The sequence below is a fragment of the Onychomys torridus genome, chromosome 14, assembly GCF_903995425.1.
Source record: "Onychomys torridus chromosome 14, mOncTor1.1, whole genome shotgun sequence".
Lineage (NCBI taxonomy): Eukaryota > Metazoa > Chordata > Mammalia > Rodentia > Cricetidae > Onychomys > Onychomys torridus.
This window is the reverse complement of record NC_050456.1, coordinates 76,059,731-76,131,252: the sequence shown is the minus strand read 5'-3', so window position 1 is coordinate 76,131,252 and position 71,522 is coordinate 76,059,731. Positions and strand designations below refer to the sequence as shown.

General features: G+C 47.0%; 2 protein-coding genes across 2 annotated transcripts; one reads left to right on the top strand and one right to left on the bottom strand.

Moving 5' to 3' along the window:
* The first annotated feature begins 12,312 nt into the window (after nt 1-12,312).
* Slc25a29 (solute carrier family 25 member 29) lies at nt 12,313-22,981 on the top strand. The gene is made up of 4 exons (XM_036206595.1): nt 12,313-12,545; nt 17,067-17,110; nt 20,987-21,070; nt 21,353-22,981. Exons 1-4 carry the CDS (start codon nt 12,512-12,514, stop codon nt 22,109-22,111), a joined length of 921 nt encoding a protein of 306 aa, XP_036062488.1. The 5' UTR covers nt 12,313-12,511; the 3' UTR covers nt 22,112-22,981.
* Nucleotides 22,982-32,691: 9,710 nt separating this feature from the next.
* On the bottom strand, nt 32,692-61,241 carry Yy1 (YY1 transcription factor). The gene is made up of 5 exons (XM_036205602.1): nt 60,461-61,241; nt 47,056-47,218; nt 39,967-40,027; nt 38,193-38,351; nt 32,692-37,513 (listed from the first exon to the last, which is right to left on the bottom strand). The coding sequence occupies exons 1-5, from the start codon at nt 61,134-61,136 to the stop codon at nt 37,331-37,333; spliced, it is 1,242 nt and encodes a 413-aa protein (XP_036061495.1). The 5' UTR covers nt 61,137-61,241; the 3' UTR covers nt 32,692-37,330.
* Nucleotides 61,242-71,522: the final 10,281 nt, after the last annotated feature.

The following is a 71,522-nucleotide window of genomic DNA, read 5'->3' as shown; positions in this document are numbered from 1 at the left end:
CCGGTCTTGGGCATATCTTTTCAAGATCCAGGGGAGGAGCTCCATCTTATTTAATGATAAATCCATGAGTCTGGTGTTCCTGGAGTGATCTGGTATATTCACAAGCATCATTACTGAAGAGCACAAATAAATGATCTCTTTGTGCCTCCTGGTATGCCGGCAGGTGATGTTTACCTGTGTAAACATGATGTAAAAATCATTCTTTCTTGGCACCTATACTCAAAATGCAGTGTGGTGGGTAGTTTGAATGAGAATGGCCCCCATAGGCTTAATCACCAGGGAGTGGCACCATTTGAAAGGACTAAGAGGATTAGGAAGTGAAGCCTTATTGGAGGAAGTGTGTCACTGAGGGTGGGCTCTGAGGTTTCAAAAGCCTATGCCAAGCCCAGAGTCTGTCTGTCTCTCTCTCTCTCTCTCTCTCTCTCTCTCTCTCTCTCTCTCTCTCTCTTTCTTTCTCTCTCTCTGTTTCTGCCTATGGCTTATGATGTAGCTCTCAGCTACTTCTCCAGCACCAGGTCTGTTTGCTTACTGCCATGCTCCCTGCTATTGATGATAATGGACTGGACCTCTGAAACTGTAAGCCAGCCTCCAGTTAAATGCTTTCTCTTGTAAGAGTTGCCCTGGTCATGGTGTCTCTGCACAGCAATAGAACAGTGACTGAGACATGGAGTAATTTATAACAGGGCTACTTCAAGAGACAAATAGCTGGACTGATGAGATGGCTCAGTGGATACAGATGCCTGCCTGCTACCAAGCCTAACAACCTGAGTTTGATCCCAGAGCCCCACATGTTGGAGGAAGTAGAGAACTACTCCTCAAGTTGTCCTCTAACCTCCATATGTGCACTGCACAGACACACACACACACACACACACACACACACACACACACACACATACACACATACACACACACACACACACCGCTAGATAAATAAATGTGATTTAAAAAAATTATTGTGTATTTAATGTGCACTGGTGTTTTGCTTGTATATGCTCTGTATTGAGGGTATTGGATCCCCTGGAACTGGAGTTACAGACAGTTGTGAGTTGCCATGTAGGTGCTGGGAATTAAACTCAGGACCTCTGGAAGAGCAGTCAGTGCTCTTAACCGCTGAGTCATCTCTCCAGCCCCAAATGTAATTTTTCTTAAAGAGCAGATAAACAGGGTGAGTCTTCCCAGCAGCATGAATGCCTATTGAGTCTCTTATGAGTAACCCTAATGAACTCACTGGTCCCTAATCTGGATTTGGGCAGAATTCTTTCTTTGGTCTGCTGATCCTGTCTCTATCTGGAATGAAGAGGTGTTTCTTTACTTTGCCACAAGGAGAGTCACGTGACGTCCAGAGTACCAGGGAGAAAGGAGACTAGGAGGCTTAGGGAGCTGAGGTGAGGGAGGGAGTATGAACTGGGAAGGCGACACTGGGACAGTCATGTTCTCTTAGTCCCGTAGCCTAATTTTTCCTACTCTTTGTCTTCTGACCAACATGCCCAGACTCGCCAAAACTACAACTATCCCCAGAGGGTATCCTCCAGTGCCTTGCACTGGTTCCTCGTTGGCTGTGAACCTCTCACAGACACTGATGGTCTACACTGGTCTTCCTCTACACCCACAGGATACAGTTCAGGGTGGGCTGCTGTTTGGATGGTTAAGTAAAGGTAGATGAGAACTGGTCAGTCAGCAGATGGAGGGACAGATGGATGAGTTGGATGAATAATAGAGAGGCAGGGAGAAGAGGGATGGATGAGTGGGTGGTGATGGATGGAAGGAAGGAAGGGAGGAAGGAAGGGAGGAAGGAAGGAAGGGAGGGAGGGAGGGAGGGAGGGAGGAAGGAAGGAAGGAAGGAGGGAAGGAAGGATGGATGGGAGATGGACAGATGGGTGAACAGATAAGCAAAGGGAAGAAGGTTGGACAGAGACTGGGGTGGATGGGAGATGGATTAATAAATGGATGGAGACCAGGTGGACAGATGGATGGATGGATGGATGGATGGATGGATGGATGGATGGGTAGAAATAGATGAAAGATGGACAGCTATCTGAACAGATAAGCAAGGCGAAGACGGATGGATAGAAATGGATAGATGGAGCAACAAAAAGGTGGGTGGGTGGATGGGTAGTCAGTGGATGGGTGGGTGGACTCAAAGATGGAGAAATGGGTGAATAGATAAGGGAAAGATGGATTAGTAGAAATAGATAACAGATAAAGATGGATGGAGGCAAAGATGGCATGTGGACAGATGAATAGACAGATGTGGACAAGGGAAGGGATAATAGGAGGAAAGAGCAGGAGGTGAGTGGCTACAGGGTGGCTCGGGTTATGGGAGAGGAAGGTTTGTCGCAGTCCACGAGGGAGCAGCTGAAGAAGACAGAAGAATGGCACTGCCTTGCCTCCAGGAGTGACCAGGATCACGAAAGGCCTGAGCAACAGCGGGTCACCTTCCACTCTTTGCTGGAGCTGATGGAGAAGGTGTCAAGGAAGGAAGAGGCCTCTGCCAAGGTGTTCCTCTGTGCGTTGGGGAGGCATGGGGACCCTTGGCCTGAGTTTGTTGTAGAGATGCTTCACCCAGCTACGAGACTTTGGGCCAGTGACATAAACCCTCCAAGTCTCAACTTTCCTAGTAGACAGTGGGTCGCAGGTCTAGCATGGACAACAGGAAAAGCCCAAGGAGTGTCTGATGGGGCCACATCCTATCATGGGCTAGGTAGCTGTCACTGGCATCCCGGCCATCTTTAGGCCTCCTTCACCTGGATATCACAACCCACGCCTGGGACTGCCACAGAGAGATCTTGGGAGAATAAAGGCTTCTGGGACACCACAGGGGTCTAGGAATATGCTACTCATCTTCTCAAGAGTTATACCCGACCAGAGAGACAGATAGTAAGTGTGGGACATACAACCCAGGGACTTGCTGCCCAAAGGGAGCCTGTGAACTCTTTCCTGCTAGACATGGCGACATAAGCCTATAACCCCAGCATTTGGGAGCTGGAGGCAGGAGGATCAGAAACTCACTGCTACATGGCAAATTTGAGGCCAGCGTGGGCTACTTGGGACACTATCTCAGAAAGTAATTTATCCTCAGCTTCCTGAGTGAACCATCCACCCAGCATGACTGGCTTTGGACGGATGTCTCTGTCTTTTTAAAGATTTTATATTTACTTTATGTGTATGTGTATATGTGCACAAGCATGCATGTGCCTGCAGAGGCCAGAAGGTATGAGAATGGTGCCCAACGTTCGTAGTACGAATTTGCGAAAAAGCTGCCTGCCTGTGGTCTTGCTCTCCCCTGCTCAGACCCAAGCTACCCTCAGCCAGTTGTGGTGGCACACTGGTTGGATTTGCTGAAGGAGGCAGAGGCAAGAGGATCCCGAGTTGAGGCAGGCCTAGGAGGCTTCCTTGGGAGAAGCTTTGGCCTGGGCCGAACCACAAACAGTGGTGGGACCATGGAGGCAGCGGCTGCTGCTCTGAGTTGCTGGCTCCTTCTCATCGTGTTGGTGACTGCGGTGATGCTGCTACCTGGGACGGAGGGTTTACTACTGCTTGTTCAGAGAATTGCCAGGACCATCATGTTACAAGAAAACATCGGCAAAGGTCAGTTTGGAAAAATTTGGCAAGACAAATGGTGGGGAGAAATTGCTGTGAAGATTTTCTCTTCTAGGGAAGAATATTCATGGTTCCAAAAGACAAGACAGACATTTATCAGACTGTGATTGCTCCAAAAAAGGAACCATGACCACGCCTATGGTGACTTTGGAATCTTCAAAAGGATGACAGGATCCCACAACGATGATTCCACATGGACTATGATAAAGCCATTAAGCTGATTAACACCACGGAAACATTGACTTTGTACTACAAACTACTCAGAACAATTTCCAGATGGCTAGCTGAGATGATCCACCCTGACAGGCTACTCCAACAAGGACTTGTGACAAGCCCTGAACTTTCTTATTATGCAGAGACTGGACAAATGATACAGGACTTGACAATTAACTCCAAAAATTTTCTTTTTAGGATCCCCTAAAGATGGAAGTAATTTTTAAAAAACGATGCCCACATTCCCAAGAGGTGGGATGGGAGGTTTTCGGTCATTTAATGAGTTTTGGATATTGTCATTGTTTACAATGGTTGGTTACAAGTTGTTAATTTTTTGTTTGTTTGTTTTGTTTTTTTGTTTGTTTGGTTTTTGGTTTTCGAGACAGGGTTTCTCTGTGTAGCTTTGCGCCTTTTCTGGAACTTACTTGGTAGCCCAGGCTGGCCTCGAACTCACAGAGATCCAACTGCCTCTGCCTCCCGAGTGCTGGGATTAAAGGCCTGTGCCACCACTGCCCGGCTACAAGTTGTTAATTCTTAATGGTCAGGAAAAAAGCTAAACAAGGAGATTAGATTCAGAGTTTTTGTTTAAAAAAAAAAAGAAAAAAGAGAATATAGATATGAGGTAGATATGAATCTACTCTGAGAAAAAAGATAAAGAATAATAGGATAAATGGGTAGATCACTGAATCTACTGTAAAAAGAAAAAAGGGAAAGATAAAAATTACAAAAGGTAGACTACTGAATCTATTATGAAAAGGAAAAAGATAGACTATAGATATGATAAGATAAAAGGTCAATTATTGATTCTACATTTTGAAAGGAACTACTTGTTTTAAATAGGATAAGTAATGAAAAATTTTTTGTCTGAGTTTATCAAATGTTACTGGACTGGACATTGTCAAAATATATATAATGGAGTTTTTTGTCTGAATCTGTCAAATGTTAATGGGCTAGACATTGTTAATGTAATCTTAGCTATGTATATATTGTATATACTTATTAGATAGTTTTTCTTGTATTAGTTATAAGCTTTTTTTAAATTTTAGACAAAAACAGGGGAAATGTGGTGGTATTGTATTCCCCAAAATATTGTGCATGCTAATAAACTTATCTGGGGTCAGAGACAGAACAGCCACAATATTAAACATAGAGGTTAGGCAGTGATAGCACACGCCTTTAATCCCAGCACTCGGAAGGCAAAGCCAGGCGGATCTCTGTGAGTTCAAGGTCACATTGGTAATAGCCAGGCATGGTGACTCACACCTTTAATCTCAGAAAGTGAATCTTTAATCCCAGGGAGTGATGGTAGAAAACGGAAAGATATGTAAGATGTGAAGACCAGAAACTAGAAGCATTTGGCTGGTTAAGCATTCAGGCTTTGGAGCAGCACAGTTCAGCTGAGATTCATTTGGATGAGGACTCAGAAGCTTGCAGTCTGAGGAAACAAGACCAGCTGAGGAACTGTTAAGGTGAGGTAGCTGTGGTTTGTTCTGTGTCTCTGATCTTCTAGGATTCACCCCAATAACTGGCCTCAGGTTTGATTTCAGTAATAAGAACATTTTAAGATTCCTGCTACAGTCACCTGAACTGCAGTTACTGATGGTTCTGAGCCACCTAACACAGGTGCTAGGAACCAAACCTGGGTCCTGTGCAAGAGCAGAAAGTGCTCAGAAGCGCTAAGTAATCTCCCCAGCCCCAAATGTTTGTAATACTGGGTTGCATCTTATTTCCTCCCTCTTCCTGTCCATATGTCTTCACCCGAGTGCCTAGGGATCTATTTTTTGTACATGTCCATAGCACTCAGAAAAATGACACAAAGCCAGAGGTGTGAGCCAGATAGCTTGGGATAGATCAGTCCTGCTCTGCTGCATGGCCTGGACAAACCCTGTAGCCCACTTGCTGAGCAAGTGCTATACCACTGAGCAACATCTCTGCCTTTTAAGGACAGAGTGCCAAAGATTTTTGCAGACATACTTTAAAAAGGTCTGAGTATGTGCATGTACACACATACACATAGAGGTCAGAGAAGGTGTTGGATCACCTGAAACTGGAATTACAGGCAGTTGTGAACCACCCAACATGGGTGCTGGGAAACAAACTCAGGTCCTCTGGAAGAGCAGCAAGTGTCCTTAACCAGCAAATTATCTCTCTAGCTCTATAGAGGCACACTTCCAAATCATTACGAAGAGCCAAGAACCATGGCTGTGAAGTGCAACAGACTGTCCCTGGCTGGGCTACCCTGGAGGTCTAAGAGGAGCTAGCTGAACCATCTGGAAGGGGCCTTCTTCGCAGACAGCAAGCAAGAGTATGTTCCATAATGGGCTCCAAAGAGCCAATAGAGTGAGCTGAAGGGTCACTGTGGTTTGGGACACATTTTATAGGTGCAGGCATAGCCTGGCCAGGAGCAGGGGCATGGCTAGCAGGGTAGCAGCAGCTTGGGGAAGGGAAAATGAACAAAATGCCAAGAAGGAGGTAACAACCCAGGCTTACAGACTACCTGCTAGCTGCTAGACATCCTCTCTGTGGTCAGGAAGACCTTTACAGGGGTCATACCTCAGAGGTGAACCACACCCTTCATGCTCTCTATCCTCCCTGGCACAAAAGCCTGGTGGAGCAGACACAGGGCTCCACACCAAAGGGCTGGTGCAGAGGGTAGGTAGAAGCTGACCTCCCTGTCCAGAGCTGCCCCTAAGGCTGGGCAGGAAAGCTGGAGAAGATGTGGACACTGCCTAAAACCCTGTGGACACTCTCGGAACTCCTGGTTCCAAGACACTGAACATTGTTCTCCAGCCTTCTCCCTCAGACTCAGGAGCTGCCCAGGTCTCCCACATCTGATATTCATTGAATGACATGCCTGCTATGACAATGACCAGCCTGGGCTCAGGACACAGGACCCCCTCACTGCCCCTCCCCCAGCTGCTTCTCCCTCTCCTGCCTCCTATGGTACCAAATCAAGGCTGTGCAGGGCACCCTGCCCTCCAGGGCCTGGTGATGCTGACTGTGGACTGGGGAATGGTCTGCTCCTGGCATCATCAGGCTGCCAGTGTGCCAGTGGGAGTCCAGAGGGCATGCAGACTAGGCTACATGTGGTCAGACACTCATGAGAAACCCCCTTGACCTTCCAGGTCTGGAGCACCCTCAACACCTGGCCCCTGCAGCCTATGTGTATTTATCAAGTCATGACCATGCAGCTATTTATACCAAGTCCCATCTTGAGTTTCTGGTGTCTGCTGACTCCTGAAAGCCAAGTTGGGTTCTGAAGTAGGCCAAGACAGCCAGCCTCTGGTCAACCAAGAGCTAACCCCAAGGGAACCATTGGAAAATGTGGGACTCCTGCACACATACACCCAGGGCTGGAAAGCACAATTATTAAATTAATCCTCATCCTCTACTTCTTGGAACTAGAGGATCATGGGTAGCAGGACAACAGCAGAGTTGGGTATTGTCTTCTCCTTGGTTCCTTCCCCAACCCTGAAACAAACATGACCTGAAACAAAGACTCATATGGTGTCAAGCAAAACCAACCAAAGCATGCTAGAACCCTGAGACATTGTTCCCCAAAGCCCTTAAGGTGTGCCGAGGAGGCTGGCTTCAGTGCACGCTGTCTGTCCTGCTCAGGGACTAGGAATCTGATTTAGCTCTACAGGAACTTGATGCTCAACTTTTCTCTTGGAAACCTGAAGGGGGTACTCACATCAAGTACACCAGCCAGCCAAACCAGTTCCAGCCTCCTCTGTGGCTGCCTGCCAGGCTGAGAGAGCCACTCTTGGTTCCGGGTTGTTTCCTACCCCTGCAAAGCTGGCCCCTTCCAGCACTTCCCCGGCTCCTCAGGGTGGCCTACTGAGTAATTGAGAAATGATCTTACAATGTAGCAGACAGCACAGCCTGTAGCACAGGCTGACCTTGAACTCACGCATGATGCTCCTGCTTCAGTCTTCTGAGTGGAAGGCCCTGCCGGAGACCCAAACTCAGGTCCCCTTGTGTCTGTACTTTACCAACTAAGCCATCTCATCAACCTCTTATTAGATTTTTATTTTATAGACATTTATTTTGTGGGGTTTTGTTTAGGGGGTGGGGCATGCAGGCCATAGAGCAAACATAAAGGTCGGGACAGGTAGTACTAACTGATTCTCTCTCTCTTTTTAAAAGATTTATTTATTTATTATGTATACAGCATATATGACTGCAGGCCAGAAGAGGGCATCAGATCCCATTACAGATGGTTGTGAGCCACCATGTGGGTGCTGGGAATTGAACTCAGGACCTCTGGAGGAGCAGTCAGTGCTCTTAACCTCTGAGCCATCTCTCCAGCCCTGATTCTCTCTTTTTACCATGTGTATCACCAGACTTGGGTGTCAGACACCTTTATCCACTACTCCATCTAGCTGACCCCTCCTTACAGGATTTTGTTGTTGTAGAGTGTTGTTCTCACTAAGTAGCTGGAAAGGCTGTTCTTGGTTATCAGCATGACTACATATGGAATTAACTAAAACCCAAAGGTGGAGGGGTAAATCTCTGAGAGCTTTTTGCTTATTTTGACAAGGGAAGATCTACTTTCAATCAAGATCTTTTGAGGTGGGAAAACCTACCTCTAATCTGGACCACACCTTCTGCTGGAATCCTATATAAGGACATGGAAGAAGGAAACTTTTGCTCTTTGCTAGCTTGCTCTCAACCTTGCTAGCAAGTCCATTCTTTCACTGGCATTATAGCCTACTATTTCAGGATTCTAGCATATACTGATGACCACCAGAGACATCCAGCCTCGAAGACTGAGTAACTACTGGATTCTTGGATTTTCCTTCATAAGCAGCCATTGTTGGATTAGCTGGACCACAGCCTGTAAATCATTCTAATAAATCCCCTTTCTATATAGAGAAGTTCTATAATTTCTATAAGTTCTATTCATCCAGAGAACCCTGATACAGTAGTCTTGGCTAGCTTAGAACTCACTATGTAGACCAAGTTGGACTTGACTTTGTAAGAGATTGGCCTGCCTCTGCCTCCTGAGTGCTGGGTCTAAAGATATAAGCTATCACATCCAGCCTTAAAGGATTAAAAAAATTATTATAGACGTGTGTGTGTGTGTGTGTGTGTGTGTGTGTGTGTGTGTGTGTGTGTCTGTCTGTCTGTGGAAGATAGAAGCATTGGATCCACTGGAGCTGGAGTTACAGGGGTCATGAGTTTGGGGTCCAAACTCAAGTCCTCTGAAAGAGCAGGAAGTGCTCTTAACTGCTGAACCATTTCTCTACCCCTAGGATTTTTTTTTTTTTTTTTTTTTTAACTAGAGAAGGGAGACACTGTTAGCCAGTAAGGCCCTACTTCCAAATGCCATCACCTCAGGGCTAGGATTTCTACATATGAACTACAGAGAGAGGACATTCTGATGTGCCAGTCAGGCTCCTTAAGTGAGAACTGGGTAGAGTCCAGTTCTAGAGCTACGAAAGGTTAGGGGAAGGGCTTCCCAGAAAGAGGCAGCCTTCACAAAGGCCCTGAGGCAGGAGCGAGCTTGGCATGTGAACCAGAGCTGAGCAGGAGAAGGCTGGAAGATGAGTGGATGCAGCCATGTTGTTATGGCCCTCCTGTGTCCTTGGCATTGAGCATAGATTTTTATATCAAGCAAGGTAGGGGCTGACTGACAGCCCCATTTGTCGATCAGTATACAGGTTCTAGGGTAAGGAGATCAAAGGACATGACGCTTCTTTTTGCCTACTATTGATTCTGTTTCTCCACTAAACCTGTCCTATGTAAGAACTCAGGAAAGACATTTCCAAATAAAACATGTCATTGTGAGCAGTGACAGTTCCTTCCCCACACTGCTTCTCTCCTACTGTTTGCCCTTTGGCTGGGATCCTCAGAGCTAAACAGCCCCCAGTACCTGTGGGGCAGACTTTGAAGAAATAGTACATTCCTGATGTAATTTTTACCCTTGTAAAATGCAAGAAAACTATAAAACAATACAGCCCCAAGACATGGGCACCCCGTACTCCTTCTGTTCTCTTCCCAGGTAACTACTAAGGTCAAGTATTTGGACCCATCTTGTCTTCTGACCCAGATCACCAAAAGCCTCTCAGGTAGCAAGACTGCTGTCTCAAGTGATTCCCTCCCATATTGGTGCCTGCTCCCCAAGGTGCAAATCAGTGGGCCCTGAGGCATACCCAGCCCCACAGGATAGAGCCTGATCCACTTAGGGCAGCATGCAACCTCAGCTTAGCCTTCCATTCCCTCATACATTTTTGTGCTCAAACTCAATCAGTCCAGAAGTAATACCAGCCCCCCACCACTGGCCCATCCATGCTCTCTGCCTACAAGATACCTAGAGGACAGTGCATAGAGTTCCACTGGATTCCTACAGGGGCTGTCCCTGGGCCCTCCCTCCGGAATGGTTCTGAAGCTCAACTATGGAGTGCCTGGTGTGTGCCAGGCTTCTGGGCCCTTCCCCAGCACTCCTAGAGGGTCAGAGCTCCACACAACCAAGGCCAGGATAGACATCAATGTAAAGGCAGGCTCTTCCATGTTCCTTCCTGACCTCTGTCTGGCTTTTTGATGCTTGTTCTCTTGGAAACAAAACAACAGAGGCTAGAGAAATGAGGCTCAGCAAGTAATACACCTGCCTGCCCAGCATCCACAGGCTCCGAGTTCTACCTCCAGAGGAAGAAAAAGAAACCAGATGTATGGTGCACACCTGTAGCCTCAGCGCTCAGGAGGCTGAGCCAGGAAGAGGGTAAGTTCTAGACCAACCAGGGTTACCTATCAAGATCTTGTCTCAAAAAGAAAAAAAGCCACAAGCAGAATGGACTATCCTTGTCTCATTTCTTAGAACCCAAAGCTAGGTAGAGAAATGAGCTTTACCCACCTGGGTCCCCAGGGCATTCTTATGACTATGTCCTTGTATGAAGACTGTTGTGTTTAATGGCCCGGGCCTTGGGGCATGCCCTACATTCACCCCAGTTCTGATGTGTACCTTTTCCCTCTTACCACCTGCCTCCAGAAGGCACCCAGATGACTTAGAGGCTGTGGAGATCAAACCCAGGCCTCCAGACCCCTAGTTCAGGGCCCAGCAGCCACCACGAGCACTGGACTAGGAGTCAGCAGGCCTGGACTTGGATGTCGGCTTCACGAATGGGTCCATTCAATTCTAAGAATAAACATTACCTCCCAAGGTCCCTGCCTTCAGCTCCGGGCTTCACTGGAACTTTTAAAGACCTTTTCCTCCATGAGATCTGCCACCAGGCAACTCGGTACCCAGTTCAGAGAGGGTAGAGGTGAAGTCAGGATGCAGGTGACCAGAGGAGGCTTTTTATACGAATCTCAGTTCAGGAGAAAGTCAAGACTAACAAGAAACCCTGGGAGATGGTGGTTGTGTCCATCACCGGGACCTGCTTCAAGACTCCTTGCCGTTGTAAATATTAGGAGCAACTGGGTGGGTGAGCACGTCGGGTTCTCACCCTACCTAACCCTTAGTGCTCTCCAAGCCAGGAGAACCTGCACGCTCCTTGCCCTCTATCAAGCTCACCCTGTCCCAAGGCCCAGGGTTGCATGGTGTTTGCGCCCCCCCCCCCCCCATTTAGTCTGCTGGCAGCTCCCAGCCCTGTCTTGAAACCTCTCTCTACAATCTTCAGTAGCTCCCAGGAACACCTCGGGGCTTGGTGGCACCCTTCCATCCATGCGTTCCATTGTGTTTGAAAAGTTTGTCTCAGCCGGGCGGTGGTGGTGCACGCCTTTAATCCCAGCACTCGGGAGGCAGAGGCAGGCGGATCTCTGTTAATTCAAGGACAGCCAGAGCTGTAACACAGAAAACCCTGTTTTGAAAAACCAAGAAATAAAAAAAAAGTTCAAGGGTTGGGGATTTAATTTAGCTCAGTGGTAGAGCGCTCGCCTAGCAAGCGCAAGGCCCTGGGTTCGATCCTCAAAAAAGAAAAAAAAAAAAAAGTTCGTCTCAGCGTAATCCAAGTCCAAGTCCAAGTCTCTGGTCCTGCCTGGGCGCACTCGAATCTCAGACGACCCCCCTCCCCCCCTCCCCCCCCCCCCCAGCGTCTTTGCCGGGAGAGGCCCGGGGCTAGGAGGTCCCTCCAGTGTGGAGTAATGCTGGAACTTTCACAACCAACACCGCAGGCCTTGGAGAGTCGCGGCGTTCCACGTGTGTTCGCCACAGTGTCCCCAGGACACTGGCAAGGACGATGAGGTTGAGCAGCTGAGTCGCATCCAAACACCGAGAGGGGGCCCAGGGTCAAAGCAGAGCGTGCGCCGCCCCTTGCACAGCGAGCGCAGTTGGGAGGTTCCCGGCTCCAGGGCGCAGTGTACCCACTGCACTGCCCCTTTCCTGCACCGCGCGGGCGGGCCCGAGAAGCACAGTCTTTGTCTGCTGCCCCCGTGGTGCCCCCGCCCGCCGTGTCCGAGGCCACACCCTCCCAACCAATGAGCTTTGGCGGCAGCGCCCAGAGCGCGGGGTGTTGTCCGCTCCTCCTGTACCCATTGGTTGCGTTCTGCACCCGCGGGGGCTGCGGCCGGCAGGGCGGGGCGCGCGGCGCGAGGTGAGGCCCCGCGTGCTGGACGCCGGGGGGAGCGCTTTCCTAGGAGTCATCACCCAGCCGTCACCCGGACTAGCTTTGCGCGGGGAGGCCAGACAGCCAGAGCCCCGACGGCCCGGGGGCCCGAAGAGTAGTAGGACTCAGGCGGCTCGCGGGGCCGGGCCATGGCGCTCGACTTCCTGGCTGGATGCGCTGGAGGTAAGGAGACTCCAGGCGTGCCAGGCACGCAGCCTGTGGGGTGCGCGGGGACAGGTGTCTTCTCCATCCTTTCATGTGCACTGGGTGCGAGGTCTGGGGATCCCGGCGGCACCGCGGCTTGGTCAAGAGACAGGGACTGACAGGAGGATGCGCCCGCGGATTCTTCCCTCGAGGCAGCTGTTCCCAGCGAGGCTGGTGACACCGCGCGCGACCTCCTAGAGGGCTGGTCTGACCCCAGGCGCCCAGTTCTTCTCATGTGGTGCTTTGAGCTGCTGAAGGGCGCCGAAGACGAGGAGGTGGTCCACCGGGTGGTCAAGTCAACCTAACTCGGGAAAGCTTGGGGTGGAGAGCAGATCAGGTTTGCCCATGACCCGAGGTGCGGACCTGTTGAACCTTTAGTCCTTTCTTGTTGCCTAGAGACGTGATTTATTTAGTACGTATTAAATACACTGGTTTAGCCATTGGGATTTCAGGTAAATTGGCGGAGATGGCAGTGGTCTGGCTGGTAATGTCAAGGCTGAGTTCAGCTCTGAGGCCCAGGCCTGGCTGGCTCCTCACCCACCTGTCTACTGTCTTCATTGGCTTACCGTCATAGCCCTACCCGGAAAGGTCTCACCTGGAACAGTGATCGGTTGGCCTTGGCCTTAGGTATTTAATCTGTGCTTGCTTCTTCCTGGGTGGAGAAGGCTGGTCTAGCAGGATGCTTTCCCAGGGCAATGATGTGCGTACAATGTGCTTGAGAGCCTCCAGGCTGTTACTATGTCTTCCCTCTGTAAGCCCAGGGAGGGGACAAAGTCCAGGGATTTCTGCAAGTTGTTGAGGAATTAGAAACACAGAAGGGGTCCCATCTTATCCTCCACGTATAGCAGGAAGGATGAAGGCCCCTTCTATGGCCAAAGTCCCCTTGTGTTGTTAAAGTCTCCCTAGGGCCAGGGTTCCATTTGTGGTTGCAACCTGGTCAGCACACTTGTCCTGGGAAGCATTTATTCACCCCCTTGGCCAGACCTGCTTAGAGACCCAGACCACCCCCATGTCAGCCACTCCTTGGACTCTTGCTCAAGTAGGCCTTTCCTGCTTGGGATGTCCATCCATCTTCACCCTTTGAGAGCCAGAGTGAGGGGATCATGTGCCCTACCTCCAGCCCGGGTCTGCATTCTCACCCAGGGGGCATAGAGAGTGCCCAACTACATGGAAGTGATGTAGGATGGGTCTGAGATGGAAGTCACCTGCAGAGCTTTTTTCTGGGTTCATCCAGTAAAGAAGAAAAGGGTTATAACCTCACACTCAGCCTCTCTGCAGGGACAGGGCTGCTGGGGGACAGACAATGATCTGATTGTGCCCTAGGTATGCCTTCCGGGTTCCCATCACTGCATGTTGTCAGACTTGCTCTGAATGTGGGGATCTGGACTTCTAAAGCGCCTGCCTGGATGGGATGATAGTGGGCCCTCTTTTCCAGAGGAAGAATGCACTGTGGGTGTGCCTGAGTGGCCCAGCACACATCCTATCCTGCCTTTAGCCTCTGTGGGAGGCAGGGCAAATATTTTGACTGATGGTTGGTTTCTGGTAGGAACCTTTCTAGTAGAAGGGTGGGATTGCTTCTACCCACCCCCTACTGTGTAATGATGGGTCTCAAATCTTTGGGTTCAGGTTAGGGCATGAGTCAGTGTGACAGAGAAATGCCAGATTACCTGGTATCTGTGTGGAGGGAACAGACCTGTCATCTCTCCCAGAAATGTGCTGCCAGGCGTCTCTAGAACAGTGAGTGGTCCCTTCCTGTCCTTGGATACTCATGGTGTCAGAGTTACCCTGGCTGTGGTTAGTGGCTTTGGATTTAGGAGATGGGTCTCTTTCTGCCAGTGTGACTAGACTAGGGGGATCCTCTTGGAGGTGGTGAAGCAGGGCTCCCTGGCTCTCAATGGGACTGTGAGGTCAAAAAGACATGGGTAGGGACTGGGGATGCCAAGACCGCCTGCTTGGAACCCTCCTGGGGCTTCCTAGCAGAAAGGGTGGGTAAGAGGCTTCATAGTCTCTGCAATGTCTTGTAAGTGGCAAAGACTGTTGTTGCTGGTACCTGTGAGCAGCTGCCCACAGCTGGGCTCTCAGCTGGCACCCAGGAGCCCATGGAAGGAGAGGGAAGAAAGCTAACAGGGTATAACAGATGCCCAGCATACCAGCCACAGGTACTAGGCTTTCCAAAGCCCTAAGAGATTCAGATAAGCCTAAGAAAAGAAGTTCCGGAAGTCAGATTTGTAAATACAAAAAGTGGTAAGCAGGGGTTGGGCCACTGGGCTCTGTGAGGTCTGGTTCTGCCCCCGTAACCACCAACCAGGAAGTTAGAAGCAGGTGAAAATCGGTGGCTCTCCAAAGGGAGGAAACAAGATCCGACCACTAGAAATAGGTGATGTTGTGAGGACATGTGGGGCTCTAGGAGAAAAGGAGCCTGCCTGGAAATGGTGACTAGGGGGACTAGATTATAGTGGAAATTTCCCCGGCTTGGAACAGGGAATGAATCTGCAACTCGAGGGCTGGTGGAGTGCCAAGCAGGGTTGCTTTAAAGACGCAGGCACACCCTTGGCATCCCCGGTGGCATTCCTAAAATCCACACGCAAATCTCTCACGTGTCCTGATAGAACCATGAGGAGGGTTAGCAGCAGGTCTCTCACCTGCAGCACTGGACGTACTTGGAGCCCAGCAGACTTCAAGAGGAGAGGAGCCGTGTGGGGAAGGGGCAGTGATGGGGACCTGGATGGGCGAGAGGCGGCTCACTTGTTTTCCTGGGTGAAGACTGGAGTGTTACTAGAAAGTGTTTTACTGAACTCCAAGTGCTGAACACTACAAGAGCAGATCAAAAGAAATCCAGGGGTGGTAGGTAGCACACTTGCAGAGGCAGGTTGGTTGGTCTCTGAGAGTTTGAAGCCGGCCTGGTCTATATATATAGGGAGATCCAGGCCAGCCAGAGTCACATAGTGAGACCCTGTCTAAAAGAGAGGGGCAAAAAAATGTTACATTACAGAAGGATGCAAGGCACCGTTTGGGAGCAGATGCCACTCACCTTTAGTGTCTCCTGGCAGGATCTGTGGCCAGCCCTGACAGGACCAGCAGAGATGAGTGGTTAGGAGGCAGCCCTGGAGCTGGGCTCCAGTTCCATCACTCACTGGCCATGCACCATAGATATACTGCTGTGGGCTTCTCGGTTCTGGTTTCCTCATTTGTAGAATGAGTTAACCGGCCTCTGGAGTGGGAGGGTTAGGATCAGTATGAACCCAGGATGATGACTAGCAGTTTGTAATGTTCTTGTTCTTTGCCCAACATTAACCACTGCAGTTAGACATAAAATAAGCAACCAAAGGGAACTTCTTTCTTTCTGCATTGCTAAGGGAGGAGCCTAGGACCTCAAGCACTGTGAGCAAGCGCTCCACCACTGGCTGTAGGCCAGCCTCAAAGAGGCTCTCTAGCAGATGTTTCCTAGAGAAGGAAACCTCGATGACTTCTGTTTCTACTGAGAAACCGGGTCATTGGGCTGCAAGGGTGTGGGGATGCAGAGGAGTCCTACTCGCAGGCCACTCTGAGGAATGTGCTTAAGCCTTCGAAGAGAGGTGAACCTTGGTCTTGAGGGTGGGGTCTCGGACAGGCCCTTAAGTGATAAATGTACTGACACTCGGGAGGTGTCAGCCAGCAGGCAGCAGGTCCTCAGGTAGTATTTCCTGGGGGTTCCTAATCTCCAGGCCATCCTGGAGTGTGTGTGTGGTGGGAGAGTAGGGGAAGAACAATGCTAAGTGCCTTTCAGGTGAGAGGAGTAAGGCCAAGACAATGAGTCCTTTGTGAGCATGCCTGGAGCTAAGTAACAGAAGGAAAAATTCAAGTCCTGGTGGCAGGTTTACCTTCAACTCCAACATCTCGGGTTCAAATCCCAGTACAGGCTAACCTCTGACTCCAACATCTTGGGTTCAAATCCCAGTACAGGCTAACCTCTGACTCCAACATCTCGGGTTCAAATCCCAGTACAGGCTAACCTCTGACTCCAACATCTTGGGTTCAAATCCCAGTACAGGCTAACCTCTGACTCCAACATCTCGGGTTCAAATCCCAGTGCAGGCGTTAACCTCTGACTCCAACATCTCGGGTTCAAATCCCAGTGCAGGCGTTAACCTCTGACTCCAACATCTCCGGTTCAAATCCCAGTACAGGCTAACCTCTGACTCCAACATCCCCTGAGCCTCCCGTGGTGTCAGGCTTTGGGACGGTGATGTACAGTTCCCAGGGGACATAACACCTCAGGGAGCTGCAGGGGAAGGCAGAGGACACAGCTTTGAATCAAGCGGATGCTGGCTGCCCCTTGTTACCAGAGGTGAGGTTACAGGAATTCCTGGGATGGGCCCAGGGTCCCATAGGGACCTGGTCAATGTGTCCTTCCCATGTGTCATGCTTGTCCATCCTTCCTTGCCAGAACCTCTCCCCTCTATCCCCCCAAGATTCTGCAAAGTTCAGAGGCACTTGGTCACGGGTACCTTTTTCTTCTAGGTGTGGCAGGTGTGCTTGTGGGACACCCTTTTGACACAGTCAAGGTGAGTTTCTTGTGGAGGTACAGACAGGTTGGGACAGACCTGCAAGGCTTCTGCCCCAGGAACATAGTAAAGGTCATCCCTCGGTTTTGAATGAAGGCAGGGCAGCTGTCTCTCACTGAACACACTGACAGACTCTTCCTCCTAGGCATTGCATTTCCCACAGAGGCTGAATTGCATCTCAAGCTCACAAGTTCTGCTTTACTTGGCAGGCAGAGATTGAGGTGTTGATGGACGAGTTTCTTCTCAACATCTGGAGAAAGAAAGCTCATCTGGTTGTGATGTATAGTTCCCCTAGCATCTTCTTTGAATTATTATTACTTTACGTGTTTTGTCTGCACGTATGTCTCTGCGTCTTGTGTGTGCCTGGTGGAACTGGAGTTTCAGGTGGTTGTGAGCAGCTGTGCGGGTGCTGGGAATTGAACCCAGATCTTCTGGGAGATCAGCCAGTGCTATTAACTGCTGTTAACTCCATCTCTTTAGCCCCACCCCCAACATCTTCCTGAAAGAAAAGGCAGAACTATGAGGAATCAAACCCTCCTGGGCCAGGTGTGGTAGGTAGAACACACCTGGAATTCCAGCCCTGGGGAGAATTGAGAATTTGAGGCCAGCTTGTGTTAGAAAAGCCTGCCTTTAATCCCAGCACTCAGGAGGCAGAGGCAGGCGGATCTCTGTGAGTTGGAGGCCAGCCTGGATTACAGAGGGAGTTCCAGGACAGCCAGTTCTGTTACACAGAGAAACCCTGTCTTGAAAAACCAAAAAGAAAAAGAAAAAGAAAAGAAAAGAAAAGCTCGCCTCAACAGCTGGGTGTGGTAGCAGACCCTAAGGTGGCGGCATTGGGGGGGGCTAAGGATTACAAGTTTGAGGCCAGCCTGAGCTGCATAGCAAGTCCACACCTGAAATATACTCAAGGGCATTTCTCTCCCTGTCTTTATGGATCGGTGCTTGTCATGACTTTTGAGTGCTGGCATGGACCTACCTGCAAGGCAGTGTCACCCAGCAAGGTCCTAAGGAACACCACTTTCAAATGGCCACAGCTCTGAACACGAAAGCCCTGGGGCAGGTACCTCTTGAATCACGCCTAGATTAACTGGAGCTCCTGGTTCTTAGGGTCCCAGAACAGAGGTCAAGGAGACAGACCCACATCCCCTGTGGAAGTTTCCCCTGTGGCTGGAATTGTAGGTGCTCAAGAAGGTCCCATCAGGACCCTGCCTCGGCCATTTTCCAGGCACCCATTGGCCCTGTGAGCGGCAGGCAGGGCCCTAGACCAAATCTGTACTTGGTTCAGGCTCTAAGCCAGGCTCCTTTCCCACTCATGTAAGGGAAAAGCTGGAGGCTGGACACATCAACCTGAGCTGGGTTGAGTTTCACTTCCTGGTTCTTCCTTTTTTTTTTTTTTTGTCTTCAGTGAACCAGGTGTTTGTTGGCAAGGGAAGGAGCTCATTAATTCAAAGGTGGGATTTCTTCCTGTGTGGGTGTGAGGGCTTGGCCTTGTGCACTGTCTTCGACCTTACAAAGCTCAGTTCTTGGTCTGGGCATCTGTGAGGTGAGGGGTGGATGAGGTCACTAAAGCCGGTTGTTCATTGAACACCAGGATAACTTGAGTCACGTTAATAGGTTAATGCGGGCTCTAGACAGCAGAGACCTGTCACCTGGTATCCCTGGGGAGAAGGCTGGAAAGCAGACTCTTGGCAAGCAGTGGCCCCTGAATTCCAGTCATAGGTTTGCAAGAACGAGGCCCTGATACACCCTGTCCACCAGGCAACCCACCATGCCCACATCCTGCCTGGATATCTTCTCCCACAACGAGCCTGGCCATATTCACATATCATTGTGTTTATTATAACTTGTGGTCACATGTCTCAAACACCTCCCACAGCTGTGTCCAGCCAATAAGAGCCATGGATTCACTCCCTTAACGTGGCATTGCGGAGGCTGCGGACTTGACAGGTACTAGATTCTGACGCAGGCCCCTCAGGCAAGAAAGCACTTTTGTCTTGGTAGCCCCAACACCTCTGAGCTGCTGAGCCCATGACCACCCTTCTGTAGTTATCCAGCCATAGGAGTCACTCCCTTGCCCATGAGTACCTGGAAAGTGATCTTTCAGAAAATTAACTTGTATACACCCCGATCCCTAACTATGGTTGGGCCATTGGCATTCAAGCAAACTGGCCATTAAAAAAAGCTGTTTGGGTTGGGGATTTAGCTCAGTGGTAGAGCGCTTGCCAAGCAAGCGCAAGGCCCTGGGTTCAATCCTCAGCTCCAAAAAAAAAAAAAAAAAAAAAAAAAAAGCTGTTTGGCCGGGCGTTGGTGGCACACGCCTTTAATCCAAGCACTCAGGAGGCAGAGCCAGGAAGATCTCTGTGAGTTCGAGGTCAGCCTGGGCTACCAAGTGAGTTCCAGGAAAGGCACAAAGCTACAAAGAGAAACCCTGTCTTGAAAAACAAAACAAAAAAGCTGTTTGTTTTTAATGTGCATGGGTGTTTTGTCTGTATGTGTGTATGTGTACCATGTGTGTGCCTGATGCCCACAGAGTCCACAAGAGGGCATTGGATCCCCTGGAACTGGAGTCACAGGAGATTTGAGCCACAGAGTGGACGCCTAGAATTGATCCTGGATCCTCTCATAGAGCAACCAGTGCTTTTAATCACTGAGCCACCTCCCCAGCCCCTGGCACGTCTAGGTAAACCAGTGTAGCTCTATCACTGAGCTACAACCCTAGCCCATGACTGACCTTTCTGAATCAGGTCAAGGGAGCTCCCTAGCTCGGGAGACCGTGATGTAACCTAGTTTCCCCCACAGCAATAACATGGATTCCAAGTTCAGGATATGCCCTCTCCTCATGCCACCATGAAGCCAGCGTATCAGGAGCAGATAAGCTCTCAGGCAACCAAGAGTACTCTGACATGGAAGAGGTTCTGGGCCACTGGGCCTGGCAGTGGCCCTAGCTCCTGGAGTTATTGCCATGGGTACCTAGGGAGGCTGTCCACTGGCTGTACCGCTCATGACTCATGGTCATGGTTGTCAAAGGGCTACTAGCAGAAACCAAGCAGGAGCAGAACGGAGGCCCAGTACCCCACCCTGGTGGAGGTTAGTGGTGGGACACCAAGCTGGGGTTCCCCTTTGACCTCAGCCTCATATGGAAGGACAAGTGTCACCTGAACAAGGGTTGACCCACGAGCTGGTCTGGTGGTAATGCACACGAGAGACTTCTCCACTCGTCTAGGGGACTCCCAGCCTGTGGTGGTATTGTGTTCCCCCAAAATATTGTACACCCTAATAAACTGGGGTCAGAGAACAGAACAGCCACTAGATAATAGAGGCCAGAAAATGGTGGCACACATGCCTTTAATCCTATCACATGGGAGGCAGAGATCCATCCAGATCTCTGTGAGTTCAAAGCCACACTGGAAACAGCCAGGAATAGCAACTCACGCCTTTAATCCCAGGAAGTGATGGCAGGAAGCAGAAAGGTATTTAAGGTGTGAGGACAAGGAACTAGAGCTGGTTAAGCTTTTAGGCTTTGAGCAGCCGTTCAGCTGAGATCCATTTGGATGAGAACTCCGAGGCTTCCAGTCTGAGGAAACAGGATCAGCTGAGGAATTGGCAAGGTGAGGTGGCTGTGGCTTGCTCTGCTTCTCTGATCTCCCAGCATTCATCCCAATAACTGGTCCAGGTTTGATCTTATCAATAAGACTACACCAGCCCATCTGCAGCTGACTGTCCTTGTAGCTGTTAGCTCTCAAACACCCAACCTGGCCGCACCCTGGAACCCCAGTTTCACAGAAAGTTACTTGGCTGCCAGCCTTGTGCACTGCAGGCCAGGGGAATTGCCTCAGTAGCTCCATCCATCCCCGCTCACTGGCTCTGCCCCTGCAGGTGCGGCTGCAGGTACAGAACATGGAGAAGCCCCAGTACCGAGGGACTCTGCACTGCTTCCAGGCCATCATCAAGCAGGAGAGTGTAAGTGCCTGGGCGGGGCAGTTGTAGGGCTGGGAAGCAAGCCTGAAGGTGCTACTGTCCCAGGCCAGAGGCCCAGGAAAGGTCATCGGGGTACTCATGAGGGACCATGGCTATGTGAGTTGATTGATTGAGGACTGCATCTAACAGAATTCTGCATGCTGCCTATGAGCAGCCAGGTGGTTAGGGCTGCCACTTGGGTATGGAGGGCCCACTTGAGGAGAGTGGCTGGGCAACACAAGCAGGGTGGCACCCCTCATCCTGATGGTGTTTCTGTTTCTGCAGGTGCTGGGCCTGTATAAAGGCCTGGGCTCACCACTAATGGGGCTCACCTTTATCAATGCCCTGGTGTTCGGGGTGCAAGGCAACACCCTTAGGGCCCTGGGTCAAGACTCCCCACTCAATCAGTTCCTGGCTGGTGCAGCAGCAGGTGCCATTCAGTGTGTCATCTGCTGCCCCATGGAACTGGCCAAGACAAGGCTGCAGCTGCAGGATGTGGGCCCTGCTCGAACCTACAAGGGCTCCCTGGACTGCCTGGTACAGATTTACCGGCACGAGGGCCTGCGTGGCATCAACCGAGGCATGGTGTCCACACTTCTGCGCGAAACGCCTAGCTTTGGTGTCTACTTCCTCACCTACGACGTACTGACACGCGCCATGGGCTGTGAGCCAGATGACCGCCTGCTGGTGCCCAAGCTGCTGCTGGCAGGGGGCACGTCAGGTATCACATCCTGGCTCTCCACCTATCCTATGGACGTGGTTAAGTCACGACTGCAAGCCGATGGGCTGCGAGGAGCCCCTCGCTACCATGGCATTGTCGACTGCATGCGGCAAAGCTACCAGGCTGAGGGCTGGCGGGTCTTCACACGAGGGCTGGCCTCCACGCTGTTGCGTGCTTTCCCGGTCAATGCTGCCACCTTTGCCACAGTCACTGTGGTGCTTACATATACCCGGGGTGAGGAGGCCCAGCGAGACAGTGAGGCAGTTCCAGGCACCCCTGCAACCCCTGCTGGACCTGCTCTGGCCCAGCCTTCCAGTCTGTGATGCTGGCCATCTCACCAACATCTCCAGGGCCACATTGCTGAAACATGACACAGATAATGTGGCTCCTCGACCAGTCTCCTTGCTCCTTGGCTAGTGATACCAGCTAGGCTATACCCCACTGACCTCCTTTTTCTTAGCTGTAAACTGGGGACTCTTCCTCATACATGGTACATTTGGGAAGGTCAAGCCTGGCTAAGTCTACACTCTGCAGACAGCACTACCAAGAAGAATCTCCCAAGTCCTACACTCCAGGCTCTCTCCTGAGCCAACTGTAACAAGTTGGCCAAGGACCTACCCATTCCCCAAATCCTCCAGCCATGGAGTCCCAGGAAGATACTTGGCCACCTCTTCACATTAAGGGGGCAGAGGATAGTGTAGAGTGCCCCTGGTGATTCTCAGCTGCTGCCCTTCCACTGCAGATGGGGGCTGGGGACCTGGCACCAAACCTGTTGAGGATCCTGCCCATGCGGGTCCTGCATGGGTAGCAGCAGATAGGCTGCTGGCCTCAGTGTCTTCACAGTGAAGTTGTGTGACAGCTATGGCAAGAGGAAGTCTTCTCATCCCTGGGCCTCTCGCTACTTGTCTGTAAAATGGGGAGCGGGGTCAGCCCATGTCTAGCTCACTACTGCCAGCCAGGATTCCCAACAGTGGGTAGGCAGGGTGGGCAGAGGAGCCCAAAAGAGCACAGTGTGAGATTGCTCCACTTCCCAGTACGTCTTTTCTGGGCGTTCTCAGTGCCTGTGCCCCTGGTCTTGACACCAGGTAGAGTGTAACCAGTTTGGGTCCACCCAAGCAGGTGACTGTGCTCTCCAGCTGGATGTCACTGTTGTACAGGACCCTCTAAAGGAATAAACTCTTGTTTCCTAAGTGTGCAAGGCTCCTCTCTGCATGGTGCAAAGGATTTAATTTCCTTCCGTACCCTGGATTCAATGGCTATGGTCTGTGTTCTTGGACCTGGTCATATAACTTGAGCAGATCAAGGGTACATTGAAGCCTTCCTGGTTCCACATGGTGGTAAATGGAGGCATGGGCATTACTTAAAATCACAAACATGCCCTTTAGCAAGTACTGGCTGTCATTCTAGGAATCAGAGGCCTGTGGCAGGGACATGGATCCCCTGGTAGAGGAAAGGTAGGAGTGGAGATATCCAATGACTTTGGCAGCTAGTGTGTGCCCTGTGACGAGTCTCTCTATCCTGCCAGCTCCCAGATCAGGACATGGAGACTTACTATTAACATGAAAGCATAGCCTTAGCTTAGCTTTGTTTCTAACTAGCTCTTGTAACTTAAATTAGCCCATTTCTATTAATGTTGCCACATGGCTCAAGACTTTTACCTTTCTTCCTGCATGTCCTGCTTCCTTTGCATCTGGCCGCTAACTCCCCCTTTCTTCTTCCCAGAACTGTCCAGAAGCCCTGCCTATACCTCCTATTGGCCCTTTAGATTTTTTTTTTTCCCGAGACAGGGTTTCTCTGTGTAGCTTTGCATCTTTCCTAGAACTCACTTGGTAGCCCAGGCTGGCCTCGAACTCACAGAGATCCAACTGCCTCTGCCTCCTGAGTGCTGGGATTACAGGCGTGCGCCACCACCACCTGGCGGTCATTTAGCTTTTTATTAAACCAATCACAGTGACATATATCTAGCAATATTTCCCCCTTTTTTATGTATATAAAAAGGAAAAGGTTTTAAGTGTAACATAGTAAAACTATATACAATAAGAACAATTATAAGGTAAGAATTAACATTTACCATATCCAGTCCATTTGTATTTGGCAAATTTTGAGAAATTATTCTATTATCTATCTTACCTTGATGAGTTCAGAGTTTTTTACCTAAACTATTTTTTATCATAACTTGTATTACCAACCCAAAACTATCTATCTAGACTTCAAAACATTTTCTTAGACAATATAAGCTTTTATGTCTCTCAACTATATATTCTTTATACCTCTTTTGTGAGTTTCTTTTCTGAATTTGGTAACAAGGAAAACTGTAACTGTATCATCTTCAACTCCATCAGAGACCTGAGAAGGATATAATGTTACCTGAGTAAACACAAGGAAAACTATAACTGTATCATCTTCACTCCATCAGAGACCTGAAAGATATAATGTTACCTAAGTAAACAAGAAGTGTCAAGGAAACAACTTCCAAAACTATAGAAATGACAGAAACATCTGGCTGCCTGGCCAGTCACCCCAGGTTCCTCTGCAATGCTGGGGCATCCATCTTTGGCCTCCAGGTCTAGAATATCTGACAGGCTTTTCTGTAAGCGGGAATTTTGAAGGACTGCCCTACTTTGTCTTGTCAAAGTTAGGCAGTTGCTTTCTTTTGTGTCCTGCTTGTCCAGTTTGGATAGCATACTGTCAGCAGTCGAGGCAAGGGAAGTTTCTTTGCCCAGTGGCTAACTTTGCTACAATAAAAGCAAACTCCATATTGAGGTTCTTTGATTCCCACCATCTTTTGAAGTGAATTGATGCTGCCAGGAGCAGATGTATCTCACTGTCATGAAAAGCCTTATTAAAACATTTTAAATGCCATATTCTGTAGTCTTGGAAATATTTCAAGATCACCTATCTCCCTAAAATATATCTGTTTAACCTTGAAAACATACCTAATATGACTACAAGTTTGCTTAATATAGATGACTTCTACTCTGCATTTCTTAATTATACATTACATTTTAAAATAAGCTGCATAAGCACAATACCCCAAACAGTAGTAGAAACATACATAGATTATAACAAAAATAACTTTAAATTTGTATCAATATACTAAAATCCATACCAAGGTAAAATATTTGAGGTTTACAGTGTCTTTTTAATCCTATATGCCTATATCCCTCCCTACCCCATGTGCCCCTCCCCCCCCCCCCCTGTAAATGATGACAAACATAACCCACCAAATTACCAAAACCCACCCACCCCACCTCTTGGGAATGTGGGCATTGTGTTTGTTCTCTAGACTGCTTCCTGTTGTCTGTGAGTGACGGCATCTTTAGAGGACCTGAGAAAATTGAGGTAACAGTCAAGTCCTGGGAAAACTAGTCCTAACATATACTGTCCAGTCTGTGGAATGGGAAAGCACAAGGCTTATCTGCAGTCCTGGTTAGAATGGTCTGTGAGGCTCGACCATCTCAGTCAACAGCCTTGAAGTTGTTCTGGATGCAGAACTCTGAGGAAACTGCAACAGAGGCACTCTGAGAGGCTGGATCACCTGGTCTATTTGTCTTCATTGGTATCCGGTCCCCCCCCCCCCATCTGAAAATACACAGACTTTTAAAGGTAACTTGTATGTCTGCATCAACACAGTATGGAATGTGCAGTGTGCTCAAGTCAGTTAAAGATCATACCTTTTGTTCTATGTTTGAGAAGGTAAAAGGCATTTGTTAACTTTATGTTTGTTTGGACTATATAACCAAACTGTAATATATATCTCTATCCATGCCTTATGAAAGGATGCATGTAACAAGTCATGAGGACTCTGTAGCCAACAAGATGTATCATGTCTCATCTAGTCTCAGAGCTGTGCCCAGGTCAAAGGATCAGCTTGTATATCACCTGTCTTGTAGTTTTTCTTTTGTTCCTTTCCTTGCGTTTGTAGCCAAGATTTTCAGGAGGTCTTTCCCAGTCAAATCTAATCTTGATTAACTCTGAAGGGATCCATAGCCTTTCATTTGCAGTGGAAACAAAAGCACAATCTCTCCCCCAACACAACACATTTTTCAACTTCCATTCTGAAGCCGCAGCATCTCAAAAGTATCTAGGCTGGTTTAATCCAGCAGTCCCTTGCATCTCAGCATTTGCTCATCAGCATTCAAAAAATTCAAAGTCAACAAAGCACCACACAGGATCCCGACATCCTGTGTGTTTCCCATCCTTAACATGGCTTATTTATTTATTTTTAATTATTTTCCTCTTTCTTTAAAGACTTCACTTTATTATCTTTAAACTTTTATTTTTCTATGACTGTCTATACCCATTTTTGTTTTTTCTTTAGCATCAGGCACATTTTTAAACATTCTGTATCTATTTAGTGATTTTTTTTTTTTTTCCAGGCTTGGACACCCCCACCCTGGCTTTTCTCCTCTCTTTACTGTAAAAGAAAACAAGTGATACCCCTGGGCAGGATAGACAGGAGTCTATCCCTGGCTCCTCTCTCAGCCTAGTGGCTGTATTTCCCAGGGGCAACCTGGATAGGGCCTGGGCCACAGGGCACTCAAGGTCCCCATCACCCTCAACTCTACACACCTGCCTTTTCCAGAAAGGTCCTAACATGACCAAGCAAGGTTGCTACAGTGCTAGGTAGGGCTACAAGACACAGACAAGCCCTTTGCTTGAATGACGGACAGGAGCCACTTGAGGCTGCCCTGTGGCTTACCCTAAACTGATACCCTTAATAGTAGCTCGAAACAGTAGAAACGGGTAGCACCACATGGAGCATGGTCGCCACTACTACCATGAGAGCTGACTGACGGGCTCAACGATGAATCTGGGTTAGAAGGACTGGTGATGGTTAGTGAGTCTATCTTAATGTTTACTGTGTGTTGGGGCACACGGGTGTGAGTTAGACAACTTGTGGGCATTCTCTCCTTCCACCATTGTATGAGTTCCAGGGACTGAACTCAGGTCCCCACGCTTGGAGAAAGGCGTCCTCATCTGCTGATCCATCTTGCAAGCTCAAACTTGTTTTACATTTTATATTTCTCCTTGATTTGCTCTTAATCTAGTAAGTACTATATGAGTTATTTGTTAGGTTTGAGACAGGGTCTTGCTCTGTTGCCCAGGATGGCCTCAAATGGGTCAGACTCCTGTGTCACCATACCCAGCTTTTATGAGGGGTGGGAGGTGGTGTACAAAGAACCCAGGCTGAGGGCATGAAGGGAATTTACCTAAACTGAGCCTCTGACTGAGATCATCCTCTAGTTCCTGGGCCATCTGCAATCTCAGGGCATGCCCTGTCCCTGCACATAGAACAGCTGCACCCCATCAAGTATGGCAGAAGTAGTTACTGTCTTGTCCTATGTTTAGTACTAAGGGTTCAACCTGGGGTCTTATGCTTGCAAGTGCACACCTGCTGAGCTACACCTTCAGCCCTCTTAGATTTTTATTTTGAACTCAGTCTGTGTCCCAGGCAGGCTGTGAACTTGTGGTTCTCCTGCCTCAGCCTCCAGACTCTGGGGTGACAGGCTGGTGCCACCAAGCCCCATACACATTCTGTTCTTTGTTTCTGTCACACCTCAGGCTGTGGCTAAGGCTCTTCCCTCAATTCCCAGATTCCCCTTGGAGGCTTCCAGCCCACAGCTCTGAAAGACAGTTCCTTGACTTCCTACTGAAGGTAATGACTGATATCCACTGATGTTCCTTGGCGCTTCGAAAGCATGCACCACTGTGTTTGGAATGTTCCTAGACTACGTATACCTGGGTCTCAGAGTCATTAGGAGCTGTCTGTTATGGAGGAAGAGCCGCAGCTGGGGGGACCTAAAGTATGAGTGAGCCAACAACTAAGTGAGAAGATGCAGTCCACACCGTGAGGTGGAAAGGGTGGGAGGAGGGTAGTGTGTCCTAGAGACCAGCCTGGGTCATGAGAGGGCTGGAGTCACACAGATGGAGGGAGTGACAATTTGCAGGCCAGGCTTGGCCTTCAGTTACTTCATCTCATAAACACCACAGCCTTGACCTAAGTTACTCAGTTTTGAGTGTAAATGTCAAGGAAGAATGACATGTCTACACAAGTGAACACCATCGGCCACCATACTGGGAGGCACAAATATACTTGTGCCAAGAAATAGTGATTTCTGTGACCATATCAAGTCACATCAGAAACACCAGACACGTGAATTTACCAATTGCACTGGATGGGACCACCTCACCTGGGGCTATAAAATGAGCATTGGGCTAGGGAGAAGCGTGGAAAGGAGCTAGCCGCCAAACCTATCGACCTGAGTTCAATCCTTGAAACCCACCCAGTGGAAGAAGAGAATCAATTCCTCCAACTTTTCCTCTCACCTCCACTTGAACACACCCACCTCAAAGAGCCCACCTAACAGACCCACACCATGGTTCCGCAGACTCACCTGGTCCCTAGCAGCCTGCCTCTTCCTGTGTCAGCTCTCTGCCCTCTGTACAGCCTTGCTTAAACGAGAAACCTTTTTAACCCTCTCTTGGCCGTTCTGCCAGTATGTATAATTGTGTGATGTGTAACTAGAGTTAATATTCATAATGAAGACAGAAATAAGGGGCTGGAGAGATGGGCTGGGTTAAGTAAGTACACTTGCTCTTGCAGAGGACCTGGGTCCGATTCCCACCATCTATAATTCCAGGTGCAGATCTGACACCCTCTTCTGACTTCCAAGGGCATCTGGCACATAAATGCAGGCAAAACACTCATATACCTAAAATAACAAATAAACCTTAAAAAAGAACAAGACTGAAACAAAAGATTGGTTGGCATTGTTTGGCTATCAATCACAGCTGAGATTTACTTGACAAATACTTGTGAATTTCTTTTCTATTTCAAACATGGTCTCGTGTAGCTTAGGCTAGCTTCAAACTCACTATATAGCCAAAGGTTGCCTTTGAACTCCTTGCTGATGTCTTGCTGGGATTAGAGATGTGAGCCACCACACCCAACTAGTAATTTATTGCTATTTAATAAATTCTGACATGGGGATACTCAAACGTGTCCCCTTATGTTTCTGGCTGGGCTATTCCTGGCTGTTGGGTTTTTCTGCTGCCCTGTGAAGGATGGTGGGGTGCAGTAAGGTCTGTGGTATCAGACAGACCCCTTACCACAGATGACCTTCCTGCAAAACCAGACTATGGTATCAACCTTGTAAGGTTGAGCGAATGTCACATGCCAAGCTGCTGTCCCTACAGTCCAGAACTCACTAGTGCAGAGACCTATGAAATGTTTGCTCACATAGCACAAGGGGGTCATAATTGCTTTTCTTTTCAACTTTTTTGGGTTGTTTTGTTTTTCAAGACAGGTTTTCATATATATATAATTTTATTTTATGTGCTTTGGTGTTTTGTCTGCGCATGTCTGTCTGTGCGAGGATGTCAGATCTTGGGAATTACAGTTGCGAGCTGCCATGTGGGTGCTGGGAGCTGAACCCAGGTCCTCGAGAAGAGCAGTGAGTGCTCTTAACAGCTGAGCTACCTCTCCAGCCCCATGACTTCTTTCCTTTCATGAGAAACTACTTACACAGCACAGGGCAGGAAGCTCCAGTCCTTCCTGGGCCTCGCCCTGCTGCTCTCTGCTCTCCAGACGTGTGTCTCCCAAATCATTCCTCCAAGAGCTCTGGGCTGTTGCCTGACCCTTCACGGCCCTTTGACTGACAGGGTCAAGGAAGGAGTGACACGTAAGTTTCCAGATCCTGTCAGTTTTGCTTCCTTTCTTTGACTGCACCAAACACTGCAGAGCTTGTTTTTTTTTGGTTTTTGTTTTTTTTTTAAACATTTGAAGCATTTTCCTGGCCTGGAGCATTTCATTCCTGGATGCTGGGAATACTTCCTGTCTGCCCTGAAGCAGTCTAGGTCTGTGTACACCTGCTCAGATGCCCCAAGCCTCAGCCCCCACACCCTGATCTGCTCCTTTGTTCACTGGGCCCACCAGTCTGGTTTTCAAAGCATGGACTGGTTCCCACCGGTGGCTGCCAGATGTGACAAGACAAACCATTAGCTCTGCCTTGAAGCTTGTGGTGGATGCACCTGGTAGCATACAATAGAGAAATCAAGGGGCAGTGCACTAGAGATGACTGACAGCCCTCTCACAGGCCCACCAGGGCCAGTCTCTGCTTCTCTGGGCTGTCAAACAAAGAGCAAGGATGGAGGTCAGAAATGAGAAGCAGGGTGCACATCTGGCTGGCAAAGCTTCCTCAGAAGTCCCAGATGTCAACTTTAGTCCACCACTTGGAGACTACCTTGGCCTACAGGGCTACAGGAAATTTGGCAGCCTTTTTTGGGGTTTTGTTGTTTATTTTTGTGCACGGGCATTTGGCCTGCAAGTATTTCTGTGCGCCATGTGCAATGTCTGGTGCCTGAAGGGACTGGAAGAGGGAATGAGGTTGGTTACAAATCCTTAGCCACCATGCGGTTACTGAGAATCAAACCTGGGTCCTCTGTAAGAACAAAGTGTCTCTAACCACTGAGCCATCTCTCTAGTTCTCCCCACTCCTTTCTTTGTTGTTTTGTTTGAGACAGGGTCTCCGTAGCCTTGGCCGGTCTGGAACTCACTATGTACACTGGTTTCAAATTTGTAGAAATTCTGTGGTGGTGGTTGTTTCGAGACCTTGCCATGTAGCGTGCACTGCCCAGAACTCGGGTCTTTCTGCCATGCCTGTGTTTCAAGTTCTGGACTTACACACATGCCTGGCTTCAGATTGCAAGTCTACGGCAAAAGGAAGGCAGGGCAGATGTGAAGCTGACAGAAGACCCTGCCACCTCCCCCAATACCTGGCCAGAGCTAACAGATAACGTGGAGTGGTAGATGGTTCAAGCACCAGAGGACTTTGGAAGAAGCCACGACCTACTCATGCTGTTTCCTACTGCTTACTGACCTCAGACCTCACAGCACCCACCTGGGCTTCCTGATACGGCAGAGGGAAATGGATCCACCTACGACAGACACAACTGTGGACCCATGAGAATGACATCAGTCCCTTCTTCCTAGGGCAGTATCCCCACGACCTAAGGGAGTCCATTTCTTAAAGAGACCCATCAGTGAGGCAGAAAAGCCACCTCCAGTTCAGGGGGCCTCAGGACCCAGACCCCTTCCTCTCAAGTCCCTTCCCACTCAGGCCTCATCCCTTAGACCCTTCCTCACCCTCACCGCCAGTTCTTAATCCATCTCTAGATCAGGCTATCAGGGACAGCACTCCACTGTGCTCTAGGGGTATACATGGTACCTACCCCAGGCCTTCCTCTGGACTTCAGACTGGCTGCCCTCTTCTCCTCGGCAGATGTCTCTCCTACCTGGACTCCTGTGTGCTGACCCCAGGCCATCTGGGTACTGCTTCTCATATGAGGTTGGCCCACTTAGGGGTGAAGAGGGACAAGCTCCACACTTGCCCTGTCACCTACCGCTCCCACCCAGCCTCCCTGGACCACACATACTCAAGCCTTGCGCTGGCAAGCCTGCACCTTGCTCATTTGCAGGTTCATGACCCAGACAGCTCTTCCATTGCTGAATGCAGGAGGGCCCGCTGCATCTTCCTGCAGCTGAAGATGGAAGGGCAATTGCACGGCATGGAGCGGTGGCCTCTACCTGGTTAGTATAACCTGTGGTAGGAACTGGAGATTCCCCTAAGTCTGTATGTCCTGACTCATTGTCCCCAAGCCTGCACTTCTTTCTTCCTTGTCTTTGTTCTGTGTAGCCCTGGCTATCCTGAGAATCAGAGATCCCAGAGATCCACCTGCCTCTGCCTTCCCAAGTGCTGGGATTAGAGGTATGCACTTGCAGTTAACCCCCACATGTTTCCGTAGCACATTTAATGTTTATGTCACCTTCTACTAAGTAAGGGTAAGTACCATTGAGGTAGGGCCACGGTTTCCTTCAACAGGCTCTGTCCGACACGTAAAACACTAGACCTAGGCGGCACGAACGTGGCAATCCCCGCAAAGCAAGCCAGGGAACACTCTGGAGGTTGGGCTGAACTGAGTGTTAGCTGGGAGTAGGCCATTTTCCATTAGGAAATGGGGAGCTGCTGCAAGTCTGGTGCTGAGCTCCAGGCTGCTGACAGTGCAGCAGTCCAGCAAGGCCAGCAAGGCTCGGGTGGGGGCAGCTGGCACAGTTTTCTCTGTGTCCACAGCAGCTTACTGTTCTAGCTCAGAAAGGTCCAGCTGGGGCAGAAAGCCCCATTGCACTGTTTGTAAAGGGCAGCCAGCGCCTCTCTGAATGGAGGTTGGAAGAGATAGTCAGGCCCAGGGAGCAGAGAATGAAAACGAAGAGGCTTGTATTTTAATGTTTCTAGTGTTTCCTTCACTTAGTGCCAATATGAAATGTCCCCCAATTCCTCTAATGGTTTAGAGATGAAAAGATATATTCATGTCAGTCACTCAGAAGCAGGCTGGAAGGTCTTCGGGAATACCTCCAGAGAACAGCCTAGCCTACCAGCCAAAGATGCAGGAATGGATGTTCATCCCAGCTGCACTGTCCTTTATGGCCTCAGCAGTTTTGGGCTCATAGGGACTGGGGCTTTGCTACCTCAACATTTTAGTATGGGGGGGGGGGGTGGGGGTGGCAGAGAACCTTGCTTGCAAGTACCCAGACAGGCAGAAAAGCACATTCCCAGCCAAGTCCTGGACAGTTGGTTTATGAATCCATCTTTTGGTCTCCCGAGTTTCCCGGGGCCAACACTGGGGTTCACAAGCCCAAGGGGTTGATAAGCACTTGTCTGTGCTTTCTGGCGATAGGTAGAGCTCTTAACTACAACTCCTGGCGCGGGAGTGGGACATTTCTTGCACTTGTGTCACTGTTTCTGGGTGAGAAGGATGCCACTGCATCTTCCCTGGGAACTCACCCCCAGGCTTAAGGCATAATGACACTCAGCAAATTGAGAACAAACAAGAAGCACAGGCATTAAAAAGCTTAACATTAGCGTTTATTGTATTGTATAGAGCCATGTTATACATGCTTGGTGCTTCAAACTGAGTTATGTTTTCCTGGATGCGAAGCCATCTGATGCTTGATGCGGATGCTTTAAATACTATAATATTTTTGTGTCTATGATCTATGAGCTAAGGAAAAACCAAGGACAATTCCAGAACAGCAAAGAACACTTAAAAAGATGTACATGACACACAATGCAAAATCCTTGAGCCAAGGCCTATAGGAGTTCCCAGAAAATGAAAACACAACTTTTCTTGTCATTTGTAGACATCAGAGTCTAACAGCTGCTGGCATTATGAAAGAGGTGACTCCGGTACTGACACATTCTCCCCTCCGTTACGCTATGTATGTATGTAGACACCATGTGGCCCCAGGCAGGAGATAACAACCCAGCACAGCTGCCCATCCCCAATGTCATTTCTTGGGGTGTCTGAGTGGCCTTAAGTAGTATCATCAAACCTGCCACTCCGTGGAATGCCAGACAATGTGCTGCCAATTAATACATCCCCTTCCTCAACGGGTTCCAGAATGCTGGCTGGGCACACCTTGTACCAGTCTGTGGAAGGTGCATCCTGCCCGATGACCTGCTGCCAACATCCAGCCCCAATGCTCCCTTACTGGTTTTATAAGGGACAGAGTGACATTTGTTCACAACTGCCACCCAACCTTCCTCTAAAGTCTAAATAATGTCCCAGCTGGAGGATGATCTTCCTGGCACCATACGGACCAATTAGGCCCAAAGATGCCAGGAAGCCTCTTAGCCACACATCTATCCTCTCCCGCCTGGTGCCACTCATCTGAAGGGCCTGTACTTAAGCCATCTGAGGCAAGCAAGGCACCTGAGCACACCCTGAGAACAGTGACAAGCGGTGGGAAAAAAAGGTCAGTACTTTGGAGACCTAATCAGTCTGGTCAATGCTGCTGGGAGGTGAGTGATTTGAAGCATGAAGTACCCTTTGTTCTAACCAGCCAAAGAGCAGATGAGGTGTTCACCCAGAGTTGCAAGCAAGCACATATGCCTCGGGAGTTCTGACTTCCTAAACTCAGCTGAAATCTTAGGTGGAGTGCATCTGCCAGGCCCTGTTAGGCCTGGGCTCTGGAAGGTGCTAAAGTCACACTAACACCAAGGAGCCGCAAAGTCAGATAGGGGCCTCTTATGGCTGGAGCCGAACAATCTGGGCTAGCAAAGGGCTGCTAGGACGAAGCCTTTAGTAGTAATGGCATCTACTGGCAACTCTGTGCTCACCCCTTGTTCTGACCCTCGAAGACCCTGCTCTTGCTGTAGGCTAGATGTTGAGAGAAAACATGAACATTGTAGACTGACAAAATTAAGCCAATTCTGGAGCACAGAGGAAAGGTAGAAGCAGTCAGGTCTCTGCCTGTGTGGGGAGTAGGTAAAATTAGGGGGCAAGACTTCCTGGGTCATAGACATACACTCTAGTGTGAGTGATCTGAGGTTATACCACAGGTGAGTCCTGCAGAGTGGGAAGGTGGGTGGGTGCTAAGCCAGGCCAGCACCGTATCACCCTTGGAGCACCACACACCTCACTGACAATAGGTTCTCATCGCTATGGAGACACCAGCTACAACTCTGCCTAGAAACATGGGCAAGCATTGCACATACCAATCCCTCAAAAGGTCTTCTATCCCCAAACTTAGCAAAACAAGTGGCATTCAGAAGAACCTGTGCATGGAAACCAAATAGGGGGGAAAAGTCTTGGGTTTTCCTCAGCTCCTCCGGCCTGGAGTCTGGACAAAGCACACACATCGCATGGGACCAGCACGGCGTGAGCTCAGCATCTCTGTTGGAAATCAATGTCACTCTGGAGTGACAGCTCTGTATACAGATAATATGCCCCCAACCCCACTACCAAAGAGGGGCAAATAACAAATTCAAAAATAGAAAACAACATCTTATTAGGTGTAAACTTATCCTCTGGAGTTTTTACATTACATTTGCTAAAAACATGCATTTATTTCTGCTCAGATGTAAGAAAATATGTCTATCGGTATTACTTACAAATCAGATTAATTCTCTAGACAATGGACTCACTGTTAGAACACCATTTCAAATTTTAGTAAATTACATGTATAACAAAATAATAAATTCTAACAAGCAAAATGGGTTTAAGCCAAAGCCAATGAGAAGCAGCTTTCCTCTGGCCACTGCCACTCATGTTAGTTCCCTATGCTGCTGTCCTAAGCCCAAACTGCAGTCAGCAAGGACCTTCATACCAAGCTGTCTTTGAACCCCCAAATGAACTCCTAACAGAAGTTAACTGCACACTGAGAAGACAATGCTAACACAGAAAGGGCAAAGACGATGACTGTTCCACTCAGACAGAAAGGGACAGAAGAGATGGCTGAGAGCATCTCCCAAGGAATCAAGGCACAGAGGATGAGGCCTCACTCCATACATAGGCCTGACTCTCAGGGTGGCTGGCAGGCCCACTGCACAGGTCTGCTCTGCTGTGGAGCCTTGGGCAAGGGTCTTGAGGAAGTGCCAGGGCCAGGCTCAAAGGTGGCACAACACTGGGTTAGGGTGGGCAACGTGGCTCTGGACTCCTACTGCAGGGCATTTGGGAAAGCTCTACCTGATGGTAGGGAGCGAAGGCCTGGGTGCTCACAAAAGCACGGATGAAGCTCTGCCCAGGCCTGGCAGAGAATCACATGGGGCACTTGGCTCGGAAGGGGCCCCCTCCTCAGGCTTACCTCTCTCCTGACTGCCAGGCACAGCAAAGCCTGTCATCCAAGCACAGCTCGGTCTGCTGATGAACTCAGTCCCGTCAACTACTCATTGGATAACAGATTCTGGACGAATAAAAACAAGTGTCCCAAGTTACGATTTTCATTTATGGTTCAGAAGGCACTTCAAAATTCCACAGAGCCACGGGGTCACTGTTTCTAGGTCACCAATCCTCCTGGTGAGGCCATAAGAAATCAGGCTAAGTGTTCGACCGGTTGGTCTCCCAGCCTCTTTGTGACTAAATCTGGTATTGGTTTGTCATTTACTTTGTAGTTAAGCATTCAGCACAGAAAGACAGACAGTTAGGTTTGCATTTTGAATAAATGAAAATTTGATGTATCACGGCAGTTTATAAAATATTTAACAAGTCTGGTATTTGACTTTAAATTCAAAAATTATACTCATACATTGAAGAGGTCACAACATGACAAGTCAAGTACTCACTGAGTACAACTTTCTAATAATCTAATCGCCTTGCCGCTCTGCACTTAGTGTGTTTACAAGCATCAGCTACTGGCACTCAATTGCTACAGCTGCTAGCATCTAATAAGGACTGCACTGGATTTCCTATTGGACAAGCCAAGGAGCCACTGCCCTTGAAGGCAGCCTGAGTGATGAGAAGAAAGGCCCGTCCTCCCTTGGTACACCCACTGCCAGTTGGTGCCTTCCATTCAGAAAGCATCAGGCTCCACGCAAATGCATCACTCCCACACGCACCAAGATATCAAGGGCAATCCTGTTGGCCATGGGCCATCTGGTGTACTCTGAGGTAGTTCCTTAGCTCAGGGTGCCTACTGCCTACTCCTTCGGAATTCAGGGCGTGTAGGAAATATTAAGTGTCCATGCATGGATCTCATCACAGTCACTGTCACTGAGTGCAAAATAAAGGAAACTCGAGTTGCTTTATTTAGCTTCCAATTTCTGGGAGGCTCAAGAATTCTAAGTATTCTGGACAACAGAAGGAAATAAGGCTGTGCTTACAGATCTCTTTCTGCCATTATCTTTCTTTAGGATTGCTATTTTATTGTTGCCCTTTCTGTTACACGGGATGTACACATCAGGTGTTAAAAGGTACAATACATTCTACAACTGAGCACCACTTTCTGTAACTGAACAGGCAAAGAAATTACACTGAACATCAGCATCTGGCAGTATTTTTGGGAAAAAAAAAGTGACTAAAATGGGTTTAAATTGATTAACACTATTAAATCACATCTAATATTTGATACTACATGATTCAATACAGCTATACGATACAATTATACAAAATGTGTTAACATCAAAGAATACAACCAAAATTAAGATAGCAAACAAAACCTATATAACTTTTTTTTTGTACAGGAAAATACTTTTGAAGTATGCATGTAACTGCCCATTCTTTTAAAGAAAATCTACCGCAAGCAAAGTTATCAACCTCCAGAAAAAAATCACACAGCATTACTAAGCATATCCCCAAAAAGTGTACAATATGCACACTTGGAAAATACAAAATTAAAAAAATTGTAAGCAACAGGTGAGCTTCATATTTATAAGAATGTGAAAAGAAGTCCCATTTTTAGCACTGTTGTATAAAGAATTGTCTTTTGATGCGAAGTTCATGAACTGTCCTCCTGTTGGGACCACACTTTACAAAAACACCTTGTTTTTGAAACGAGATTACAGAGCAAGATAGAGCATCTTAGCAATGTCATCTTATTAAAGTATTTTTTAAATTTTACTACTTTATCAAAACATGTCCCTTAGGTGTGTAGGATTCATTTTTAAAATTCTTCCTAGAAATAATATACAAAGGAGAGGCATATTTATTCCCAATCACACTCCTGAAGATGCTTCCCGTGGTCGAGAAGGTCTTCTCTCTTCTTTTCACTGGTTGTTTTTGGCTTTAGCGTGTGTTAAGATGTGAGATTTCAGGTTAGTTGACTGAGCAAACTTCTTATTACAACCGTCGAAGGGGCACACATAGGGCCTGTCTCCGGTATGGATTCGCACATGCGTGCGCAAATTGAAGTCCAGTGAAAAGCGCTTCCCGCAGCCTTCGAATGTGCACTGTCAAGGAAAAACCAGACATCAACCCACTTGGCAACTAGGACCAGACACTAGGGGTCGATGACATGTTGCTTGGATGAAAAACCACCTATTATTTTACTGAGCCTGTCTCCTTCCTGTCCTGGAGAACTTTCTGGGCATATTCTAGAACTGACAGACAGAGATCTCAACACTACAAGCCCATGGTGAGCTCTTGAAAAACAAATGTGTTGTGCTAAGTGCCAGTTTAAGGCTCTAGTACTTCTGTAGACACCCCAGACAGTAGAGTATAGATGATTAAGACATTTTGTGATGCCAAATGTCACACAGAATTGTGTTACAGACTCATTTGCTTCTATAAGCAGCACCGAGTGTCACCTGGAGCCACACATAGTAGCCACAGCCTTTCATAAGCATTCTATCGGTAATTCAACACATTACTCACTTCCAAAACATGGGACCTTTGAGTCTCTGTGAACACACTACAAATTTAGTGTGGGCTTACTCTCTCATAATCCTGTTTCTCTCAACAGACATCACTCACCCAGGATCTAACACCTGCAGTCACACACAATCACCAGGAACCCAGTCAGACCTTCAGGGAGCCATATCAGGGGTGGGAATAAGAGACCACCAACCCCCAACCATGCTTGATATCACCACCCTAACTTTCAGTTTGGGGAACAGGAACTGGCTCTACCTGAAAGGGCTTCTCTCCAGTATGAACCAGCTGGTGTCGTTTTAGCTTTGAGCTCTCAACGAACGCTTTGCCACATTCTGCACAGACGTGGACTCTGGGACCGTGGGTGTGCAGATGCTTTCTCATAGCAGAGTTATCCCTGAACATCTTTGTGCAGCCCTTAAAACAGAGAAAGAAGCTTAGTGGTTCACACTGCAAACTGTGAGAAAGGACTCAACCACTCAACAACCTTCACTGATTTTTTTTTACAGCAAACAACCTCCCCAACCCTCCTTTAAATTTACTTAGCATTACAGAACATTAAGGCTATTTAAGAAAAAAAAAAAAAAAAAGCAAACAAATCAGACAGCTGAGAAAAAGGCCTTATTATTTACAGCAAACCCGTGCTTTACAGGTGAGGAAACTGAGGCTTAGAGATGGATTGAGGTAGACTTGCCCAAGGTCACACTACGAGCAGTAGCCTGCCAAGCTGGGAGTAGAACCCAGCACCCTGGCTTCCAGCTACACCACAGCCGCCTCACCCAGCTAGAGCCCCCAGATGAAGTAACAGAAGCACCGAGAAATAAAGGGAGTTAAATGACGGTAGTCCACCACTACCTTTGGTGGGCCCCGTATTCTGTGCTGCAACAATGGGCTGTCATTCTCCATCGCCTACTGTCCCCTCTTCTCTCTTTGCCTCTTTCCCCTTCTTGACAGAGAAAGAAGCAAGAGGGTCTCCAAGGAATGGCAACTACAGAAGAAATTTATTTGGTGAGACACTGGGAAAAGGAAGAGGCAGGCAAAGCGATACCAGTGCAGGGGAGGCAGATGGATGTGTGGTGCCCGAGAGCAGCATGTCCTCAACAATTTCTTCTGCAGTTGTTGCCCATGATGGAGTGAGTGGGGAAATGGTGAGACAGCATGACAGAAGGACAGCACAGGTCACCACTAGACAGCTTCACAGGCAAAAGGGAGGGGAAAGCCAGTTTTCCACCTTGACCTCTAGCTTCAGCTCCCATTTAACAGAGAAGCAAAGAGATCCCGGCACTTATGGCATAACGGTTTTCAAATGCATCTTCATTGTGGCTCTGATAGAAGCCACCATGCACCCCATACCTCCACACCACTAGCATTTACGAGTACAGAGATGTAGGTGCATGGTCTTCAGTAGCAATCTACCAGAGCACACTTATTCTTCTCCAACTGCTGTTTTGGGAAATTCTTTATTCATGGTTTCGTTCCCCTTTGTTTCTCAACATTTACATCTTTCCCTGTTTAAGTCCAATCAAATTTGACCCCCACCCCCACACACTTCAAACTACTTTTCAGCAACCCGCTTTTACTTTAAAGACCAGAGCTGCGTTTGAAAACGGTTATGCACCCTTCTAGTAGCACAATTAACAGAGTAAAAAGAAAACTGAAGAAAATCACCAAGTCTTTATTTGGTCTATTCTAGCAACATCCAAAATAATTTCCAAGTTTCAATCATGAGCTTAGGAGAGTCTTTCATAAAGACTTGTGGGTGAGAACAACCCAGTGTCTTAAGACAGACTTGTTTATGATTCAAAGAATATAGTCCTAACACAGTACAGTCAATATACAGAATAAGAACACTGGCCCCTATAGCAGCCCCACTTAACTAAACAAAACAAAATTAACTCCCTCGTGTTTAGAAACCAGAAATCCTAATTCCTCACTCTGTTTAGTTACCAATATGGAAATCAAAGTACACGTTCCTTACAAGCTGTCTGAAGCCTAATCGGCAGCTGACCAACACTCCCCTCGCATTACTTACTTTATGAGGGCAAGCTATTGTTCTTGGAGCATCATCTTCTTTAATTTTCCTTGGCTTCATTCTTATTGAAAAAACAAAAAAAGAGAAAGAGAGAGAGAGAGAAAGACAGATTTGTAGGAGTGGGTCACACTCTGACAAGCATAAATCAAATAGTCCCGAGATTTCTCCTTGTAGCACCAACACTAAGCTGATGGTGCCTTCCTTCCACAAAGGAGAAAGGACCAAACTGGCCAGACTGCTAGCCGGAAAAGCAAGTGGTGCTCTTCCGACTTCCTAGGTAAGTGCTAGCTAGTGCTTCAAAAGGCTGCATTGCTGCCTCTTGAGAACGCTGTGTGGCTTAGAATGGCACCATCAGCACCATTATCATGTGACTCCAACATCTGCTCTTCCCACCTAACCCCGTTAAACAAAATAAAAAGCCCCACAAAGATCAACAGCCCTGACAACTTCAGACTAATCACTTAGTCAGGGTGGGGCCATGGCAAGTTACCCAAATCAGCTGCTTTGATGACAAGGGTGTCTTATAAAAAAGAGAACAATGGGCATCGGAAGTTTCAAAAATATACAACATCTTTAAAAAACAGTAACACACACACACACACACACACACACACACACACAAAATGGGCCCATGCCATACAGACACAAATCATTCAGGAATATAATTGTGCAATTGACTAGTACTTTTAAGCAGAATTAGTTACACCCTATACCCATGTAATAAAAACTAACACTCAAAGGAAACCACCAGTGTGCACTGGCTACTTCCAAGAGACTGGTGGACCGGTGGCATCGCCACTTTTTGGGGGTGGGGATAAGACAGGTTTGTCTGTGTAGTCCTGGCTGAGCTTGAACTTACAGAGATCCATGCACCTGCTTCTGCCTCTCGAGTGCTGGGATTAAAGACATGTGCCTACCATTGCCCAATGAGCAATGTCTCTTACACTGTTTGTAAAGTATTTATTTTGGTGGTAGAAAGAGATGACAGTTCTTATAGGACTTTTAATTTTACTTTGTTTTTGAGACAGGGTTTTGGTAATATGGCAGCTGGGAGAACCCCAGGTGAGGCTACTATCCACACAGCTTGTCAACAAAGAACCTGTCCATATGCTACATACTCAAGCAACCTTGGTTTTTATGAAAACTTTCTTTCCAAACATTCCTTACAGACCTGTGTATGATCAAGGGTCAAAAAATCTTGAGTTCATAGAAAATTAAAAATTTAAATTGTGAAAACTTTTTTCTCTCCCAAGTTCTGCCACATCATACTTTCCTATGAAGGTTGATACATAAACAATAATAACTAAGCCAATGGTCTCTTAACAAAGGTGACTTGTAATAGTAACAGAGGCCCAGGTTACTCTTTCCACTCAAACCGGGGAGAGTAACTGGTCCTCCCTACACTGCCAAACCCTGTGACCTGGCAAACCGTCCATACCTAGAGACGGAGCAGAAGCTACTACAGTGCCTGATGATTAATCTCAAAACAGTCTTCCCAACTCCAACCCTGCAGACACACTTCCTAAGTAGATTACCAGTATGCCAGTTAACAAGCATTACTTAGGTGCCTGCTCTTAACTAGGCTCTGTTGGTCTCAAATGCCTGTCTCTACTTAAGTACTAGGATTACATGTGTCAATCTGTACCAGTCTCTGTTGTCTTAAATGCCAGTAAATCCTCAAGTTTGGGGTTCAGTTCAGAGTAGGATAGGAGGCCAGTGCTCCTGCACCACCTAGAGGTTAGATCGGCATGAAACAGCAGCAATTCATGAACACCTCTACTTCTTTCAAGTCTCTAGTTATTTATTTATGTTGTTTGTGACAGGGTTTCTTTGTGTAGCCCTGGCCATCCTGAATTTCACTTTGCAGTCCAAGCTGGCCTTGTACTCAGAAATTCACCTGCCGCTGCCTCCTGAGTGCTGGGATTAAAGGCAGCTAACGGGTGTGCGCCACCATCACTGGCTTTCTCTTAAGTGTTAATGAGGTGTTTTGAAACAAGCTCTTTATATATATCCCAGACAGGTCTTGAATTTGTGACTTTCCTATTTCCACATGCTAAGTGCACCACTCTTGGCTGGTGGTATTACTTTTTCCCCCTTAAAATGTCATTGTCAAAAGTGTGTGCTAACATTCAGTATGAATTTTAGAATGAGAATTTACAATGCATTTGGACAAACCTAAGACTCAGAATCAATGGAGGACTTAACTATTTGTAGCAAAGGCCACTCTCCCCCCCAACCCCAGCCCCCACTCACCCAACCCCCCAGCACCTGGATGCCTTTTCTTTCATTGACTGGGATACTTCACAGACCCAGACACGATGAAGACAAAACAGCATGGATATGTGACTTGGAGTTGGCTTCTACTAGCTTCATGACCTTGAGCAAATCACTCAACTTCTCAGCCTCAATTTCTTACTCTGTAAGCAGGCACAATGCTCCCTATATCAGAGCTGCAAGGAGTCAAAGACAACACACACTGGACACCTGGGCAGTGACAGTTACTACTATCACTGGTCACGTGGTTAGAAATGAGTTCATCCTTTTGTTCCTTTGGTTTCTGAGACAGGGTCCCAGCCATGTAGCCCAGATTGGCCTTGAGCCTGCCAATCTTTCGCCTCAGGCTCCTGCATGGCAAATCTACAAACACCCGCTACTGCACCCAGCAAAATTATCGTGTCATTTATGCTAAACAATCCACATGATTCTGATAGTCTGAACTATCTTTCAACCAAAGGACCAAGAGACTGAAACAAAACAGCACAAGCAGAAAGGGGCCCTAAACAGTTAGTTTTCTACTCTAATAAAACTAGAGGGCCTGTTGTGCATCACGGCTGCTAGACTTGACAGAACATCAATCACCCTGTCACACATGGAAGGAGCACTAACATCAAGACTGGACTCCATAGCTCACCCCTGCAGCACAATTTAACAGAGCACTGTTTAACCAAAGTCCCAACTAATTGATGCACAACAAACTCAGAGCAGAGCCAACAGGCAGAACTTGAGCTGCTAGGACAGTCTCTGCTGTCACATAGCTATCCTCTGCAAGCGCCAGGGTCTCACCAGAAAACCCAGCGTGGTCTTGAACTTGAAATCCTCTTGCCTTAGCCTTTCAAGTACTGGAATTATATATAGGTTGTGTATTCACCACACCCAGCTCAGACTACAAGATTTTACAGTGCTAGCAGCTCTAAGTAAATAAACAAAAAGAACTGCCTACTTAAATAGGAGACCAAACTCACTTCACCAGGCCCCAGCCTGAACAGGCAACTCAGGAAAGTATAAAGAACACCCCCCCCCCACCCCAAGTGGCACCACCTCAAAACCAAGACCTTTTTTTTGGGGTGTGGTGGGGGGAAGAGACCCAGACAGGGTTTCACTGTGTAGTCCTAAACTGTCCTTGAACTTACAGAGATCAGCCTGCCTCTGTCCTTGAGTGCTGGGATTAAAGGTGTGTGCCCCCCGCCCAGCTTTCATTCTTTTAATTTTTATCTTGCTGAGGATGACTTCTCCTTAGCACTAGAGAACAGACACAGCACTTGGCTTAGACTCTCACGGTAAACCTAGGGTTTCTGTCAGGCAAGGCAAGCACTTTTAAAAAGGAGCAATTCTTACCCCCAGCTTTAAAGACAGGACTTGCAAATAAAATTCACTATTTTTTAGCTTCCATCTTTCACTTAAATATGTAACTATATATGCTAAGCAGCCTAGGTGGTGTGTGGCAGGTCTGAGACATTCTTTGGTCAGCTTCATGTCCAGGACAGTATAACCACTGCCACAGGATGAAAAAGAGAGAAACATAGGAACTTCCAGCCATAAGCTCAGAGCTCAAGGGTCTTCAATCACAGCACAGAGGGCAGGAGGAAGGCCAGAAGAACAAGTTTCGTCATAACTGGCGGAGATCATGTGGTGTGACCCCCAACAGTGAAACTTGGCATTCTATTGTCAGAGTTCCAGTCAAAGGCCTCCAGAAGACCCTATTCCATGATGACACAAGAGTCTCACAATGTGAAGACTTGAAAGTAACAGGGCATGGAGGCTTAGATATTCCTCTCGACCATCATTGTCCTATAAGTCCACGTAGGTTAACATGATCTTTAAGGGATGTAATCCAAGATGGGGCTAAATCCAATCCTCAGTCCCCCTTGGTGCCAAACTTTCATTTTTTTCTTTTACATACTAGCAAAGTAAGCACGGCAACACCCGATTGATTCTAATACAGAATGGAAGTCCTAAGAGCTGACTGTAAAAGACTGCTGAGAGCTGGGCCGTGGCATGCATGCACAAGGTCCTGGGCCACATAAAGACTTTGAATGCTCCTTCCTTTTAAAATACCCTCCATGGCCATGGCATTCACGACATCGTTCTCTGTAAGCGGCCTTCTCCCTGCACCTTAGTTCTTTATCTCTGGTGCTTTGAGCTACTGGGGGAGAGGGTCAAAACAATGCCAAGAGTCCCCTGTGCCTAAGTTCTACTGCTCACAACCTATAGCTTCCCTCTCTCTTTCAAGTCTTTCCTCTTCAGTCCTCTCCACCCTGCCGCGGAAGAAGTGCTGCGATGTGTCACAATGGAGACTGCACTCCTCCCTCTCCCGTCTTTTTTTTTTTAAGATTTATTTATTTACTTTGTATACAGCATGTCTGACTACAGGTCAGAAGAGGGCACCAGATCTCACTACAGATGGTTGTGAGCCACCATGTGGTTGCTGGGATTTGAACTCAGGACCTCTGGAGGAGCAGTCAGTGCTCTTAACCTCTGAGCCATCTCTCCAGCCCATCTCCTGGTCTTTTAGAAGGTTCTTCATTGGCAGTCACTCTGCTGCACGTCTCTATTTCAAATGATTCTCTTCTACTCTCAATACTTTCTCTTACTCTCCAAACACAAGGATTTCCCTAAACTTCCCTTTTTAGAACTTCCATAATATCATGATTCTAGCATGACTTTATTCTAACTTCCTTCCTAAAACCACCAAGTCCACATGAATGTTTAACCCCTAAATCCACACACTGCCTACCTTGAACACTGATGGAAGGGTGATAATTTAAGGTAGATGTTGGTGGCCTTTTTTCTCCCCAACTAGACACACACACAGCAAATGTTCCTCACCTCCTGTCATTACTCTGTCTACCCTACTATTCTATTTGAAGCCTTCTCCCAAATCCAGGGGGAACCTGCATCAACCCATCTTAGACTTGGCTATAAGGCAATCTTCCCCCAAAGCTCTTCCTCCCTGTCCAAGTCTTTAGCAACTGCCTCTGCAAAAAGCCCACACAGCTCTGGCCAGCATTTATGGACCTAAATAATCTGATTCTAATTTACCTAGACTCCATTCATTTTCTTTAAGCATCCCAATTCCCAGGCATGACTGTACTTCATTTGTATTTTCTACTGTGCCATTCTTTTCTGGTATGCATGCCCTAACATGAACACTCTAGGTTCAAGCTGGGTATGGAGATAAAACACACTTATAATCCCAGCATTTAGGAGGCTGAAACAGGATTTGAGATCAAGGCCAGTTTGGGGTGAATAGCAAGTTCTAGGTCAGCCGGGGCTACAGTGATACTATCTTAAAACTCTAGGCTCCTCAGGGTCCACATCAACTGCTAACCTGTCTACTACATACTATTGTTTCTACTCCTCTTTGTGTCCTCACTTAATTCTAAGCACCAAGGAAAAGCTGGTTAATTTCAGGAGCATAGTATTAAACTCAGGCACAGTATTTGGTTCAGTATGCCCCTAAACTATACTCCACTGCCAACTCTGTACATTATAATTTCAATCTTTATTTGTAGCTTTTGAGGGGAAAGTTGCTTAATATGATTCTAGTAACTGTACCAGAAAACACAAATGGTAGCAAAATCTGAAAAGCAGTGTTGTTAACAATGCACAGAGCCTTAATTTTGCTAAGCTATAACAAACAATTTTAAGTAAAATAGAATTGCTAATTCCCTAGGTAAGGGAAGATGCTGGACTAATGGCAATTCTATTTTACTTAAAATGTTACATATTCGTGCTCCCCTACCCTACCATGTCCTCATGAAAACTGCCTACAATCATCCCTCATTCTTTTTTTTTTCCCTCCCCCTCCCCCAGATCTGAGGACCGAACCCCGGGCCTTGTGCTTGCTAGGCAAGCGCTCTACCACTGAGCTAAATCCCCAATCCGTCATCCCTCATTCTTTACCCTCCACTCCCAGTTTGCTCATGTAGATTTCATCTATTTCTCCTTTGCTGGGCTATCTGTATGTCTCTCTTAGGGTCCCTCCTTGTTAGCTAGCTTCTCTGGAGCTGTGGGTTGTAGTCTGGTTATCCAACTAGTGTCCACTTATGAGTGAGTACATACTATGTTTGTCCTTCTGAGTCTGGGTTACCTCACTCATCTAATTCTAATTCCATCCATTTGCCTGCAAATTTCATGATATTATTGCCCTTTTTTTTTTTTTTTTTTTACTGCTGAGTAGTACTCCATTGTGTATATGTGCCATATTTTCTTTATCTGACTGAAGAATAGATAATTCTTCAGTTGAGGGGCATCTAGGTTGAGTAATATAAACAGCAGAGACTTCTGCAGAAACCCATCCTATCTCAGGCAAAACAAACAAGCAAATATCAGTGAGTACAGATCTTGACTGATCAGCTTGGGCAGCCACACAAGTCCCAACTTTAAGAAAACACCAGGAGTTATACTCATCACACACTATGAACTGGTGAAATTCCTGCTGTGGTCAAAGCATCCAGGATAAACCTGGACACACTGCAACATGCTTGGACCAACAAAGGGGCACAGAGGCGATGTGCACACCCACCTCAAAACAAATCACGTGCAACTTCCTTAACGCCACAGCAACACCAGTTGTGGACCCAAAGAGTATGTGCCTCATCTCACAGTCTGCAAAGATCTAGAATGCTGCCCTTCACACATTAACAGCATTAGCTATTACCAAAACCAAGAGTTGTTGCTTTTGTTCTCAGAAGTGTCCCTATAGAAAGAATACAAACCATCACTGTCACTTGGGAACAAAAGAATACAGCTGGCAAGATTCAAGCACTTCCTATATAATAGAAAAGAAGTAACATTCTTGTAACTTACCTAGCAAATTCTGCCAGTTGCTTAGGGTCTGAGAGGTCAATGCCAGGTATCCCTCCAGGAGGGAGTTTCTTGCCTGTCATATATTCAGAATAATCAGGAGGTGAGTTCTCTCCAATGATCTGCTCTTCAACCACTGTTTCATGGTCAATATCTTTTTTTTCATCTGAAACACAGATTGATCATCTTAACTAGACAAATACATTGAATATAAAAATAGCTTTCAGTGGAATCTTAAGTAACTATTTATAGCTACCGCCTCAATTTCTCAACCACCCATTCTGTGTCCTCCATCTTTTGAATTCCTAATTCTTCTCCTGGGTCATCCAAACCTTCAGACCCCACAGACCTTTACATTAGAGCTCTGAGTTAGCCTACCAGAAATAGCTGGTTCTCCACAAGTGTACTGTCACACACTCTCCAAGTTTAATCTTCCTGTCTAACTGGATGTCTCAGTTTTGCCTTTTTACTCATTTCACAAACTAGTACACGGAAGATAAAGAACGCTCTTAGAGTCGAGCAATCATATTACACGTTCTCTCTCTCCTAGCAAGGAAAAGTAAAGGAGACAATACCAAACACCTCTCTAACCTTCCACAATTCTTTTTATAATAACAAGTTTTATTTTGTTTTAAGAACATTTTATTTACCGGGTGGGGGTGATGCATGCCTTTAATCCCAGGGCTGGAGGGGCAGAGGCAGGCGGATCTCTCATTTCAAGGTCTACAAAGTGAGTTCTAGGGCAGGAACTCTGTCTTGAAACATCAAAACAGACAACTTTCAGGGGTAGGTTCTTTCCTTTCAGACTTAGTAGGGATCAAATTTAGGTCATCATTCCAGCTTTCTCAGCAAGCACTGCTGAGCCTCATCTCCACCCTCTTATTTAAGTTAGCCTGAACCTCCTGCTTCCACTTCACAAGTACTGGAATTACAGGTGTAATGCACAACCTCACATAGCTTACTCCACCATTCAGTCTAGAAAACACTGTATGTAAATCAACACTAGAAATCTTTACATAACAGTAGTGACATTTTACTCAATGTTTGTGTATAGCACTACCTTTATCACTATATACATTCCCTATGAAGTGGGCAAACCAAAGAAACTGAGGCAGAGGAAAATTAAGCAACTCACCCGGGGGCTAGTGGTTAAAAAAAAAAAAGTTCTGTTTGTATAAAACACAGACATACATGGGGGAGATGTGTATGAAGGTCAGAGGACAACTCAGTCTGTTCTCTTCCTTCCTCCATATACGACCTGGGGACTGAACTCAGTTCATTGGGCTTTACAGCTTACGCAATGGATCAAAGGGTCTCACTGAGCCCCCCCTTTTAAAAAAATAAATAAAAATGAAACTTTTATTTATTGGATATAAACTCTCAAGCCTAACCCAGAGACCTGTGTGCTGAACCATTAAGCCCAAGTGTCTCCTTAGGAAATAGAAAGAACACACTAGTACATCCATATATTGATAAAAGCCTACCGATGGATGTGTGAAGGGATCAATTAAAACAGACTATGTGACTAATAATCAGCAGTTAGAGGTGGGTCTCCACACTGTCAGATCATTTCCCTTCATTTCTAGTTTTCAGTCTGCTCTGCCGTTAGCAAGGTCGGTCTCTCACCAAGATACACTACCACACCAAACCTAACTGTACAGAAACATGATGGTAGATAGGAAAGCTAGCGTTGTTCTTTCTACTTTCCCAGCCCCCACCAAGTTGGCCTTGAACTTGTAGTGACCATCTTCCTGCTGGTGTCAGTTATACACATTTGTGATACAAAAATAAAAGCAAAGGGCTCTATGCATGTAGTTCGGTTGATAAAGGTTTGCCTCTCATGAAGCCCTGAGTTCAGTCAATCTCCAGTACTATATAACCTGTGCCTGATGGCACAAGCCTATAAACCAGAATTGGGTGGTTCAAGGTCATCCTCTAATTTCAAAGAAAGTTTGAGGCCAGCCTAGGAAAATTTGTTGAGTGTCAAATCTGCAGCACAGAGAATTCCCAAGCTAGACTAACCCTTGTATTAGTTCCACATATATTAGCTAGGGCCTTGAAGATGCCTGTCACTGGCAAAGTGGCCAGAGACAATATAGTCTCTACCCTCAGGGAGCACGTTTTTAGAGAAGGAAGTTAAAAGATGAAATACTCTTATGAAGCCACACCTCCAGCCCTTTTTTGAGGCCCAGTTCTTACTATATTCAAAAGCGTAAGAACCTGGAGAGAGGGGCTGGGGAGACAGCCACTAATAAAATGCTTGTTCCACAAGCCTGATGAGTTCATTCTCTAGTACTCACGTAAAAATACAGGCATAGCATGTAGAACCCCAGCTCTGGGAAGGCAGAAAACATGCATGGGGATCTGCTGGACACCAGTCTAGCCTACTACTCTTTGAGACCCAAGTCCCAGTTCCAGGCTGTCAAAATCAAGGTGGGGCCAGATGGGATGATACATGCCTTTAATCCCAGCAGACAAGAGGCAGATGAAGAGGCAAACTGAATTTGAGGCCAGCCTTGTCTACATAGTGAGGTCCTGTCTCAAAATCAAAACGTGAAAAACAAAACAAAACAAATGAGGTCACTTTCAAGGGAAAAAAAAAGGATCAAAACATGTTTAGGGGGCTGGAGAGATGACTCAGGGGGTTAAGAAAGTGTACTGCTCTTTGCAGAGGACCTGGAGTTGAGTTCCCATTCCCAATGGCTCACAACTCCAGCTCCTAGAGACCAGATGCCCTATTCTGGACTCAGCTGACACATGTGTACGCATATGCACACACCTATATATAAATAAAAAAAGTACTCCTACTTTTAAAAACAAAGTTGTTTGTTTATACAATCCTTTCTACTTGTTTACAGATCATCTAAGGCTGCTTTCCTGATGCAAAGACATGGGGATTTGATTGGCTTTAACAGAGAACACAAACCCACAAAACCCAGTGTTACTACCTGGCCCTTCCTTCATACACTTGACCTACAGATGAAATTTTATTTAGAGAAAGGGGGATTAAGGTAGTAATTTTTCTACTCAGAAAGGGAATAATTTCTGAGAAACATGATTTGGTGCCAAATAAATACAATAAAGATTTCTTTTGGAAGACTAAACCATAGCTTAGTAACAAACCACCTAACTGCTGAAGTAGCCAAGTGTGGAAGAGATAATCACCACCACCACCACCACCACCACCACCACCACCACCACCACCACCACCACCACCACCACCACACCACGCTTCTCTTTGCTTTGACATGTCCATGCAGGCTGTCATGAAGTTAAGTACAGGGAATAAAAAGGAATCTAGGTTGGAGAATGGTGCCATTCATTGGCATACAGACTTCATTTATAGCCACAGAAACATTGAACACACCCACTGAAAATGGAGAAGGGTCCCGGAGATATCCCTAATTCCAACAATGGAAAAACCAAGACCTTGCAAAGGAGATCAAACAGTTTAAGAAGGTGGAAGCGTATGTACACAGGGCTGCATCATCCATTTTGTCATCACTATATACCCACATTTCTACAGTGTCAGCAAAGGAGCATTCTTACCTTCCACTATTTTATGCTGAGAATCCAATTTGGGTCCTCTGCAAGAGCAGTAAGTGCTCTCAACCACTGAGGTGCCATCTCTCCATCCCTGTTTTGTTTTTTGTGTTAGCATCTTACTTTGTGATGCAGGCTGGCCTGTTCTCATGTTCCTCCAGCCCCATTTCCTTACAGTGCTAGTGTTGGTTACAGGTATGCACACACCACATACAACTTTCTGCACTGGCTATCATTACTTTCTTTTAAATCTAATACTGAAAAATTTTCTGTACACAAGAATGCGAGCTGATCCACTTTAAATGTTAAAGACACTATTGACTTCTGCGAACCAGAACAGGTGATACTGTACATAAGTCAAGGCAAACCATGCTCAGGAAGAAAATGATCTAATACTGGTCTAAAATTATTAATGCACCAGACCCAGGGGATATGTCCCATCTTTGGCCACTGGTCTACCAATGTGTTAGGCCATGTTTATAAATATACTAAGTTGCATATGGCCCATGGACTGCAGGTTGGACACATCTGTTAAGAGGTTCATTGCTAGTTTCCTTTGAAGGCAAAGTTAGCATGGAACCGGATCTGACAAGGTAAACCAAGGCCTATGTGAAAAGGCTGAGAACATAAGACCCTGACTGAAAAGAAGCGCAGTGGCAAGAGTGCCCCGTTGAAATGCCAAGCTACAACTGTCCTTTATTTCCACCAAAACATTATGGCCAAATGCAGATGATCCAGAACTACCAGAGCATAGCTAAGCAGACCAAGATGCAGTTTGGAAGAAAGTAAATCTAGCCAACACTGTCAGTGAGCAGGCTGAGCTACTCATCTGCATTCGGCATTCTTTCTGCACATGGTACGACCTGCAGTCAGAAAGGTACAGACTAGTCAGTCCCTCCTGGTCCATCTCCTGGTAGTTCAGTTCCCTTAGCAATGATCACCTCCAGTATGATAAGTAAAGCAAGGGACTGAAAACAACCTAAGTCACTAAGACCTAACCAAGGAAGTTACCAGAAAGGCAGGGAACACTCCAGGTCTAGCAGTCCAAAGAGGAGTCTCTATGTACCAACCGAACAGGTTTTCTCAGCTTTCTTTTGGTGCCTGATAAAAGGTATTTAATAAACACATCTTTCTTTGTCTGCCTCTTCTCATGGTTGTTCTCCTTCAATACCTAGAACAAAGCCTCTTTCCTCCAAGGCCTTTGGTTCTTTTTTTTTTTGTTTTCTCACCCATTAAATAACAAGAATTCAAACCACTTTACAAGATTGGTAGCATGTTAAAATGCCAACTTTCTATCTGGAATGTAATGGAGCTGACTATACAAACAATTTTTTGTTTTCTTTTTAGACAGGATCTGTCCTTGAACAAACAGTTAGCATGGAACCAGATCTGACAAGGTAAACCAAGGCCTATGTGAAAAGGCTGAGAACATAAGACCCTGACTGAAAAGAAGCGCAGTGGTGGCAAGAGTGCCCCGTTGAAATGCCAGGCTCACAGTTCAAGGATGACCTTGAACTCACTAGGATCAACCTGCCTCTGCCTCCCAAGCACTGGGACCAAAGGCATGTGCTACTATGCCCAGCACAAATTCTTCTCTTCTCCTCCCTCCTCTCAGGCCATTAGGGATGACCACATTTTGCACTATAGAACAGATTTCCTAGCTACCTGCAGACAATGTGCGTACACAGCAGTCGCCTCTGATAGTGGCTTATAGTTTGAGATCAGGAGTCAGAACCAGTATGAGCTATGGTCACTATGAGGATTGTATCTCTTGAGTTTGGGAATAGGGATGGGGGTTGGTGGTTGCCACAGTCCTTGACTCATGACCCCTGCACAAATCACAATTTATAACACTTCTTGCTTCCTAATCATCCCTTCTTTGTCTGATATCCCTCTCCCTCTGACTCCTTCAGGTGATTATAAGGACATTGGTGTGATTATATTTAGGGCCCGCCTAGATAATCCAAGATCCTCTCTCCTTGCCTCAAGAACCTTAGTTTAATCAGAGGCATAAAAAAAGTAACACTCAAATTCCAGGAGTTAGTTAAAAGACCTGAGTATATTTGGCAATATTTTTCAGCACTGCACAACATATTCACATAAGGACTTTAAGCTGAAGATGTAAAGTATGGAATCCTTAGTTCAAAGGTAAACACACTCATGCAATCTCACACTTCAAATTACTGTATTTCAACAAATCTAAATCTTTCCTTCATTTCATACTTCTGAAGCCAGAACTCAAACAACCTGATGAGATGAGGTATTCTCCACCAGGCTTAATGGTTCTAAAGAACAATAAGCTCAACAACCACAGCAAGTATATCCATAAGATGGAAGAGCAGCTGGGCGGTGGTGGCACACACCTTTAACTCCAGCACTTGGGAGGCAGAGGTAGGCTGATCTCAGTTGAGTTCAAGGCCAGCCTGGTTTACATAAGTGAGGCAGGAGGATCTCTGTGTTTGAGGCTACCCTGGTCTGCAGAGTGAGTTCAGGGATAGTCAGTGCCACATGAAGAAACCCTATCTTGAAAAACTGAAACAGAAGACAGGAAATTCCAACTAGGTAATATTTCAAGTTTTACACCTTTCAGACATTTCTGGCAGAATCACTGTGAAACATGACACCAGGCTGATGGAAAAAAAAAATTTTTTTTTTTTTATCATTTTGTATACCATCTTCTCTAGCCATTTGTATACCATTTTTCTTTTTCTTTTTTTTTTTTTTGAAACAAAACTGAGGTTTGCTAAAAGTTTACCATAGATTTAAATGAGATTTATGGGAGAAAGCAAAAGAGGTACTTAGAAAAAAGGGTAATTGGTAATTTACAAGCAAGACATGAGTGTGGGTTTCTCAAAAGAACTGATTTTCTTCCTTTCTAAAATGACAGGTTTCTTGGGGGCCAGGAAGATGGCTCAGTATTAAAAGCATTTGTTTCCAAGACCAATGACCTGAGTTGTGTCCTTGGAACCCACACAATATAGAGAAAAAATCAACTTCTGAAAGCTGTCCTCTGAACTCCACATGCACACTGTGGTATGTATACATACATGCAATATTCCTGCCTTAAGCCTATAGTTGCTCTAGTTACACCCAAAGCCCCGCCTTTTAGTCTTTTCACCTTGTTACCAAGGAAGGAGAGTGTACTCCTTCTTCACGTGACTGCCATGAAAGAAGCTCGTTAGAGTTGACCTCAATGATTCTGCTTCGATTTTCCCAATGTCCAACCAAATTTACCTACTCATGCACTTGCTGGCTGGATTGAGCCCCCATGTGTTCCATCTCTGGCCATTCTGGTTTCACTTTCTCTCTCTGTCTCTCTCTCTCTGATTTTTTTGAGACAGAGTTTCTCTGTGTAGCTTTGCCCCTTTCCTGGATCTCTGTAGCCCAGGCTGGCCTCGAACTCACAAAGATCCACCAGGCTCTGCCTCCCCAGTGCTGGGATTAAAGACGTGTGACACCACCATCCGGCTTGGTTTCACTTCCAAAGTGACATCTACTCAGCACGGACACCATCTAAGTCCACACTGAAATGGCACTGCTCACTATTCAGAAACAAGAGCACAAGAATTACCTTTAAAAATTTTACAAACTATGTATATGGCTTCTTATTAAACACTTGGTCATTTGTAAAGAAGTACAATTTCTTTGCTTTAAAGACTGAAAATGGAGACTGGGATCTGACTAAGTGATAAGGGTGCACATTTAACACACATGAAGCCCGGCATTTAATCCTTGGCAAAGGAAGAAAAAAAAAAAAAAAGATGGGTGTGGTAGTGCACATCTATAATTCCAGGACTCAGGAGACTGAATCAGGAAGATTGCCATGAACTTTAAGGCAGGTTGGGCTACAATGCAGGATTCTGTTTCAAAAAAAAGATGATGATGATAAAGAAAAGACTAGGGAATCCCTACTTCATCCTACAAAATAAATAAATAAATAAATAATACCAAGGCCAAGTTCAGAAGCCTTGGCCAGTGCTCCCTAGAGAGCAAGTACGATGTGGTTACTAGTACAATTCCCTGAAACCACTGGGCTGTTACTGAAAATTAATCATAGGGTTGAGATACAGCTCAGTGGGAGAGTGCTTGCCTAGTATGTGCAAGACTCTAGCTAGATCTCCTACCACAAAAAGCCACTAAGGACCTTACTAATAAGTTACTGTGAATGAGGAAATGGCCCAACCTCATGTTGAGACCACGTATGTTCAAATACACACCAGTATACCAGCCAACTAGCACCTAGGATCTCTGTACCATTTCCTAGAAGTCTAATAAAATTAATGTTTTCAACATCCAAATCGTGTTTCAGGTATCTAATCAGCAAATCCATGGTTCTGAATACACTCGTATAGAGAGCACAAGCAAGCACAGCACCTGAAGAGTTGAGAGGAAGAAGACTGCCTTGAGTATAAGTCCAGCCTGAGCTACTTCACAAGTACTACTCACAAAAAGATGGTTCAGTAAGTAAAACTGATGGACCCAAGTTCAGAGATCAGAACTCACGTTAAACTCAAAGCTGTGGGAGGGTGAGAGGTGGGGGTGGGGGAAATGGAGGAGTGGAAACGAGGCATGCTGACCCAGCCTAGTTGCAGGCTTAGTGAGAGACCCATCTCAAAGAAATGAGGTGGACTGCATTGAGCAGGGCACCTAACATCTTACTCTAGTTTCTGGAAGTCCTCATACATAGCACAACACACACATACACAGAAAAAAATTGTATGGTATGAGTACTTTCCTGATTAAAACTATGTAACAAAATTCAAAGTAAATAGCCTGAGTTTTGAAACTATAAAGTTTTCACTTTTATTCTTCATATTTTGATTAGTCTTACTCTTATTCAAAGTAGGAGCAAGAACACAGAGACAGTCAGTCACCTGAGCCAGAGGAGGAGTTAAAAGAATGCAGATCTTAGGAAATCCTTTCTATAATATAATATAATATAATATCTGCTGATAACCCACTACAAGAGTCCCGAGTTTCTGTTTTCAGAGACTGGACTGCCTAGGCAAACTTCAAAACAAGCAGAAAAACACCCACCTACAAGTCCAGTGTAGGTCTCTGTCCTCTTTTTAAAATGTGTGTGGATGTGCCTGAATGTATGTCATGTGCACCACATGCATGCTTGGTGCCCAAGGAGGCCAGAAGATGGAACTAGAGTTATAGACAGTTGTAAGTCACCGTGTGGTGCTGGGAATCAAACCTGGTCCTTCTGAAAAGCAAGCTCTTAACTGCTGACCATCTACGCCCTCAGCCTCTGTTTTTATGTCTTTTCTTTCAAAAGCTTAAAATGCTAGTGGCAGTAGATAGGACAGGAGTCCCGACCTTTCCTGAAAGGGACTTTTTTGCTCCTGTTGGCAGAGGAGAGAGCAGTTGTCAGGGGCAGCTAAAGGAAAGGTTAATAATAACCTGCAGGGGAGAGTCAAAGGTCACACAGGCTTTTTAGTAGGCTGGGACCCCAAGTCACCAATTCAGAACTGGGGTCTTAGACTGAGGTTGCCTTATGTAGGACATGTAGTTAACATGATTGCTTTGGAGAGTTTTGGGGACTTGGTTCTGTGGAAATTCAAGACTATGGTCTCTTTACTCCATGATAACAACATGCTAAATGAGATTACCATAGAGGAATGGCAAATGGCCAATACTGACAAGCCTTGAGTTTCTGAATGTATAGAACAAGAAAAAAATGTAACACATTTAGTTCTTCTATTTCAGGTTAGGATTGGTTGTTTTCTAGAGTCCCATGTTTTCACTCAATTAAGCACAAAGCTCTTCCATAGTAGGTCTAACAGAAGATAGATAGAGCCACCTAGGTTTCTCTCAAGCCTGGATGCTTTTGCTAAGTGATTTCCTTTGCTGCTAGTTGTATAAAAATAAAGCACTCCTGTATGAACCTGATGACTATTTTTAAAAAAAAAAAAAAAATACAGCTGTCAATAATGAAGGAAAAACTAAACACCAATCTGAAAACTACAAATATTTCAAAACATAGCCAAACTGTAAGTATCAAAAATAAGTTTTAATTTTATCCACATAATCATCTATATTACGGAATCATCCTGCCACTAAAAATGGACGAGCACATGCTAAACCAGACACAAAAGGCAAATATTATCTGATCCTATCAATATAAAGTATCTGGTATAGGCAAACTCAAGAGACAGAAAGATAGTGAAAAGAGAGGGCTGGGGCGTGACTATTCATAGGTCTGTGATGAAGTCCCTATGGCGATTTATGATTATCACTCCAATTTTGGCCACAATGTTAGATCCTTGCCTCAAAACAAGTAGAAGATGGAGGTGGCACACACCTTTAATCCCAGCACTGGGGAGGCAGGGGCTGGTAGATCTCTGCGTGTTTGAGTCCAGCCTGGTGAGTTCCAGGACAGCCAGGACTGTATCAGATCTCAAAAAATTATAAAAAGCAGCAAGAAGTGATAATCATTTGTTGTGTAACAATTTCTTAGAGAGATTAAAACATTCCATTCTTCAAGAAGCTCCTTAAAGCAAGAAAGGCAAACTCAAAAAAAGATTCAGGAAGTCCCTGAAACTGGGAGATTCTCTAGGCCCCTCCCTGCCAGAGTAAACAATAAAAGCTGAGGCTTCCCTCAGAGAATGAAACTGAGCTGCAAAAAAGGATTCTCACAGCAGACCATCTGCATGGAAGGGTTTTAGATCAACCAAGGCACCTGGAAAGGACACTCTCCAACCTGTTAAGCTACCTGGAGGCTGTGCAGTGTGCTCCAGGTTCCCAGCCTGTGAGCTGTCACCCATGCTGGGGTGGGCTTTAGTGATACAGCTGTCTTTGAGTCATTTCTGCTCCTGTACATAACTCCCATAAAACTCATTGGCTCACCAAAGTGGACTTCCGGTGGTATGCATACTTTGGTCTGTGTGGATTCCCTATCTAGGGTGAGTAGACCTGTGTGTTGCATCTCCCCAGGAAAAGTTTTGTCACACAACAACACTGCACTATGAAAACCAAGAGAGTAGGTGAAGGAAAGGGGCAGGCCTCTATGCATTCTAAAGTAATGGTTACAGTGCTCTGCTACTGTTTCAATCAAAACATGACTCCCACAAACAATGCTGTTACTGAAGTTCAAGGAGGTAACAACCACACAAAAACAAGACAAAACCCAAGTATCTGGTTTTCACAAATTCCTACTAAAATGTGTTTAAAACCAAAACTCCAAGAGGTAAAAACAAATTACTAGTGTCTTAAGACTACCCCTACTGTTGCTGGGCAGTTGTAGCTCCTGCCTTTAATCCCAGCACTTGAGAGGCAGACTCATCTCTGAGTTCAGTCCAGCTTGGTCTACAGAGTGAGTTCTAAGACAGCCAGGGAAACACAAAAAACCCTGTCTCAAAAAATAACAAGACTAACCACATGTACAACTTTTGTTTGTTTGTTTTGTTTTTGGAGACAGGGTTTCTCTGTGCAGCTTTGCACCTCGCTCTGGAGAGACCAGGCTGGCCTCAAATTCACAGAGATCTGCCTGCCTCTGCCTCCCTAGTGCTGGGATTAAAGGCTTGGGCCACCACCACCTGGCATATTATTATTATTATTTTTTTTTTACAAGGGCTACTAAGTTTGGTGCTTACGTAAATCTGTAGCTTCCTAGTTTAGCCAGTCTAATGCATTAATTAATTCAATAAACTATACAGTGTGGAGTTGCAACTCATGCCTAGGATCAAATGAGATCCATTTCTACCACAACAATACATGTGACACATTTAACTAATCTGCTTCCATTTCTTCTCTTGTACAGTCTTAATTCAGTTCTGAAGATTAAATTATTTTCAGAATCTGAACTTGGGACATGCATAGTTGACCACACACCACTTAGCTCCTTTTTGGTTGTAACTGCAAGCCACAAAGGCAAGGAAGAAGGATCATTTACCACCAAGACATTTCTGAGGAAATAGGCCATCCCTTGCTATTGCCATCAAATATTTATAACTACTGTTTTTTGCAGACGACTCAGTAACACACTAGACAATTAAGGTTTTAAAGAAACAGACATTAAAATGCTCCCAAGCTGCTCTATGTGCCCTTGCAAGCAGCCAGTCACACAAGGGAAGTAATGACTAAATGCTGACTTAATTGTAAATCAACCCACATTAACCAAGCCCCTCACTTTCTCCCCTCAACTGGCTGCCTCAATACACAGTACTTCATCAATCTATAATACCACACACTACCAAGTTTTTTTCTTGTCTGGAAAAGCTAGTTAACAATTTGGTAAGATCAAATGCCAAACAGGTAAATCAAACTGTTTTATATGGTTAATGTACTTAGTACTCAAATTTGATAAATTCACCTAAAGCCCTAAACCTACTTTCATTATTCCATTTCTACTAAAGGGAAAAAAGGGTTTTTGTTTAAATATATCAGTATACAAACTATTTGTTGCCACCAAAATGTGTGGCAGGCAGAGTTTGATTAATCACTAGGTACTGGCTAATTCAGTTTTATGTCAACATAAAGCTCCTGATAAAATGCTGAGCAGATTCTAACCAGAGATTCATTCCGTGCAGAACAGCGCCCTGAGCACTTCCTACTGGATTTCCGCAGGGCACTCTCCCTCCTCTCTGAACCGCAGACCCATCAAGCTTTCTGTCATCTTGATACTACTAGACCAGCTTTTCCGTTCAGGATCTTCATCAATTTCACTCATTCCCCTGAATTTTAACAAATAAATCACATCACATTGAGGCTGTACCCAAATATGAGAATTTAGTAAAGCGTTAAGGGTCTCTCAAACTCAAATTTTATCATCACAAGGGCTACATGAACTAGCTACGGTGGGATTATTCTGTCTAGGTAGTAGTACCCCAACAACGAAGCTAGCTAGCATGTCAATAACCCAGTACTGGATAAAAGGAACGAACAGTCGACAGCCTTTCCGTACCTCTAAATTGAAAGGAATTTACTCTTTCAGCTTAGGCTACTTTGGGCCCTACACGGACTTTCGGTAAAAACCGTTTAAAATAGTAAGGCAAATTAATTCTTTTCGTGGGGGAAACTAGTAGGACTACTGTTTGTAAAGAGGCCACAGACACAGGAAACTTGCCATTTTTATTAATATGGTGACAAATGTCCACAGCTGTGCAAGCCAGCCCAGCCTATCTGCATAGAGCCCAACACTTTAAAAAAAAAAAAAAACAAAAAAACAAAAACACAAATCCCACAACGCGTTAAGACTCAAAGGCCAGAGAAATGCTCGGCCCTTCCCTTCCCAACTCCCGTTTCGGGTCGAGCAGGCGAGGAGCACGCTGGCGGCGTGGGTGACAGGCTCCAACCGCCGCCGAACCCGCACACGCGAGCCCTACGTGCCACACAAGTCCCGCCCCGCAGCGGCGACGGCCCGGGCCAGCGTGACCGCGGGGCAGCGGCGGAGGGCTCCGCGCCGCCCGCTCCGGGAAGACTTCGGGGAGACGCGACGCGTCCAGAGGCAGCGGGGCGGGGCCGCAGCCCCCCGGGGGGGGGGGACACGGGACGGCGGAGGAACGGCGCGCGTCCGCCCCGCGCCGCAGCCCTGTCAACGCCCGGCGGGTGGCCCCGCGCGGGGCGGCGCCCTCAACCGGCCCGCCGTGCGTCCGTTGACACGGGCGTGGAGGAGCGCCGGCCCCTCCCTCTCCGCCCGCCGCCCCAGCCCGCTTCCGCTCGCTCCAACTACGCCATTGCGGCCTAGCCGGGCGCCGCCCCTCCCCCGCGCCGCCATCTTCGCGGCCCGCCGCCCCCGCCATCTTTTGGGGCCGCCATACTTGCCCGGGCGGAGAAGATGGCGGCGCCCATCACACACATAAAACATGGCTTCCCTTCAAAACAAAAACATCCCGAGCCGCGGCGCGCCGCTGGCACTCACCTGAGGACCACATGGTGACGGAAAACTCGCCCTCCAGAGTTTTGATCTGCACCTGCTTCTGCTCCCACTTCTTATTGCCCGGGTCGGCGCCGCCGCCGCCGCCCGCCGCGCCGGCCCCGCTGCCCAGGTAACTCTTCTTGCCGCTCTTCTTGCCGCCGCCCTTCTTAACGCGGCCGCCGCCCGACGAAGACCCGCCGCCGCTCTTGCCGGCCGCCGCCACGGTGACCAGCGTCTGCTCGATGTAATCGTCGTCTCCGCCGGCCGGCGCCGGCACCGGGATGAGGATCTGGTCCTCGAACCCGTCCTCGGCGCGCAGCCCGTCCGAGTCGTCGCCACCCACCACCTCCTCGCGCGTCTGCACCAGAATCACCTCCTGGTGGTGGTGCACCTGGGTCGGGTCGTCGGTGACCAGCGGCTGCAGCGCGATCATGGGCGGGTGGTGGTGGTGGTGGTGGTGGTGGTGGTGGTGGCCGGCGTGCCCGTGGCCGCCCCCGCCGCCGTGGTCGCCCCCGCCGCCGTCCTCGTCGTCCTCGTCGTCTTCCTCCTCCTCGCCCACCACCGTGGTCTCGATGGTCTCCACCGGGATGGTCTCCACCTCAATCTCGTGCAGCTCCACGATCTCGGCTGGCATCTCCGAGCCGTCCGTGGCAATGTAGAGGGTGTCGCCCGAGGCCATGGCTGAGGGCTCCGCCGCCACGGCCGCGGCAGCCTCGGCTCCTGGGCTGCGGGAGGGCGGGCGAGGAGGCGGCCGGCCGTGGGGAAGGAAGGCAGAGGGAGGAAGGCGGCGAGCGGGCGGGCGGGCGTGGGGGGGGGGGGGGGCGGGCGGCGGGGGAAGGGGCGGGCGCGGCGGCCGCGGGGCTTCCCCGCCTCCCTAGCTCGGTGCGCCCCGCGCTCGCTCGGCCGCTGCTTGTCCGGCTCCCCGCCTGGCTTCGCCTCGCCTCGCCTCAGCTGCCCGCCCTGGCCGCGCCTCCTCCCGCCCTCCGGGCCGGCGTTACGCTGCCCCCTTCCTCCTGCGCCTCCGCCTCCTTCCACACAAATACCAACTCCTCAACCCGAGCCCAGATCTCGCCGCCGCCGCCGCCGCCACACTCTGCTCCGGCTCGGCCTCGCGAGACTTCCGCGAGGGCCTACGGCCCGCCCCGCCGCGCTCCCACTCGCTGTTCCGGGCTCTCGCTCCTCCCTCTCTACCAATCGCACTGCCCCACTACTCGCAGAGGCCCCGCCTACCCGCCCCAGGCTCCTCCCGATTGGGGGGCCGCTGGGGCAGGGGGCGTGGTGGCCCTCACGCGCGCCGGATGGGCCCCCGGCGCGTGACGTCAGCTCCGCGCCGCCGTCGCCTTTACGGCACTCCGCGTCGCGCGGACCCCGCCTTCCTCGGTGCAACAGTGAGGAAACCGCCGCTTGGGGCCCGGGCCGCTTTCGGGAGTGGGGCGTCGGCGCTGCGCCTTCCGCCTCAGGAGCCGGCGAACGGTCCGCGTGACCCCAGCGCACGGTAACTAGAACTGGGGTGAAGGGGGGCGCGCGCCTCGGACTGGTGTGTTGCCGGCTGAGCGCGCGAAGAGCGGCCGCGTCGCCGCAATAAAATCTGCTCTGATGAGAAACGCTTGTGCTTGTGTTTTTTGTTGTTTTCCGTTTGTCCTGGACTCCTGGTTTCCGCGAGCGGTGGCACTGGGAGTGAAGGAGCGAGGGCAATGCCCGCCCTGAGTGCCGGCCCAGGGCCCTGCAGCTCGCGTGCCGGTGGGTGGCGCGCGCTGGGGAGACCGCGGCGGGCGGAAGCGGCGCGCGCAGCCTAGGGTTCACCGTTGGAAGTGTGTCCGTTATTCTTTTATGACCCGCGGAAACTGGAGACCGAGCCGTTGGGTGCCTGTTGGAACTGCAGTGGGACTCGACTATCATAGCGTTCTAAAATTTCCCTACTATCTTTGGATACCTTGACACAGGCTTCGCCTATTCCTCGCTGTCATAAATACTCCGTTTGCTCACAAGTCTTTGCTTTTGACTCCTTGAAAATTGCGCTCCTTTCTTTTGTGCTTTCCTTTTTATAGCTGTAACAGCTTGTGGGTTTTGTCCTCCCCCCGTGCAAATCATCAAGCCAAATTGCTTAAGATACATTGTAGCGAAGTGCCCCCCCCCCCCCCCGCATCCTTTCGGCCGACGACATGTACTTTAAAGCAACACAAAGATTGCATGCTTTTTCAAGTGAACCACGAAAGTCCAAAATTTGGGGAAGTGTCTTATACTTGTTTCTACATTTAACGATCTACTTCATCTGTTGAACATTCTGCTTTACTCTTGTCTACTGGAGTTGTTAGTGTTGAGGCTGGAGAGTAGTGCATTATATGCATCTTTGATCAACCTTGTTTAAACAGTTACACATCTTATAATTTTGAACATAATGTCGAAGCAAGATTTACTTGTGCATGCTTATAGTCTGGGGGGAGGGAGATCAGTCAGAAGTTTAAGGCCAGTCTTGGCTACATGTATACCTAAAGTTTCTGAACTAAATAGCTCCCCAGTCCGTCCTGAAACTTAAAGTCCTCTGCCCCTGACTCCCAAGTTGGAGTTACACATTTGTGCCTACATTAGAGTCCTTTATCTTGGCATGAAGACAAATGATTATTGACATGCATTTAAAAAGGTATCTATCTCTCTTACACCAGCAATTGCATGCTGTTTTCCTCCTGCCTGTATGTGCAGGGGCTCTGGCTGATCTGTCTACAGTGTAGTGCCTGGGAGTGATTATTCACTTTTGGATTCTTCCATAAAGTAAAATGGAAGCAGAGACTAGAAGTGTTCTGTGTGATAGTCTTGACCAATTCTTAGTCATTGGAGCCAGCCCTTTAAAAGTTCCAGCTATGCCGGGCGGGGGTGGTACACGCCTTTATTATTGTTGTTGTTGTTGTTTTTGTTGGTTTTTTTTTTTTTTTTTTGGTTTTTTGAGACAAGGTTTCTCTGTGTACCTTTGCGCCTTTCCTGGAACTCACTCTGTTGCCCAGGCTGGCCTGTGGAACTCACTCTGTAGCCCAGGCTGGCCTTGAACTCACTCTGTAGCCCAGGCTGGCCTGTGGAACTCATTCTGTAGCCCAGGCTGGCCTTGAACTCACTCTGTAGCCCAGGCTGGCTTTGAACTCACAAAGATCCACCTGGCTCTGCCCCCCAGTCTGGTATTAAAGGCATGCGCCACCACTGTCAGGCTGGGAGGCAGGTGGATCTCAGTGAGTTCAAGGCCAGCCTGGTCTACAGAGCTAGTTCCAGGACAGCTTGGGCTGTTACACAGAGATACTGTCTTGAAAAGTCAACCAAAAAATAAGTTCCAGCTTGCTCCAGATCTTCCCATTTGCTGGGGAGGTAGACCAGAACAAGCATAGACTTGTGAAAAGGATTGTGACAGCTGTGCAAAGCTTTCTAGTGTCTTAGAAACCAGAGCTTTCTCAACCATTATTGGATGAGAAAATGTAACAGGTACCCTGTGAAGAATGTTTTCTTTGGCCACTTGGCAAAGACAGCAGCTAAACAGAGCTGTGACCTGTTAGGTGAGAAGTCTTTGATGCTCTGAAATTGCTGTCATTTCCCATTTGTCTGAAAGTTACCTTAAATGTGTTTGATTTAAGGCATGAGAATGGGAAGGCTGGAGGGCAAGAGTGGACAGAAGAAATGTCAGTTAGAGGGAACCTGATACCTCTTATCCATGCTGTGTTTAGTGAGAATCCACTTGGGTGAGTTATGTATACTAAGCAAACATCACACAGCTACAACCTCAGTCTGCCTGCCAGCCTGCCTTCTTCCCTGTCTACCCCCTTTTAAAATAGAGTCTCCTGAAACATGCTATATAGACCAGGCTGGCCTAAAGCTCAGAGATTCATTTGCCTCTGCCTCCAAGAGCTAAGATTAAAGGTGTGTGCCCAGCCCCCACTCCCTTTGAATAAAATCAGGCCAACTATTACATTTGTAGACTAGCACAATGACTCATGGTTGTGATTCCAGTGCTCAGGGAGCTGAGACAGGAAGATCACTGAGAGTTACAGTCTAGCCTGGGCTACTAGACCTTGTCTCAAAAAACAAAACAAAAAGCCGGGCGAGCGGTGGTGGTGCACGCCTTTAATACCAGCACTCGGGAGGCAGAGCCAGGTGGATCTCTGTGAGTTCCAGGCCAGCCTGGGCTACAGAGTGAGTTCCAAGAAAGGCGCAAAACTACACAGAAAAACCCTGTCTCGAAAAAAAACAAACAAAAAACAAAACAAAAACTCTGACTGTATCCTAATTCTACATCTGGTACTGTGGGGTTGATTCAGGGATCTCTGTGTAGCTTTGCGCCTTTCCTAGAACTCACTCTGTAGACCAGGCTGGCCTCAAACTCACAGAGATGTGCCTGCCTCTGCCTCCTGAGTGCTGGGATTAAAGGCGTGTGCCACCACCGCCCGGTTGTTGTTGTACTTTTGCTGTTTGTGACAGTCTTGGTATATAGCCTAGGCTTGTCTTGAACCCACAGCTATCCTTTACCTCGGCCTCTCCAGGGCTAGGATTACAGTACATACACCACTACATCTCATTGACTGTGCTTTTAGGTTAGTTCTAATATCTAGTTATTTTGTAGTTAATTCAAATAGAAAATTGGGGCTCTGTTAAGAATTGAAACTACTAGAGCTAGACAGGAAAAAATGGAGTATTTTTTTAGTTGTAGGAGCTAGAGCTCTAAAAGCCTAACATCTAGGCTATAAAAGAGATTCTTCAACCCCTGAGATTAATACATATATTAGGTTTGGAGTGTGAATCAGGTGAACTATTGTAACTACATGACGCATCCCGTGTCATGTCTGTAAACCAACACCGTTTACTCATTGTTTCATTTTGTACAGCCTTGGTGACACTCTTGTGGAAAATGAATCTGACTATTGCTTATAAATAAAAGAAAGTGGAAATTTTATCATAAATTAACTTCTTTTTTTGTTCATATAGTACTTTCCAATGGATACATAATAATGGGTTTCATATGACATTCATACATGTACATAATGTATTTCAATAAACATACTGCTCCATCTGTTTCTCCACTCATGCTCCCACTAAACTGCTTCCTTTTCCCAGCTAGCCCCTTACTTTCATGTTGTCTGTGTGTCTGTCTATCTTCTATTAAGTTGCATGACCATGCTAGTGTTTGTAACCACATTTCATTGCATTGCTGTTGCAATATGAAATTGTAGGGAGTTGGTGTGTGTGTGGGGGGGACAGGTCAGTATGGTACAGTAGGAAGAGTTTGTACAGATGGGAGTTATCTGGTCCTCTCTGCCAGGAATTTTGTGCTTGATAAGGGGTTAGGAGAGTCCAGCACCTGCGTGAGGCCAAGGGAATGCTTTGATAAACAGGCAGCTTGTGGGCCAGAGAGGAAGTTGGCTTTGAACAGATAGTTCACCAGCACTTACCTAGCTTCTGTTTATTTTTAATATTTTTGATAATGGGTGGTGTTGAGCACATGAGTACAGATGTCCACAGATTTATTTTTATTATTTTTGATTATGGGTGGTGTTGAGCACAAGAGTACAGGTGTCCACAAAGGCCAGAGGTGTTAGATCCCCTATAGTTGGGTCTTGTGTGTAAGCAACCACTGATGGACGTAGATATTAGGAACTGAACTTGGGTTCTCTGCAAAAGCAGAACATGGTTTTAGTCACAGAACCATCTCTCCAGCCCTTTTATCTATCTCTTAGGAAGAGCAGAGAGGTTGAAGCCAGGATCCATCCTAGCTTCATAGAATAAAGACCTCCAAGAGGAAGGAGCATTCCAGCTGTGACTTGGAAGTTGAGCAGAATATGAAGTGCTCAGGCCAGTGCTGCTGCAGAGTAGCCTTTAACACGGGCTTCAGTGTGAAAGGGTCATAAAAGACAGTTGATAAGTTTATAAACATTTGAGACAAGTCGAGGTACTCTGGGAAAACATTAGTTAGCAAGTTTGCAGAAACTGCAGAGGACATCTAAGTTAGCACATTAGACCATCCTTTTTTAATTGTTTTTTAAAGATTTATTTATTTATTATGTATACAGTATTCTGCCTGCATGTGTCCCTGTAGGCCAGAAGAGGGCACCAGATCTCATTACAAGTGGTTGTGAGCCACCATGTGGTTGCTGGGAATTGAACTCAGGACCTCTGGAAGAGTAGTCGGTGCTCTTAACCACTGAGCCATCTCTCCAGCCCCCTTTTTTTCATTTTTATGAGCCATTTTTTGTTCTGAGTTGACACAGGTTAATCATTTAAATTAGACTAGAAATTTAATTCTAATGTGTGGTTAGCATATGCAGTGCCCTGGATTCTGTCCCTACTCCTCCCTCAGAAGACCACAAAGCCACTATGGTGGAGTTAAACAGCTAACACTTAAAGGCAGCAGCAGCCAAGATTGGTGAGACAAGGAAAGGAGACATCACTCATGTTCCAAGACAACTACAGTGCAGAGGCAATTGCCTTAGCCACATTTCCATCCCTGTGTCCTGTGTAGTGTTAAACTTGGGGATTAAAGGTTGGGGGGGGGGGTTTCTGGAGAGATGGCTCAGTGGTTAAGAGCACTGACTGTTCTTCTAGAGGACCCAGGTTCAATTCCCAGCAACCACATGGTGGCTCACAACTGACTACAATGAGACCTTTTGCCATCTTCTGGCCTTCAGGGACACATGCAAGCAGAACACTGTATACATAATAAATAAATCTTTAAAAAAGGGGGGGGTGGGGGGAGAGCAAGGACTTTATTATATTCAGAATCACAGCCAGGCAGAATCATATGCCCTTGTAGTCCCAACTATTGGAAAGATTGCTTAGAAGCCTGGGTAAAAGCAGCCCTCCTCTGTGCCACTTAACACCTGCACACTGTCACAGTCCTCGCCTCTCACCTGAGCTACTCTAAACATTTAGCTAGCTTCAGTCACCTCAACACCTCTTATGTGTATGTTTGTGTTTGAGTATGCACACATGCATGCATATGCCTGTGGAGTCCAGAAGAGGGTGTCAGATCCCCTAGAGTTGCATGTAGTTTGAGCTGCCCATTGTGGGTGCTGGGAACTAAATTTCTCTGTAAGAGCCCCAAGAACTCTAAACTACTGAGCCATCTCCAGCCCCACCATCTCTGTATTTTGACCTTCATAACTCCAGTTGTCTTCATTATCACCTCTTGTCAACTGCTGTATCTTGGTCCTTATCATTCCTAAGAACAGTTTCACATCCAGAATCATAAATGTCCTGTCTTTCCCAATTATAACACCTTCTTTCCAACTGTCCCTTTATTTCTACCTAAGACCTTCAGTAGTGTGTGTTTTGTGACACACTGTAACCTGGGTTGGCCTCTTTCACTATATAGGCCACACTCACACTTTCTCATTCAACCTTCTGGATGCTGACTTTATGAGTGTGAGCCACCATATCCCATAGGCCTTCAGTGTTCTAATCCATCTTTCTTTCCTAGACTAGAAATTTATCACCCTCTCCTTCTGGTACATGCGCCTGATAAACTTCACCCTTGGACCACCTCACCTATCTCTAGTTGTGGAATTCTGGAATCTGTTGGAGAAAACACTCATGTAGGCTTTTACCATTGCTTACCAATGGTCCCAGTACCAGCTAAGTATTTAATGCTAAGTAAAAATTGTTTGGTGAACTAAGGATGTAATATTGATCAATTGGTAGAGTGCTTGCCTAGCGTGTATGACTCCACCCCCCAAAAGGATTTTGGTTTTGTTTATTAAAACAGCCTCACACAGCCCCAGCTAGGCTCAAAAACTCATTTTGTCATGGAGGATAATGTTGAATTCTGACCTTTTTCTCCATCTCCTACATACATGGATTACAGGCCTGCATCATCATGTCAACTTTTTCCTGCAAGTTCTTAACAAATCTACTTAGATCCATCTCCCTAACAGAAGTCCATGGCTTCCTACATGAAGGAAATTGAAGGGGCTGGACATGGCTAATCTGGGCTACATAGCCATACCCTTTCTTCAAATCAGATCAAATGGAAAGGTTCAGAATTCACCTCCACAAATGCCAGCAGTTTTCATTTCCATTCTGAACTGATCAGCAGACAGTTCCTTTCCTCTCAGGCCAGGCTCCTCTCCCTGTTCTGCCTGCTCTTCTGAGTCTTTGCGCCTGCCCCAGCATTAGCAGTCTCCTGTATGCTGACCATTGTATGCTGACCATTGTATGCTGACCATTCTCAATAAACTCCAGGGCTCTGTGTCCCATGGGCACCTACACTGATCCTGCCTCCCTATCCCAGCCTCTCCATCTTCAACTGCTTCATCTCAGCAGTTTCCCTTACTGTTTACCCCTAATTGCCCACAACCAAATTCTGTAAATCATCTGTCTTGGTTGGATTTTCTGTGGCTGTGATAAACACTGTAACCAAAGGCAGCTTAAGGAGAAAAAGGTTTCTTTAGCTTATACTTAAACTTTACAATCCATCATCAAGTCAGAGCAGGAACTCAAGGCAGGAACTGAAGCAGAAGCCATGGAAGAATGCTGTTTTACTGCTTGCTTCCTATGGCTTGCTCAGCTAGCTTATACCAGCCAGGACCACCTGCCTAGGGGTGCCACTGCCCACAGTGGGCCTCACCCTCTCACATCAATCATTAATCAAGAATATACCCCCTCTGGGCGGTGGTGGCACATGCCTTTAATCCCCGCACTTGGGAGGCAGAGCCAGGTGGATCTCTTTGAGTTCAAGGCCAGCCTGGTCAACAGAGCAAGATCCAGGACAGGCACCAAAACTACACAAAGAAACCCTGTCTCGAGGGGAAAAAAAAATTATATATATATATACACACACACACCCTAGGCATGCCTATAGACCAGTCTTTTGGAGGCAGTATCTTTGACTCCTTCCCCACTTCCCCTTGAGTGACATCAAATTGATAAGCTAACCTCCTAAATATTTCTCAAACATTCATACCTATTCCTGCTACTACTACCTTCATGAAGGCTCAAAAGCTGGCTCCACCTGTATCCACACCTTTCCCAAAGAATTCCTTAATTTTTATGACATTAATATACAGCCTCATCGCTTGTTCAAACTTTTCTGGGACTTCCAAGTGCCTCGGGGTACTCAACAAACATTTGAGCCTCAGGTCTCATTGCCCTACTCTCTTGCTACCTGAAGATAGTATATACCTTCGTCTGAAGGCCCTCATCTCCTTCTGCTTTCTCTTCTTGAAATGTAGTAGGAAGAATCCTTGGAAAGAATTTTGTATCACTGCTTAAACTGTTGTCCTTATACTTACATTATAAGAACATACTCAATAGTGTTTCTAATTTTCCAGAGAAACATGAATTCTTTTTTTTAATGTGTAAAAATGTTTTGCGTGCATGAGATGGCTCAGCAGTTAAGAGCCTTCATTAGTAAGTCTCTTGAATAGCCACACTTGTAAGCAAACAGCAAAATAGCTGAAAATTAGACACAGCTCTAGAAGGTCATTTAAAACACTGAGAAATCTCGAGGTGGTCATGACGCACATCTTAATCCTAGCACTCAGGCAGAGGCATGTGGATCTCTGAGCTGAGACCAGCCTGGTCTACAAAGCTAGTTCCAGGACAGCCAGGGTTACATGGAGAAACCCTGTCTCAAAATGCAAGCAAGCAAACAAACAAAAACATTGAGAAATCATGGGTCAGTTGGGCACTTGTCTTGGTTGGCAGGTACTGGCCTAGCATGCTCAAAGTCCTGGGTTCCATAGCCAGCCCTTCCTAAACCAGCATGGTGTCCCACACTTGTAACCACAGCACTCACATGGTGGAGGGAGGAGGGCTAGCTCAGGGTTACCCTCAAGCTACATAGATTTGGGTGCTGTCCTGGGGTATGTGAGACCTTGTCTCACACAGGCCTGGAAAGATGGCTCAGCAGTTAAGAGTGCTTGCTGCTCTTGCAGAGGACAGTCACTTCCCAACATCTACATGGTGGCTATCAACCACCTATAACTCCAGTTACAGGGGATCTGATGTCCTGTTCTAGCCTCCACAGATCCTGCATGCCTGGTATAGATTCATACACTTGGGCACACATATAAACGTGAAAAAAAGTGTTAAAAAAATTAAAAATCATGGGGCTGGAGAGATGGCTCAGAGGTTAAGAGCACTGACTGCTCTTCCACTGACTGCTCTTACAGAGGTCCTGAGTTCAATTCCCAGCAACCACATGATGGCTCACAACCATCTGTAATGAGATGTGGTGCCCTCTTCTGGCCTGCAGTCATACAGACTGTATACATAATAAATAAATAAATCTTTAAAAAAATTAGAAATCATTAGTGTTGTAGTTACTTTATAACATGAAGAACTGTTTATCCTCAAACTACATGAAAGTAATGTCTATTCCTGTTTATTTTCTCAAAGGCATAGTCCAAGGAGAGTGAGTCAGTCCTAAGGAAATCCTTGAAGTAGGCAGTGCTTTGGGAGAGAATCCGGCAAAGCTGGCATGGTCTCTCATCCAGCCCTTCCGAAGAAAATGCTCTTAGAAGTAAAGCCTATCACAGTTACCACCAGGAAAGAGTCCATTTCCTGTGATAGAAGTATGGTAAGGAGGTGCTAGGAATGAATTCTGGGGTCTCATGTGTCCAAAGCAAGTGCTGTCCCACTGAGCTCTGCCCCACCTCCAGATAGTTACATTCTAAGGTGTATATTTCATGGTGTTTTTTTTTTTTCAAACAAAAAACTCTGTGTGTGTGTGTGTGTGTGTGTGTGTGTGTGTGTGTGAGAGAGAGAGAGAGAGGGGGGGGGGGGGGGGGGGAGGGGGAGAGGGGAGAGAGAGAAGGGGATGGAAGGGAAGGGAAGGGAAGGGGCAGGGTGGATGTTTGCTGTACTGCACGTATGGAGATCAGAGGACAGCCTCAGCTACTGGCTTTTGACTTGTTTGAGACAGAGTCTCTTTGCTGTTAAACCACTGCACACACCTCGATAGCTGGCCCATCTCACTGTAGGAACACTGCAATTGCTGACACATGCCACCACACCCATTTTTACGTGATATGCTGGTAGTTTTCTGGGGGTAATGATAGAAGAAAGCAAGCTAAACAAGTCATGGAGAGCAAGCCTG

Coding starts and splice junctions, on each gene's coding strand:
- Slc25a29 (XM_036206595.1), top strand. CDS start 12,512: ATGGCGCTCGACTTCCTGGCTGGATGCGCTGGAG. Junction 12,546..17,066: donor CCTGGCTGGATGCGCTGGAG/GTAAGGAGACTC, acceptor TTTTTCTTCTAG/GTGTGGCAGGTGTGCTTGTG. Junction 17,111..20,986: donor ACCCTTTTGACACAGTCAAG/GTGAGTTTCTTG, acceptor CTGCCCCTGCAG/GTGCGGCTGCAGGTACAGAA.
- Yy1 (XM_036205602.1), bottom strand. CDS start 61,136: ATGGCCTCGGGCGACACCCTCTACATTGCCACGGACGGCTCGGAGATG. Junction 47,219..60,460: donor CGTCACCATGTGGTCCTCAG/GTGAGTGCCAGC, acceptor TCTGTGTTTCAG/ATGAAAAAAAAGATATTGAC. Junction 37,514..38,192: donor CTGGAGAGAAGCCCTTTCAG/GTAGAGCCAGTT, acceptor TTTCCTTGACAG/TGCACATTCGAAGGCTGCGG.